At 41.4% G+C, this 72,089-nt stretch overlaps 1 long non-coding RNA gene across 1 annotated transcript; it reads left to right on the forward strand.

Annotated features, from left to right (window-relative positions):
- The first annotated feature begins 3,898 nt into the window (after positions 1-3,898).
- LOC106558700 lies at positions 3,899-49,471 on the forward strand. The gene is made up of 3 exons (XR_005357579.1): positions 3,899-4,037; positions 18,244-18,357; positions 49,245-49,471. It is a non-coding gene; the product is annotated as an uncharacterized LOC106558700 (long non-coding RNA).
- Positions 49,472-72,089: the final 22,618 nt, after the last annotated feature.

The following is a 72,089-nucleotide window of genomic DNA, read 5'->3' on the forward strand; positions in this document are numbered from 1 at the left end:
GGTGCCTGAGCCATCCAGGCACCTCGGTATTGACATTTAATATTCACAGCAGTCGTGTGAACTGGGGGTGATTTGGAGGCCTCCATTTTACAGATAATAAAAATAAGGCAATAGAGAGATTAAACATCCCACTCAGAGTCATAAAGGTGAAGGAATCCAGAGTCCAAGCATTGAATCCCAAACTTTTTATTCACAGAGAAAACTGAGCTCTGGGGAAATGCCAGTCAGCAGTACACACCTTGGAACTAGTAATGATTTCAAGTTAACCATAATTATAAGAGAGGCGGAGTCAGGAAACAGACTTGTCAGTTATCTTTACCAGTTGTAGGAATCTGTGTTGATTATTAGTATTTTTTTTTTTACTACATTTTGCTAAATTTATTTTTGATCAGTGCATTTTGGTAAAAATTTTAAAAATTACATATGAACACACATAACTGTGTGTATTCACACACACATATATTTAATGCACTCATATATTAATGTATACAAATTCCATCTTTTGTGTACCTTATCTCCTCCCCCCTCCCCCAAGAATTAACTTTTTCTGAATTGTTTTTGGCTACAAACTTGGCTACTTTTCTCAATGAGAGTAGGTGAAGATGGATGAAACTTACCCTTGTGAGTACCGTTTGGATACTGTTGAAGTCATTGCTTATTTACAGTCTATAATGTCCCTTTTCTGAGGACTTCTCAGGTAAAATTCTCTTGTGTTCTTGTTAATATTAATTATAATCTTTAAAGCAAACACTTTAGTTTTTCATAGAGGCTTTAACAAAGCAAACGATCGAGTGCTTCTTTTTAGCTTGAAAGTTTAAGAGCCAAATCTGTGGCCAATGGGCAGCATGAGTGCTATGCATTTGTTTTAGCTTTATTCTTGCTCCCACTTTATGATCCTCTGTTAACTTTTTTTTTTTTTTTGCCTGCTTTTACCTTATGGCATCTTGTTGCAATTTACGTTACTATACTCAGAAACTAGGCAGAGTTTAAGTAAACTATATGCCCGCATGTCGACCCTGTGGCATGTGCACATTTGTATACATAGTACAGTTTGGGTTCTCCAGGAGACCAGAGCTGGCTCACCAGCATAGGGACCATTAAGTTTCCGTAACCACTCAGCATACTGGCTGATAACAAAGAGGTCACCAAAAAGAAACTGATAATTAGGAGGATTATCACAACCATCAATTCACAAATCCCTTTGATGAGTGTTGGTTGCACTTAACGACTCACTGCAGATCGAGTCACATGGCCTTTCAGCAGTAATATGAGCTTAGGAAGCATTAATGTAATGATGACAATGAGTAAACAATCATCTTCATAATGATAACAATTTGATCCAGGCAGGAGGGAAAATATTCCTGGCTGAGCTCGCTTGACTGTGACAGGAGATGGGAAGTCAGAAGCTGGTTGAGGCAATGAAAGGGCTGATGGGGTTAGAAATTATCGAAGACATGAGCTTAAGAAACATGGAGTTGTGGTGAGGGTGGGAATGTGTGTGTAGGATTGACTCATGTTATGGTGAGAGCTGGGCTCAGAGTGAGGAGTGAGGGAGGCAATACACTGGAGTGTGCAAGAGGATAGGTGCTCGAGTCAGACAGGCTCTGTTGCGCCCTGACTGTGTGACCTTGGGCAAGTCACTTGACCCCTGTGTGTCTCAGTTCCTGATCTGGAAAAGCATGATCAAAAAGTACCTACTCCAGGGGCTTCAGGGTGGCCCAGTCGGTTAAGCATCCTATTATTGATTTATGCTTGGTCCTGTCTCAGGGTTGTGAGATCAAGCTCAGTCTGGAATCTGCTTGGGATTCTCTCTCCCTGGCTCTCTCTCTCTCAAATAAAATAAATCTTGAAAAAAAAGAAAAAGAGAAAAAACTCACAGTACCTATTCCATAGTGTTGTTGAGGGATATCATGATAAAGTCATAAAGTGCTTGGGTCAGTGCTTGGTGCCCTGTGGGAGTATAACTGGTAGTGCTTATGGTAGGCCCTAAGACAGAGAAGGCAAAGATTCTCAGGCTTCTCAGGGGATTGCACTGCCTTTCGAAAGTGGGAATGTCATTGTGGGAGCCATGTTATGTTATTTAAGCAACATAGAGTTTATTGTCTCTATTATGCATTGCATGCTATATTTCAGTTTAAAAAATATTTATTTATTTGAGAGAGAGAAAGAGTGTGTGTGGATGAGCAGGGGGAGGGGCAAAGGGAGAGGGTGAAGCAGATTCTCTGTGGAGCAGGGCTCTATCCCATGATTCTGAGATCACAACCTGAGCCAAAGGCAGACATTGAACCCACTGAGGCGCCCCAGTGCCTGACATTCTATTTTATATCATGTTCTTATTGTTTTTTCTCCCTGTGTAGATTGCTTTGCATCACATGTAGCCTGGATGAAATATCTAACATAGAGTTTCAATAAATCCTCAGTGACTTCTATTGAAAGATGCACTGAATATTTTGAGACAATGAAGAAATTAGTGAGCTTGAAATTTCAAATGAAAGTATTACCATGAAAATGCCAATAATAATAGTAAACATACGTTTGTATAGTATTTTTGACCTGTCTCAACCATTTCTTAAATATATGAATTCTCATAAACTCTGTGAGGTGGACAACATGCTACAAATGGCCCATTTTACTGATGAGGAAATATGTGGCTTAGAGATTCAGGCCTGTGCCACTGTGAGAAAGCTCGAGTGAGAATCCAGATCTTCAGACACCTCCAACAAAGAAATTGTTTTCCATACTGCTTTGGTGTTAGGAAACCTGAGATCTGTGATTCACTGATCATTAACTTCTCTGGAGTTTGTCTCCATCACCTGTAACAAGAAGGAGATTACAAAGTGATTTTCCCAGGGTTGCAGAAGAATGCATGCTTGTGCATAGCAGGCTGATGCGAGAAGGGGGGTGGGGAGAGAAAAGTGAGTGATTGAGATCCAGGTTCCACCTGAAGGGGGCATTTGCTCACCAGTTCTAGCTGATGGTTGGCAGCAAGGAGATAGAGGTCCAAAGTGGCCAAAAATTTTTTATTTTTATTGAAATAGAATTAACATGCATGTTATATTAGTTTTAGGTATACAATATATTGATTCAACAATTCTGTATATTACTCAGTGCTCACTAAGTATAGTCACCATTTATGTTTTTTTTTTTTAAGATTTTTAAAAAATTTATTAATTCATGAGAGACATACAGAGAGAGAGAGGCAGAGACACAGGCAGAGGGAGAAGCAGGACAATCCCTGGACCCCGGGATCACACCCTGAGCCAAAGGCAGATGCTCAACTGCTGAGCCACCCAGACATCCCACCATTAATGATTTTTTAAAAGAAAAGCCCCAAATGTGGCTTTTTATGTGACTCTCGCCATTTTAAGTATGGATAGCTAATTCAAATTAAAAGCAAACAAATTGCAAGGATCACATTAAAAACTGTATGGGTTAAATCAGACCCAAGCTGGCAGCTGGCCACTCCTATATCAGATGAATTTTCAAGGTCCCTTTCAGCTCTAGATGCAAAAAGCCCAGTAGCTTCTTGCTGAAAGGTGGGAAGCCATTTATCTCCACTCATCATTGAAACTTATCATCTCTGTTTCCATCAGAGAATATTCATTGGGACCCGGGCAGGGGGTGGGGGGGTGGGTGATGCCACCCTGAGCCTTCAGGTTCTCACACAGAGGGGATGGAATTACCATGCCACACTGTCGTGAGTGACAGATGTAGATGCAGGGGAGAGAAAAGCAGACCTAGGTTTAATTATGTAAATCTATGACTAGGCTTTAATAAGGCACTGCAATAAAACTGTCATAACTGCCAAGTTTAGGAAATAGGATGAGCAAAGTTTTCACTCCTGGCACTATATTTGGGAAGAAAAAAAGGAAGAAAAAATGCAGAAGAGTTGGCTCTTCTTTGAAAACCTTCAGAAACACATCAGGGATTCCTGAGCTTCTTGCTCCTGCCAGGCAGCATTTGCGGTGACAACTAGTGCTGAGAGCCCAGCAGCCCACACACAACTCCTTGGGAAAGGAGAGAGCTGAAGTTTCAAGGTTGGTGTCTTCTAACGAGATCTCAGTGAGACAGAACTTTCTATCATCACCTGCCAGTTCTTTCTCAAACTAGTCAGCCCCTCTTTTGCCTCACAACCATGCTTCTGCTGCCTGTTTTTGGAATGTGCCAGACAGCAACGGGGGGGGTTGGTAGTGGCGGAACAGGTAGTGGGGGTGGGCATTTTCTTCCCTAGCAGGTGGTGGGAGCTAGATGATGCTACCTTTATTTTAACCTTCCAAACACATATTTGTTTTTCTTCTTTTCTTGTTTTTTTTTTTCAACATATTTTTAGTATTAAAAAAACCCCTCCCTATCTTGATAATATAGGGCTAGGATTTTCAAGGCCAGGGCTCCGTTGGGCATGAACTATCAGACACCCACTCTGAGGAGCTAGGCCAAAAGGGCTCATAGGAAAGGAATTCCCAGAGCAGTTCTGCACTTTATAGTATAGATGTCCTGAGCTCAGCTTAGATTAGATCTTTTTCCAGTGAAGAAAACAAAAAGGGCAAACCACTCTCCCATTTCTTCACCAAATAACCAAATAAGTTGCATGGAAAGAGAGGGAGGAAGAGCGAAACAGAGAAAGATTATGAATGAAAAGTCTTCCGAGCCATATCGGTCAATGAAATGTTCATGGACCTTATCTGGATCCCGAATTAAACAAACTATTATAAATTTACATGCCAATTAGAGAATATTAGGGATTAGTAAGGAATTATTATTATAGTTGTTTTATGTGATAATGATTTTGTGGTTCTGTTTTTAAAAGAGTCTTTATCTTTTAGAGATGCATGTCGTGGTGTTTATGGAGAAGATGACATAATGTCTGGGATTTTTAAGAAAGTAATTTGGGAAGGGAAGAGTCCAATGTGGGCTATATCCAGCTGTACTCACTGGCAAGAGCTGACTGTTAGATTTTTAGGCACTTTGTGAGCTACTTGGTAAAGAGTCATTAAAAATTAAATTCTGTAAGCCCCATTTAAGTAAAATATATTCTTATAGAGGTAATAAATACAACGTTTCACTTCCTGGGTATTTTATTACAATTGTTATTATCTATGCTCTTGAAATGATTGCATCTAATGTTCCTAGATGGTGGGAATGCGATATAACTGTGTGCTCCTATGCATTCCTTCTCAATCCCCATTCAGTATCAGTATGTTGGTAACTTGAAATTAGAGAAATCCCCAAATACTACAAATCCAGAATTTCTTTGGGGAGAGTTAGTTGTTATGTGTCTACTACCACCCCACTGGAGAAGTGGAAGGGTTTGGGTGAAACAAGACTCCTCACGAGTTGATAATTGCCTTAAAATGGAGTGAAAGGGAAGTGGGGGCTCATTAATTATTCTCTCCACCCTTGGAGAAGTGAAGGTTGCAGGATGAGGGAATCAGACAGGTAACGGAGACCCTATGGTGCAAAGGAAAGAGCAGTGGTCACAAGGACATGAATTCCTTGACCGGCTCTGCTCTCAATGAAATGTGGGACCTGAGGAAGTCAGATAGGGCCTTTGGGTCTTGCTGTGCCTGAAACATAGCTTGTAGTTAATAAAGGATTGTGGTATTCATGGCTATCGGGTGAGTACAAGGATGAGCTAAATTATAGGTGGGATTGTGGGAACATATTAAAGAAGGAATACCAAATGAGAGAATTTGTCCTTCATGACTGATTTCCATGTATTCTAGATGACAGCCTCTGAGTGACTCTCCCAGAAGCTTTTTCTCTAGAGTAATTTGAGCTTCTTGGCTCATGATGATGGATCCTTCTGGGGAGAGAATTATTTCTGATTACAGAAGGAACTATAGTACAGAAGCTGAAACAGAAAGTAGAAATAGCCCATTGACTGATGAGTTGATACATACAATGTAGTGTATACACACAGTGGGATACACTTGGCCATATGAAGTAGTGAAGTACAATACATGCTGTAACATGGATGAACCTTGAGAACATTGCACTTGGTGAAAGAAGCTGGTCATGTAAGATCCCCTTGTGTGATTCCATTGATGGAAACGAAATGCCCAGAAATGGCAATCTATAGAGAGTAGATTAGTGGTTGCCCAGGGCTGGAGAGTGGTGGTTGGGAAGGTCACAGCTAAGGGGATGTGAGGTTTCTTTTGGAGTGATAAAAACATCCCAAAATTGATTGTGTTGATAATTGTGGTACTCTGTGAATACACTAACAGCATAGACTTGTATATTTTAAATGAGTGAATCTTAGATTGTGTGAATCTTATTTCAGTAAATCTGTCAAAAAAAAAGTGCAGGCTGATGGAGTTCAAATCCTGGTTCAATTTTCTTATCAGTTATGGGACCTGGGGCAAATTTTCTTAACATTTCTGTGCTTATTTCCTCATCTGTAAAATAAGGATAAAGCTGGTACCTGCCCTGTGGGACTTTTATGAAGAATTAATATAATCCTCACATAAGAGTGTATCAAAATGCTTTCAGCGTGCCCTACACATGAAAATAAGGCAATAAATGTTAGCTACTATCATATATGTTAGCGAGGAAAACTTTTCTCTAGTAGTGGAGGAAAGAGGGAAAGGATTGGCTGAGGTTTGGTTTTCTACTATTTAATCCTGGTCTGGGAAAGTGAAAATATAACCAGTTTCAGGGAACACCAGTTACACCACTAATGGGTTACAGGGAACACCAGTTGAATAGTGCTCGCCAAAAGATATGTCCATGTCCTGCCTCGAGCCACACACCCCTCCCGTCTCCACCACTAACCTTGAATGTGACCTTCTGTAGAAACCCAAATTTGTTTTTGGGTTAACCCAAAGTTAAAGATCTTGAGATGGGGTCATCTTGGAAAATCCTTTTGGGTCCTAGTTCCAGTGTCAAGTGTTCTGGAAAGAGAAAAAGCAGACATTAGACATGAGAGAAGACCACTGGAAGAGGGAGGCAGAGACTGGAGTTTTGTTGCCTCAAGCAGAGGAGCTCCTGGTACCTCCAGAAGCTGGAAGAGACAAGGAAGGAGTCTCCTCTAGAGCCTTCGGAGGGAGTGTGGCCCTGCTGGCACAGTGCTTTAGGACTTCTGCTCTCCACACTGTGAGGGAATACATTTCTATTGTTCTATGCCACCATGTTTATGGTAGCCTTACGAAATTAATACGCCAGGGAAACATGACACTTCCTAAAACTGCTTTGGTGGCAGCACTCCACATAACATTTCCTCTGCCGATTTGTGTATTCAAGATCAATTTTTCATTCAGAAAATCAAATTCCTCTTTATAGACCCAGTCTCCTCTTTTCATCTCCCTGAGATTCCTCCAGGCTTTTCCCTCCTGGCTCAGGAGAACTTCAACCAAGGCAAATCCAAGCTGTTCTTCTGTCTGAGCTCAAGCTGAACTCTGTGTACTTTGCTCTTTCTCTTTGTCTCCAAAGTGTGTATTTTCTGTTGGTGGCCCTTCCTCTCCCCTCCCTATTTCCTATGTGCTTACATGCTATCTTCTAGGATTTTCTGTTATATTTGTATACAGTACAAATATATTTGTATATATAGATTTGTCTCTACAACTAGTTAAGTTCTTGAGCGTAAGGAATCTTGTATTTCTTTAAATTTTGCCACAATACCTGAGCATAGAGTTAGACACATAGTAGATGAATGAACAAAATGACTCGAGGCAAGTTGGATGTTCTGAAAGACAGGAGAATTTATCTTTCTACTTTCTTTCCTGATCCCTGTTCCTCTCCTCCTCCATTTTCAGAGCTAGGTGACTTTCCCAACAGAGGGTAAAAGATAGTAGGGATAAATGCTAGATAGATTCTCTTTCTCTAGGACAGGCACCTGGAACTAAAAGCTTTTCCTTTTGCCAACTTTGGCTTTAGTTGGCTAGTTCTTTTGAATCCTCTAATAAACATGATATAGGATAGCACATTGGGTTTCTTATCACTGAAGCATTCTTTCTTTGTAGGTAGATAAATAGCTTGGTAAGAGAGGTGTGTTGGACCGAACATATCAATGGTATGAAACCAAGAATTTGCCCAGAACATCATCTCCTGTTGCCTCTGAGTTCAGGAGCACACATGTGGTACTTTGCAGATGTGTCAAAAAGGCCACTGGATTTCGAGTGGCCTAGACTCCAGTCCTGGGCCAGGCACTACCAGCTGTGACCTTGAGTGAGTCACCCTTTCTGAATAACTCTATAATTTTGGATCCTTTTTTTTTTTTTTTTTTTAGTCTGAATTCTGTATATCTAATGTAGGCTTTATCAGTCAGGATCTAATCAGAGAACGGAAACCACACTAGCTGCTTCAGTGGAGGGAGTTTAATACAGAGAGTTGGTCACACAGGTTTGGTGGGCTGAAATAGTAAGCAGGGAACTCAGAGGTAATCTAGAGTTCGTAACTGCAAGGAGTCACTGCTGCTTAGTAACAAAGGAAAAATTTTGGCTTTATCAGAACGTAGAAACATGGAGGATGAGTCTCTCATGCTGGGACTCAGATTTCTGAGGAGCCCCTAGCACCTCTGACAGGGCACAATGAGGGTGTTCTGGAAGTGCCAAAAGTAGATGGAAGCTGGGATTAGCTGCTGCTGCTGGGGAGTGAGGGGTCACTGATGGGGTGACAGTGCTGGGAAGAGCAAGTAATGCTCTCCTCCTGTCCTCTAGGCTTCCTCCTGTGCCTTATTAGCAGAACCCAGCGGCCTCTGTCCACTGCCAAAGGAAACTTTGTGTAGTTCTCAGAAATCCCAGCATCAACATCAAAAGGCAGAGCACAGAAAGACAGGTTTGGAGCTAAGACAATATCCTGATGACCGGCACATTCATTTTATGCTTGTATTATATATTTACTTATTCAGTGTTCAGTACATGTGTGCTGAGAGATGGTACTCCTATAATAGCAACTGAACAATCTGCTTTTGGGGCAAGAGTTTAGGGAGATTCATTTAGTCAACAAATGAATATTTGCTAAGAGGAGTCAGGATGGTCAAAGAGAATGTGAAGAGGCAAACAGGATGGTGCGCCTGTTTTCCAGCTGGCTTGATCCTCAGAACACAGACACAGAACTCTTATAAGAGTGTGATTCCTGCAGTCTGAGGCTGGCTCTAATTTGGGGTTTTGGGTGTGCAAGTGCTTGACTAGAGATTAAGAGATACATAGCAAAAGGAAGCCCTTCTCTGGCCTTGAGGAAGGAAGCTCCACCAGAGCTGGTGATGCCAGGCACCTGTTGGAGGCAGAATATATGAGTTCCTTGAGTATCTGACCCATGAAACCAGAAGTAATCAGTAGGTATTTTTCTTTAAGCCACTAAATTTGTGTTCATTTGCTACAACAGTAATAGAGAACACATATGGCCCTGGAATAGTGCTCCAGGGAAATCTGTTTGTTTGTTTGTTGTTTATTTAAAGATTTTGCTTATTTATTTGAGAGAGAAAGAGAGAGAGAGAGAGCACGAGCAGGGGGAGAGGCAGAGGGAGAAGCAGGCTCTTGCTGAGCAGGGAAACTGAAGTGGGGCTTGATCCCCAGATCATGGTCCAAACCCAAGGCAGACACCCCAGCGACTGAGCCACCCAGGTGCCCTGGGAAGTCTGTTTTTGTTGTTGCTTCCTAGTGGCTTTCTCCAACTGCCCAGTCATTGTTCCTGGAGGCTGCCATTCATGGCTGTCCCAAACTGTCTCAGTTCCTATGATAGTCCCATAGAACCGGGAGCTTGGGTGACCCTCCCTCCACTGCCCTGCAGATGACCTCAGAGAGAACTTGACCACCTTCTCTCTGGATTGTCCATATGATCGAGAAGCAGTGAGTCTGTCACAACAAAGAGGAATGGCGATTGGGATGGATAACTGATGGGCTGAATCAGAGAATTTGAACTCTTTCTTTTTCTCTTTCCCTTAATCATGTTAAGTTTCCATATGTCAGAGGAAGCACCACCTTTATTGGCCATCAAGATGGAGAGGTGGCACGATCAAATTACAGATATAACTGTTAAGCTAGACTAAATGATGAGGCTTCTTTGCTGATTGGCACTCAGTTCACTCAATAAGCAGAATATGCCTTGTGATCTTGTCTGGAAAATGTGCATGGCCTGGATGGAGGAAGCATTAGCCTTCACTATATTTTTTTAAAACCTCTTTGGAGGAGAGGCTGGGTGTCAGGCTGTATCTATTTCTTTTGACTCGTGGTTCACAGAGAAGCTATTATTACAGAGTGTTTCTGGTCTTGGGCAACCACTGTTTCATTAAGTGACTGCGGAGATCTGGACACCAAGGGGTTAGATGAGCTGTCAGGAATTTCATACCACCGCAAATGGAAAGCTCTTATTGTTTTCCTTATTTCTTATTGCTAAATTCCATTACATAGTGGTCACAACTCTCAGGGCAGATCATTTCGAGGTTTTATTGTGTTCCCCTAGTTGTTAGCCAACTGATCTTTGGCCCCAAACCTTCTCGTGCCTCACAAGTTAGTGTTTGTCATTTCCTAGGAGCGGTTCTGCAATTGTCCAAAGGGGCTTTCTAGCTGCTGCTTCTGCACTTTTTTTTTTGGTTGATGTTTTTAATGTATAGCAACATTTGTCACCTTCTCTACCCAGGGACCAGATTTGATTTTATGGCACCGTGCCAAAGGAAATAGTACTTTATCTCTTTTCCTGTTAATAAGAACTCCACATTTCTTTTTAATGCTCTTCTCTTTTCAAAGTTTGCTTCATGTCTGTATTTGCATCATCTTAGGTGACCCTTTAATGTGGGACATTCCCATTGGGGGCTCAGGGAAGTTCAAACCCCAATCTGGAAGGAGTGCTGCCTTTTTGATCATCCTTCTGTGGGCTTGCTCAGATGTTTACTGTGCGCAAGTTGGGATCTCTCAGATCAAGCAAATGGTGCTTGTAGCCTGGGACTTCACACAATAGCTATGAGAGGTGGTTGAGAATGACTTTTTGGAATGAACTGACATTAAAAAATATAATTAGAAGAACTATAATCTATATGGGAGCTAAGAAATCACGTCCCTTAAGATCAGATAAAGTTTGGTTCAGAATTATGCTCTTTCCAATTCTTAGGTTCTTTACTTGATCACAGGTCCCTTTGGTTCTGGCTTTCCATCTCCACATAATTCCTAGTCCCTTCTTTGGGTTTGACACTGGTCTTTTTACTCTGACCTAGATGTGAGACTCAGATGGTTTCCTTACTTCACACACACACACACACGTACTCACACACATCACACCATCACCTATGCAATCTGCTGTCCCTGGGTTTTTGTGTGTGGCAGCCTTTACTGCAGGTCTGGGGAGACAAGAAGAGATTTGGATGACAACAGTGAAAACACTTTTAAATGATTAGACATTTAGTTCTTAAAAGTCCTCTAGCATCTTTGGTATATTATTCAGCCATCCTCCTCGTGTCCTATCTTGCTTCTTTACCTCTTCTCTGTTGATGAGTTTTGTTTGCCTCTAATGCATAACACTTTATTGGCCACACTTATTGCTTTGTCTCCTTGGCTGACCCTGGAACTGTTGGTATTTTGGGCTAGATAAATCTTTGGTGTGTGTGTGTGTGTGTGTGTGTGTTTATGCATTGTAGGATGTTTAGTAGAATTCCTGACCTCTACTCACCAGATGCCAGTAAGATGCCCCCTGCCTCCCCACCCCCTCACCCAGCTCAACAACCAAAAATGTCTCCAGGCCTTGCTACATGTCCTAGAGAGGAAATCTACCCCATCTAAAACCACAGCCCATAGTTTCAGCTTCGCCTCAATGCCTTGTTCTTAACAAAAGCTCTTCCTAGGATCAGTTATTAAGATACCTTTTTTCATCCTCTTGCTTAAGTAATACTTATTGATGAACACTGTGTGCCAGGCACTGTGGTAGGCATTTTATATATACGTTATATCATTTAACTCTATGTAGTTATCGAAAGTCATTTCAAACATATATGTGTGTATACATATGCACACGTATGTACACACATATATTTTTTACTATGTGCATTATGCATACATGCATCTGTAAACCAGATGTTCTGGAATTCTCTGGCCTTATGAAAACACCCTTTATTGTGATAGAAATTAAGTGCTTAAATAAACCCCATCTCAAGTATTGTGGGGGGTCTGCTAGTGCTCTCCTCGATACCTCTGAGGATCCCAGAGGCAGGGATTATATCTTTCGAGTCATCCCCGGTGTAACCTGCTTCTGTGTGGTCACCTACTCCAATCGGTGCTTCTGAATCCTGTGGTCACTGTCCTCTCTACTTTCGTGGACACTGCCTCCCATTCCTCTTTGTAATTTCTTTTATTTATTTATTTATTTTTTTTAAATTTTTTTTTTTAATTTTTTATTTATTTATGATAGGCACACAGTGAGAGAGAGAGGCAGAGACACAGGCAGAGGGAGAAGCAGGCTCCATGCACCGGGAGCCTGACGTGGGATTCGATCCCGGGTCTCCAGGAACGCGCCCTGGGCCAAAGGCAGGCGCCAAACCGCTGCGCCACCCAGGGATCCCTCTTTGTAATTTCTAAAAGCAAAATCAATAGAATGCTGTTTGGGTTATGAATGGTAGACTGTTGTTTGTTTTTAAGTGTTTGGGGATAATGGAAAACATTGCCTGCAGAAGATTAGGAAACAAGGCTAAATGTTAAAAACCCCCAAACTCCCCAAAATCAAAAAACCAAAAAATCCCCAAAACAAACGAAACAAAGACTGAATGTCCATCATCACTGATTTTTAGTATCTCTAGGACATGCGTTTGGCATTTCTCACTTGTTCCTTTGTCCTCAGTCCGGGGTGTCCTGTCACGTTACCAGCCTTTCTTTTTTCATCCTCCTCCTTTCCCCTCTACCTGCCAGCTCCAAATCTGACATCCTGAACATCCTGTGTCAGTTCCTGCCTCCTGCTGGTCTACTCGAGCACACTGGACTGGTTTCTTTCTTTGTATCAGAGCTCATATTCTAACTGTAGACAGTAATGGCTTGTTCTGTCTTTGATTGCCCAATATCAGATGTTAAAATACGTGTCTTCATTCTCTGTGTTTCTCTTGCTCTAGCTGTTTCTCCCTTCTGGATTTCTCCCACCATGGGAGCCAGCATGGAGCTTCGGGGACTGCAGGAGGCGGGGCTCGGAAATGTGCACCTGCCAAGTGGTTCTCAGTGATGCAGTTTAGCCACAGCTGCAGGACTGCAAGACAGAGAGGTTAAGGAGTTCTACAGACCCTGTTGATGGTTAGTGGGAAGAGAACAATAGAGAAAGCCTTTCTTCACATCAAAAAGCCATTATTCCGTTATTTTCCTATCACACTCTCAGATATTCCGGCCGAGGTAGGGGGAAAGCTGCTCTTTAAACATTCCTGCTCATTTCTAATAATCTTAGGTGGTAGAAGATGGAACAATGATGATATCATAACTTTGCAGGACAATTAACTACACTGGACTTAGGATAAAATAAAAAAAATTACAGAACAAAAAAGGAGAGACAACAGAACATAAAATGTCTTGCAGTATTAATTATTTAAAAACTCCCCCTTTCTCTATGCACTCCTGGTGCTTTCCTTGCTCCTCAGTGAGCCCCACATTTAATTTTCCTTACAGTTTATTTATAGTTCATGGAGAAGGAAACTGATTCCTAGGACAATTAAATGAATGGACTAAAAGGAAGTGGTGCAATAAGGAGAAAACATTTTATAAAGTGTGCAAAAGCTTTTTAGTTATTATTCCTTTTTCTTTTTCTTTCTTTTTTTTAAGATTTTATTTACTTATTCATGAGAGGCAGAGACACAGGCAGAGGGAGAAGCAGGCTCCTTGCAGGGAGCCCGGCGTGGGACTGGATCCTGGGACCCCGGGATCATGACCTGAGCCGAAGGCAGATGCTCAGCCACTGAGCCCCTTAGGCGTCCCTCAGTTATAATTCCTAATGTCCTCCTGTTTTATTTAAGGAAAACCACTGACAATTAGATTAAATTAGATTAAATTTAACAAGCATTTAATTCAGCACTGATGATGAGCCAGGTACTCGAAAATGCTTGTCAAAGGGATGAGTTCTATCATGGAATTCTCACGAGTGCCTTAAGAGGTAGTATTTTTCCAGAGGTGAAGAGCAAAGCTCAGAGAGGGGAAGTGGCTTGTCCAAGATCCCACAGCCCCGGAGCAGCAGAATCAGGATTCAAATGCAAATGCTTGACTTCAAAGCCCTTAACTCCTGGACGAACTGCCACATTATCTTCCTCTGAAGTCAGTTAATTAAGGAGGTGCCTGCCTCACAGTCATTTGTTAAAAGGATTTTGTTAAATAGATCAGGCTATTGTAAAGATGGAGCCCCTTTAGCTGAATTCCTGGTAACCGCCTCCCATCTGATCCAATCCAGGTGGGATTTTGGAAATGAACCTCCGCAGAGTGATCTGAAGACTCAATAACTTGTGGGGTGGCCAGTCTCCGAGGGAGTCCCAATGATTCCTACCTTCTGGAATTCATACCTTGTAGGGACCCCTCACGTAGCACCAGGGCGGCCTGTGAGCAGCAGCATGTGGCGGAAGCGATGGTATTTTGTGAGGACAGACTAAGAAGACACATGTCCTTTTCAAGAAGAGGTTATAAAGAAAGGACTATGGCTTCTGACTGGGCGCTGTCTGCTGCCTGGAACTGGGGGAGGTCTCATGAGTGCCTCCTTCAGATCGAGCCTCCCACTTCGCCGGCCTCACCCTCTCCCTCCTCCCTCTCCCTCCTCTCTCTGATCTGGGCACAGTCGTTTGCCAAGTTGTGAACATCCTGATCAACAGGATTCTGTGGCTCGGAACTGGGGCCTCTGGTCGACAGCCCATGGGGAGCTGAGGCCTGGCAAAAACTGTATGAATGAGCTTAGAAGTGGATTTCTCAGCTCCGATTAGGCTTTGAGATGACTGCAGCTCCTCCTGCTAGTTTGCCACATCTCCTGAGACTCCTTGAGCCAGAAGTTCTTAGTTAAGCTGCTTTCAGATTCCTGACAGAGCAGTTCAGGGCTTGCAAGCCCTTTCTAACTCACCACCCGATCCGCCTTGGTTCACGAGAGGGCTTTGACTCTTCACTCCTTTCTTTAACCAGGTCCTCTCTCCTTGAAGGGCTGTTGTGGTTTTCAATAATAATAGCTTTTCTCCCTTATCTTAATTTGATAGGAATTTGTTTGTGAACACCCCAAATGTATAGAGATTCAAAGTACCTGTTACCTAAGTTCTACCTTTGTTCTCTGAATGAAACTCATCAACATCTTTCCAATCCCTTCAGATGTGATGGTTCATTTTCTGTGTCAAACTGACTGGGTCACAGGGTGCCCAGATAGCAAAACATTGCTTGTGAGGCTGTCTGTGAGGGTATTTCTAAAAAAGATTAACATTTGAATTAGTAGACTGAATGAGAAGGAAGATGCCCTCCCCAATATGACGAGCATTGTCAATCCATTGAGGGCCTGAATGGAACAAGAAGGTGGACAGAGGGAAAATTTGCTTCCTGTGTTTCAGCTGGATATCCATTTTCTCCTGCCCTCACGTGGAATCTCCTGGTTGTCAGGTTTTTGACTTGGACTGAGAGTTGACACCATTGGCTCCCCTAGTTCTCAGGCCTTTGGGTTTGGACTGAAATGATATCACCTGTTGTTCTGTGTTTCTACCTTAGCGACGGCAGGCAGATCATGGGACTTCTCAACTTCCATAATCACATGGGCCAGTTCTTCAGAATAAATCTCTTCCTATCTGTCTATCCCTCTCTATACCCCATTAGTTCTGTTTCTCTGGAGAACCCTGGCCAATACAGTATGTTTGTGAGGAGGTTAGTGGTGATGTATGTCACTGTGCGTTCGATAAATTGTGACACCAGCACTGTTGTAGCAGCAGCATGAGGTGAGCCTGAGGCTGGCAGATGGGGTCCCGATTTCCATCCTGACTGCTCTCAACTAGCTCTGTGATTTTGATCAAGTCCTGCTACCTTTCTGCCTCATTTCTCATTTGTGAGAGGGAAATGAGATTATTATGAAGATGGACTGAGATAATAAATGGGACAATGCATTGAAAAGCACAAAGGGTAACACAAATGCTGTATAGTATTAATCAGGATTCTGGTTATTATGACTGTGTTAAATAATTAATCACATGATAGATAGTTTTAAGTGGAAATAAGGGATCTTCCCCCAACACAAGTGGATTTGCTTTACAAAGTGGAAATGATTCATCATCATCAGGTTAGGTCATGATGGATGTCCTCATTCATTCATTCATTCATTCATTCATTCAACAAATATTTACTGCTATGCCTGTTTCTAGGCACTGTTTTAGGGACACCTAAATGAACACAACAGACGAAGACCCCTACCCTCATGGAGCTTTCTCTGATATGCCCTCTCTTGTGAAGGGCAGGGCTCTGGCCCTTCTTGGCTGTGTTGGCTGTGTTTAGAAACAAAGGGGAATGAGAACTACTGTAAGCAGTCTGAGGCCCACTTTGAATCAAGCAGGCACTGTCCTCAAAGGTGGAGCAGGGTGCAAAACCAAGGGATTCAAGAACAAAGGAGAGACAATGAGTGAGAGGTCTAAAGCTCTCTAAGGAGGGAAGGATCTGAAGAAGTTCCTGAGCCAGAGGAAAAACTGACTGCCAGCCTTCTGAGCAGTTCAGGGACTCTTAAGAAGAAGGGATCCTGGGAAAAGAACGAAAGGAGGAGTGAGAAATCAAAATTCCTTGATGTACAAGGTGGAACTGATGGTGAGTTGAGGGGTGGAGCAAGCAAGAACTGAATTGCTTTGCATCACAGTATAAGAAGCTGGGGTTTGAGGGCAGACCAACTTAGCAGGAGTGGAAATATCACTCAGGGATATGGATATGAACCTGAAAGATGGGCTCAGGTCACAGTGTAGAGAGCCTTTGACATGGGCAAGGATGTGGAATGTAACTTTTGATGCTGTGGGGATTACAGATGGTTTCAGAGTAGAGGAATGATATAGTCTGAGCAGATCCATCTGGCAGTAGGGTATTGAACTGACGGGGGCGGGGGGGAAGAGGTGAAAGAGATTATATATCCCTTTGTGTTCAGAGGAATGTGGGTTTCCCATCCTGTAATGTGAAGCTGTTCTCATCCTGGCTGCACATTAGGCTCCCCTGGAAAATGTTTAAAAATTTATTCATTCTAAGGACCCACCTCAGGCTCATTTAGTTAGGATCTGTGAGTTTATTTCCTGTATATAAGCCTTTTTTTCTTTTTTAAAATACTTCTAAATGATTTTGATATGTAGAAAGAGATGGGAACCAATGCTATGGAAAAACTGAGCCAGATTCTTATGTGTTATTGCCCTATCTTTATAAACATTTAAAAGGGAAAAAAACATCATCATTGCAGGCTTGACAAGCTTTTAATCTTTAACTAGATTGTAGTGGACTCTCAGAATAAAAGAAAATGGTTGATAGAAGCATAAGGTGACAGTTGATGATGGTCATTCAGTTTATGGGGGTGTAGCCTGGAGCACATGGCTAGTATAAAAGCTCTGCAGCTAGGTCGGCCTCCTTGGTCTATTTTCCAGCCATGTTTAAACCCTCATCCAAATATACTAAGCTAGTGACTGACCAGTTGTAAATGACTTAACCACACTATGCCTTAATTTCCCCTTGGGATATGGTAAATATTCCACTGATGTTAGCTCTTATCGTTAGTGATCCTGAAGAATTTCACTGCAAACCCAGAGATAAAGATGTTATTTGGGTCACTTCTGATTAGTTTTCTAGTTAGTTAGGTTCATGGTACATGATGATTGACTAGGAAAGACCTAATTGGTTCAGAAGACAGTTCCAAACCCTATCTGTGGATTTTCCTGGAGGTCTGTTTTCATCAGAATTAAAAAAAAAAAAGATTTTATTTATTTATTTGTGAGAGACACACAGAAAGAGGTAGAGATATAGGCAGAGGAAGAAGCAGGCTTCCTGTGAGGAGCCTGATGTGGGACTAGATTCCAGGACCCTGGGGTCACAACCTGAGCCAAAGGCAGACACTTAACCACTGAGCCACCCAGGCACCTCTCATCAGAATTATAGAGACCATCTCAGTACATCAGAAAGATGCCACTGGACAAAAGGGAAAATGTTCCATAATATAATGGAAATCATCTTCAAATGGTGCCCCAAAGTCTCAGACACATGAGATATAAACATTTCTTAGAGAGTTATAGATGACCATCAGATTGAATTATTAGGACAAATTTTCAAAAGTGACTCGTGTTCTTTAATCTGAAGACTTTCTGTTGGCCATTCTTCTCTTGTTTAGGCAATGGAGAAACACATGGATCTACATGGATCTTTCTGGAGGATGGCAATGAGAGTCCTATGGTATAGCACATCTTTCTTTTCTGGACCCCACTGGCTTCCAGCTGGGCTTTAGGTAAGCTTTTTATTCTTTTTTTCTTTTCTTTTCTTTCTTTTCTTTTCTTTTCTTTTCTTTTCTTTTTTTTTTCTTTTCTTCTTTCTTTTCTTCTCTTTTTTTTTCTTTTTATTCTTTTAAGCACAAGATACTTTGAGAAAAGGGACCACCATCATTGGTACTCATTTCTTCTAGGTAAATATATTTTTGCTGTTTTGAGCTGTTGAACTTGTGGCTCTGTGTCTTGTTACTGGATCTACCTCTTTCGAAGTCTGATTTAGTTGGTTGGTTTATTTCTAGGGTATGACTAAATTTGTTCCCTTTCACCCTAGTATCTAATGAAATAGGAAAATTCCTTTCTTGTTCCCAAGAAAGAGATGCAAATCGGTGTAGGCTAGAATAGACTGGGCTTGGAGTAAAGTTGTGGGACCACCCTGAGAGCATGAAGTGGGGAATTTCCTCCCCACCAGTGGCTGGACTGTGGGCCTCTGGAAGGCAGGGGCTATGTATTTCCCACAGTGCTTAACACGGGTATATGTAAATGCTCAGATAATGTGTTCTTGAAGAGTTTGTTTGGTCTGCATATCTGACCTCTTGCCCACGTATCAGATGCAGCAGATCTAAGAGCAGGGACCTTTTCTTGGAGCTCTGCTTCTGGGACAGAGATAGGAATCTTTGGAGGATGAGCCAATCATCAAAGAGGAAGTTCAGTCCAGTTCCTGTTCAGAGGCTTCCAGGTTAGGTCAGAATAGAAAAAGCCAAATAGGAGATGTGATCTTCTAAGTGGAGCTTTTTGGCCAGGAAGACCCAAAAGTTGTCAATCAGCCTGCCTCTTGCAGTCAGACCAGACCAGATTTATGACAGCTGAGATATATAGGATGTGATTGCACCTGTTTACATTGGAAACTTCTTTGCCTTAATTTGTGAGTTTTCCTGTGTACTAAATTATGAAAGCTTTCTGCTTGCTTTTCAGTGAAAACATTTGACTTCCTTCCAACGGAAGCACATAATGGGTAGTCACATTCCTATCTCCCCCAAGCCCAGCTGAACCACTTACATTTGCTTCTCCCTTTCTTCCTTTCCCTATCTATGACTCCTCTTCTTTCTTTCCCTTTTTCTGTTTCTAAAGTAGTCCACAAAGTTTAATTGCTCAGTGCCTTGCTTAAGTGCTTGAATTCTCTTGGGGGCACTTATGTGTTTCCTAATGCAGGACCAAATCTGGATGAGTTTCAAGCAAGTGGATGATGTGGCTTGGCAGAAAATAAGGGAAGCCTTTTACTCCGTGAAGATGCCAGGGTAGGATCACTGTTGGATCAGCATATTTGAATAATTCTGGAGCACTGGGGCATAGGTAATGTCTTGTCTATGATGTGGGTAATATTGCAGAATCGGTGATAATTACTCAAATGCTTTGAATTTCTAAAGAACTTAAAAACCACTCTGTCAGGCACTTATTAGACAAAAGCTGAAGATTTACGGAAGCTACAATAGGAATATGGGGATAATGGAATACGAGACAATGATCCTCTTCATTTTATTTAAGATGTAATGTTGTTACTGTTACTGCCATCACTACCACCACTAGCTAAAAGTTGCTGGGTACTTCCTGTATTCTAGGCACTGTGCTAAACTGCTTGATGTGCATTCCCCCAGTCTGTGTTCATTAGCTCACATCAGTCTTATGAGGTAGGTACTACTATTATCCTTAGTCTACACTTGAGGAAGCCAATGCTTAGAGAGATTAAGTAATTTGCCTGAGGTTCCCAAGCCATGAAGTGCCGGAGCAGAGATTTTAACCCTGTATATTTGCTCATAACTTATATTCTTAACTGAGATGTTCTATCAGAATACAGTCACTGTAAATATATATGTTGATTCAATATTGGAAAATTATATTGATCAGATGAAATAATTTTCTTCAGTATGATGAGCATACATGGTGTGCATGTGTATGTATTTTTACTGCACTGCGCCAGTGACATAGTAAGTTATAGAGATGGACAATGCTATTAACCTGAGCTTGGGAAGGCAAGATTCATCAAGGAGGTTAAGGACGCCTGTCCCCACTATCCTGTGAATGGATTGTAAGTGTGGTGTCCCTGAATCAGAAAAATCAAGTCTGAAGGGGAGAATGTTAGAGGACCAAAGACATTTGATTCAAGGAAAGTGGTTCTGGCATTTGTCCTTGATTGTAGCAAGATGTTTATTAGGTTGTGGTCACGTAGTAAGAGATGAGATGGTTTTCCCTGTGTGGAAGCTAGAACTAGGATAAGTTCGGCCAGGGGCCTGTGAACACTGCCAGCCAAACTAGAGCCAAAGGCTAATGACTTGCATTGCTGATGCTCTGAGCAGTTTTTTTTTTTTTCAATGCTAGTTATATATTTTTTTTTAAAAATAGTTATATTCTGTTTGTATTTTACATTATACTGCTTATTTTCACTTTTTGCTTTTGTTTATTTGAGAGGGAGGTGAAGAAAGAGGGAGAGAGGTGAGGGGAGAGGGAGCGAGAGAATCTTAAGCAGGTTCCATGCCTAGCATGGAGCCCAATGCAGGACTCCATGTCACAATCCTGAGATCATGATTTGAGCTGAAACCAAGAGTTGGATGCTTAAACTGAGCCACCCAGGTGCCCCTATTTTCACTTACTTTTGAAAAATCTTTCTTCAAGAAAAATTATTTTGAAAATACCAAATTTGTATCAATTCTGTTGAGAAGAAAAGGTTTAGGTCCACGAAAAAAAAATCCCATTGTGGGGGGTACTTGAATCCTTGGGGACTAGAGTCATAATATTGGGATAAAAATGAGGGTGGTGCAAGGGAAGCGATATTTCAGGGGGAAGGTGGCAGCAAGTGCTGAAGCAGCTGTTCTACTTCTGCCACCACTGAATTTCTTCTACAGAGTTCTCCTTTGTTCAGCATTTGCAGGATTTTTGTTTGAATTCTTTCAGGCGTGCATCTTGAACAGAATTAAAGCATAGAAATTTTAAGGTTAAATGGAACACCTTGTCCAGTAAAGGACAAAGAAAACAAAGATTAATTAACTTGCTAAATAAATGGAATTTCTAGGAAAGAATTAACATGAATCTTGTAGATAATAAATTTTATTTCTGTAAATTAGTGATTTTAAACTTTATTTTTTTTTTGAGATCTGTTTTCACAAGTAATTTGTTACCAATAACAAATGAAAGAAGACCTTATTAATATTTTAAAGTATAAATTAGAGTGGAAATCAGGTTGTATCAGTCAGGATAGGATAGACTTTTTGCAGCAACAGACAACCTCCAAAATCTTAGTTGCTTCAAATAATGAAGTTTTATCTTGTTTTTACTCTGTATCGATTGTGGGTAGTTTGGGAGTTCTTTTTTTTTTTTTTTTTTTAAAGATTTTATTTATTTATTCATAGAGACACAGCTAGAGAGAGAGAGGCAGAGACACAGGTAGAGGGAAGAGCAGGCTCCATGCAGGGAGCCCCACGTGGGACTCTATCCAGGGTCTCCAGGATCAGGCCCTGAGCTGCAGGCGGCGCTAAACTGCTGCGCCACCGGAGCTGCCCTAATTTGGGAATTCTGCTCTGGATTATTCTCACTTGGGCATAAAAATTGATGAAACCTTATAATCTGGAATGTTTCTAGTCAGTATGGCAGGTGGAAGGAGGTAGGCAAATTACTCATTGGCTCTTGAAGTTTGGAGGAGACATACCACTTCTGTTCACATTTCATTGTCCAAAATAAGATGTAGACACTGACCTAAATAGAAGAAGGAGGGGAAGTGTGATCCCACCATGTCTTAGAAGAAGAAGAATTAGAATATTGGGGAATAGCCTGATGACTACAATAGAGGTGAATTTTAACTGCTGTGAATCTCCCACCTGGCCTTCTGTGAGGGTCATAAGAGTAGAAAAGTGGGGCTCTCAGGCAGGAATTGTACCTAACCCATAGGTCATCTACTGTTGCATGGCCCACGGTGGTATCTGCAGGTGGACATCACCCTTCAAATTCATCATAAGGACTAAGGCTGTGAACTCTTGTCCCCAATGGGGAAAAGTAGCTCCATTCTCTCCAACTGTGGCAGTTAGAAGATCCCCGATTTGTCCATGGGAAAGAGGAGTAAGGACAGGAGGAGCTTCTCCTAGCACAGAGCTTCGGGGAGTCTCTCCATAACTGACTGAGGTTTCTGGCAGCAAAAGTCTAAATCTTTCCTCTAACAGTGCTTCCCAACCTCATCCCCAGCCACTCAGCTAAAATCTGGTGCTTGAATCTCTCACCTTGCAATAAACATTCTATCTCCATTCTTTCCTCATAGTGAACACTTATTTAGCACTTACTGTATGCCAGTCACTTTTCTGAGCATCTGCTATCACTTACTCATTTAATCCCTTGCAACACTCAGGGAGGTGGTACTATTATTACCCCCATTTTACAACTGAAGCACTGATAGATTGAGGAGACTCTGAGTAAGTGGGGGAGCTGGAATTCAATCCCAGATAGTATGGCTTAAGAGCCCAGTGTATATATGGCCTCTTGGCTGCTCACGTAGTATAATATTTGGAGAAAATGAGCTCTATCTGAATGTGGGTATGAACAATGAAATGCTCCATGATGCCAATAGCAGCTCACAGAGATTCTCAGGGACTAAAATCCTCACAATCTTATACTCTCTATTTGAATCAACAAAACTAATGCTGATGTGCCAGTGGCCCAGCAGGCACCTTCATCTTTACAGAACTAGGGCAGAACAAATTTATATGATTGATTGTTAATAAAGCCTCTGGCATGACCAGCTGATGATAGATAGATAAACTGAAGAAATATCGGTGTTTTAGAGAAATATAGGTTTCTAAAGACCTAAACTCATGACCATGTGCACACAGAGCTTGTAGAATTACTGTATGAAATAATTATTGCAAAAATAAACTTAAAAGTTCCTTAAACCAAAGGGAGGGCTGTCTGAGAATCAGTGCAAAAGTCATGAGAACCTATCCAACTGTGAGCTGTTAAATGTTTGACAATTGGTTCTCTGAAAAAAACAAAACAAAAAACAAAATGAAAAACCCAGCCTTTTTGTGGTGGTTGCCAATTTCTGGGGTGTAAATATTCCCACCATTTTAATTTCTGGCTACCAATGTGGTATCACTGAATGCAGAGTTGGAAAGAGATGCCAATAACTGGTTCTCACAGGCCAATGTGAGCTGGCTTTAGCACACTAGTCATGTGAGATGGGGGACGGAAGGCACTCCAAAGTTCACATTTATTAAAAAAATATATGTTAGATTTGAAACAGTTTAACTGAGATGAACCACCATATCAGAGTTTTAAGTGAGAAGTGTTTTAGTTATTTTTGTTTTTAATATCAGCGAAACAAATTCTTTTCAGACACATCCCACTAAGGCCTTTTGTGCTGCCCTTTGGGGTTTTTCTCTGGAAAATTTACTGAAACTTCTGGGAAGCTGCCACTTTCAAGAATTTCAGCTCTGAAAAGAGAACAAAATGAGGATGCTAGAGGGTGGGAGTCAGAGCCCTGAGTGCCACCTGTGGCTGTGCGGGGGAGTAGCTGGGATCTGGGGCCTGTCCTTCAGCTTGAAGTGATAATTCCCTTAGATCCTTCTGGTGCTGACAGCTTCTGATGTGAAGTCCAGTTGGGGCAGGGGGAGGATGGTGAGAAGGAGAAAAGTGTGAAGTAGATCAGTGGAAAGGGGCCAGAAAATGGGCTCAGAGGAAGAGAAAAGGTGAGTGGAGGTGCTGGGAGAAGGAACTAAAATGGAGAGAAAGATGGGAGAACTCACAATTTCTGAGAACCCACTATGTGTCAGTGCTGATGAGAACCTATTGTGTGCCAGTGCTGATGATACTGTGGGTGACCATTGGACTATGATGATGTGATTATGAGAAACACTTGGTTTATTTAGTTATGCTGTCTAATTTCACTTCTATGCCAACTGCATGAGGTAGCGATTACTCTCCGTGTCTAACAGCTGAGGAAAATGGACCCGGAGTTCAGTTATTCACCCGAAGTCACACTTCTAGCAAGTAGGCTGAGCTGAAGATGCAAATGAGGACTGAATGGCTGTAAATCCTGTGCTCTTTGCACTGTGCAGTGCTGCCTAAGTGGGCAGGAGGTCTGAGAGGAATGGTGGAGAGATCACTCCCAGGAGGGCATTTGGGCTATGACTCATGAATTATCCTTTGATGAGTTTGTGGATCTTCTTCACTGCTCTTTATCTGTTCAGACCCCTAAATCTTCGGGGCTCTGGGCTGAAAAGGATGACTGAAGCAGCCCATTAGGGCAGAAATCACCTGCTGGGATGATGATGAGGCATCTATCCCTAGAGCCTGGGAACACTGGCGATTGGCTAACCTCTGCTCTGGGTTGGAGGTTACCCTTTGGATCTCCCCAAGGGAACCGTGGCAGAAAATCAGCAGGGCTTGAATTTGAACATCAAGACTAGACAAGACACAAGAAGAAAGAGAGGGTAAAGGAGAGAGCGAGAGATGGACAGATTTTTGTTGCCCAGTAAAGACAGCATAATCAGCACACTGATTCTCAGTCTCTGAGTCTGGCTGAAAATCAAAATTTGAATCAGACATCTGCTTTAATGAGTAAGAAAATATTGATGAAAAGGACCAGACTCCCTCAGTGCCCAGCTCTAGAATCTTGCTGCTTTGATAGCACAAATCAATACTCTCTTATGAAGGTTTAAGCTCTGATTTGTGAAATAGGAACCGCACCAAAGTCCAATAAGAACTGCCCTCAGGGCAGAGCCGAAGCTTCCAGCAGAGAAACTGCAGCGGGGAAGTGGCTCAAGGCAAGTGCATTTACCACTCGGGCAGCTTGCACTCAGGGCGCGGAGTCCTGGGTCAGAGCTCCAGGCAGCTTCACAAGCCACCTCCTGCTGTGGGCTGACCCGGAAGGGACCAGGTTCCCTGCCAGTGCTGTCTTTATTGTTCATACATACAGGGCTGGATATTCCCTGTCGTACCGGGGAGCACTGAGCACCGTGAACTTGAATTATAGGCCCGACCTGGAGTGCACTTGCTGCTGGGTCATTTGCGTCACACAGCCTGCTTCTGCCTTTTCCGTTTTGTGGAGCTCTCTTAAAGCTGGATGAATCGGTTCTGGTGCTGGACGAATGCTCATCTCCTTTGTTCTTGCTTCCTGGAATTGAAGGTTAAATACTTTCTTGGGCTGGAGAATGAACACACATCTTGGAATCAAATGGACCTGTGTTCAAATCTGGTTTTCCCCACCCACTCTGTGATGCTGGGGAAATCCTTTAACCTTGCCGCCTGTTTTCTTGTGTGTGAAATGTAGGGGACCACCCCCCAACCCCCCACCCCCATTCCCCGCCGTCTTCCAGACATACCACAAGGACTGGTTCTGCTCCCAGTCAGCCTCCTTCCCTCCTCAGAGAATGTCAGGTCCCTGCTGCATCTGCCCACCCCGGCCTGGTCTGCTTGCTCTGCCCTGACCCCGACGGAGCCCCTCACCTCCAAATCCAGACACAGGGTGCCCTCTTGACCCAGTGGCAGCCAGGCTGCTCCACGGGGCCTCACCCAGTGTTAGCAAGGATCCCCCCTCCTCGGTATCTGCCCCTAGTGACTTCCTGTCCACGACCCGACTCTGCTTCCTGGCAGCGGCCTGGCTGTCTCTGCTGGATTCTCTCTCCCCTGTTGCAATAGTCGTGAATAAAGTCTTTCAATTTCATTAAAAAACAAAACAAAACAAACAAACAAACAAACAAACAAACAAACTACTCACTTTACTTCCTGGGATGCTGCGGGGATTCGCTGAGATCCTGCCAGGAGGATGGTCAGTGGACTGCCTGATATGTAGTAAGCATTCCAGTGGTCCCCATAATTCTCCTAGATTACTCGTGAACATATCTATATATCACAGCACTAGTTGGGATTTTAATAAATGGGGAAAAGAAGCATTATTCTATCCAAGTGATTGCTTTATTGGTCATTTCCTTGTGTTTCTGGCTCTAGACCCAAGTCCACCATGCAGGAAGCCCTGCTGGTCTGCTCTTTCTCTATCACCTGAAGTGTTAAATAGAGTCACAGGGTGTCCACTGTGCATCAGCTGTGTGACATTGGGACAAGATGCTTGTGTTCTCTGGATCTCAGTTCCTTTACCTTTAAAGGAAGGGTGGGATCATAGGGAATTTGACATCCTGAAGGTCCTAGTGGGACTATTTCTGTATGGTTCTATGTTCTATTTTCTGGTACTGTGCCTTTTCCTCTTAATGTCTGCCTGTGACTGAAGAACTTCTCTCCTCTTTCCATAGTCTGCTCTTTCTCTACGTTGGGGACTTCCTTGCCAGATGTTGGGGTTCCCACCTTTTGGGGTTCTGTTAATTGGGATTCACTGACCATTTTAGTATGAGTGATTCTTTCTCTGTTTGATGTCCTCTGCTCCCTGCTTCCTACTTCTTCCTCCCTAAAGACTGCCATAGTGTTTATCTATTTTGGGAATTAAATGACCCTAAACAATGCACCTGTTGTGCTAGTAAATGAAGTAAATAGGGTATTTTGCAGATGTTCAAACCAGATCCTTCCCTCTAAGCTGCTTATTAAATTCTGCATGACTTCTTTCAATGAAGACCAGAGAAAGAAATTCCTCAGACGACAGCTTCAGAAATAGTTGATAAAAACAAACACACAAACAAATGTAGGGCTACTATGGATTACTCAACTGATTGTGCCTCTCTCTTGCTTTGGTAGCTGGAAAGCTGAGAGTCAAATTTTGTGGCTCACATCTAGTAAGATTGTGTGGCAGGCATTTGAATCTTAATCTGTACCTTGAGTTCATTTTACTTTTTCTCACTTTATTTTTCCCTCATTCAAATTTCTCATTTATTCATTAAAAAAATTCTGTTATACTTTCAAAAGTTGTACCATGCCCTTTTAGAATAGGGTGAGGTCAAAGTAAATGAATGAATGCATTCTGTGCATTTTGTATAGTCGAGTGCTTCACTCAGCCTCAGGGAAAAACAGTCAGAGAAGGCTTCCTACAGGAAGATGCTTGGAGGATACACATGCATCAACTATTGTGCAATTCAGTTAATCATGAAACCTCCAGAGTGGCATAATGCTTGCTATCAGAGGTGTAGGGATGAAAGTGAAATATGGAAAAATCTCATTCGATAGCTATATTAGTGTGAGAAACATTTGCTATATAATATAACATAATCATGGGAGTAAAATCCCATTATATTTGCATCCACACTCAAGGGGAAGGAGATTATACATTCTGTCTACCACAAAGAGTTTATATAATTTAACATCTGATTTTGTCTCAATGAGAAGTGAGAACTTCCTGTGTGTCTCTGGCTCTTCTTTTGACAACCATTACTGTGTCATGATTCCAGGACACCATCAATTCTGTGTCCTTTAATACCATGACTTTCTTAACTCTGACTTTGACCTTAAGGTCTGGCCAATCCATGATTTGTCTCGCTCTCTGGAGTGAACCCACTGGTTATAGCTCCCTGATCCCTATCACCACTAACACAACCCCATTTTCTATCCCTGTCCATGTCTACAACCCATTTTCTTTTTGCTACTCATTCTCTGATATGAAAACAAAGGATGCATTTTAGTAATGGATCTTTGTGGAGGAGATTGAAAGAAATGAGTACTCAAAAACATAATGTTGAGGTGCCTGGGTAGTTCAGTAGGTTGAGCATCCAACTCTTGGTTTTGGCTCAGGTCATGGTCTCAGGGTCCTGGGATCGAGCCCCATGTCAAACCACACATTGGGCTCCATGCTCAGCAGAGAATCTGCCCCCCCCCCCCCACTCTGCCCCTCTGCTTTGCCTGTGTCCTTCAAAGACTTCATGTGGGTTTCTACCTACAGAATCCACTCATAAAGGGACAGGGGGCACTGTCTTTCTCTCTCTCTCTCTTAAAAAAAAGAAAAGACATAATGTTATGAGGTAGTTTGATAGTCAAAGTGGTTAAAATTCTGTTAGGGCTTTACCTGTGTCCTTCAAAGACTTCCACGTGGGTTTCCAGCGACAGAATCCACTCACAAAGCTTCCTTTCATAGTAAGAGCAGCAGGATACTCTCTAGGTGTCAGGCTTATCTTGCTCCCAATGACTGCCTTAGAGAGTGTGAATGTCCTGACACTATCGAGAACTGTGAGGCCACCAGGGTGGACCTGCACGGTCATTACAAGTCTCCTCTGATGCTAAGCCTATAGAATCCAGCTTTACCCAAAGAGATGGATTGTACTCATCACTTATTAGTGATGATTTATGCTGTTGGACTAGAAGCATTTGCTTGTGAGTAAAATTCTGCTTTCAGAATATTGCAAATTCTCTAATGATAGGAGTTTTTATACTGGCCTTCCCTTTTTTACTCCTCAAGTTTGTATAACCTTCTGGACAACACCAAGGCCTCCCTAGGTATCTGTAAACTGTTGGTATCAGTGTACTCATTTTCTCAGTGGGAAGAAACCAAAATGAAGCTAATAAAACATAGATTTCAATCAAATCTGATTTCTGCCTTTGCTTGATATTCGATGCAATGAGAAATTAACAATGTGAGTTTGAGCTGTAGCCAGAGGCTGAGAAGAAAGTACCCAGAGATTAGTCAGCCAAAGAAAGGAGAATGCTCTTCTTTGTCTAGTTGGCTTTGGAACAATAAAGAACAGGATGACTGATATATGTTGATTAAAAGTCATCTGATTAAACTTGGGGCTTTCTTAGAGAAATAAGTAGTTCTTTCTTTTAAAATTCCTGTATAACAGGGATGCCTGGGTGGCTCAGCGTTGAGTGTCTGCCTTTGGCTCAGGGCATGATCCTGGAGTCCTGAGATCAAGTCCTGCAACAGGCTCCCCACAGGGAGCCTGCTTCTCCCTCTGCCTATGTCTCTGCCTCTCTCTCTGTTTCTCTCATGAATAAACAAAATCTTTGAAAAAAAAATCCCATATAACAAATTTAAATAAAAAACTAAAAAAATAAACTTCCCATATAACAATAATGATAAAAATATTTATTGAATGCTTACTCTGGGCCAGTCAGTTCCCCTGCATTATCTCCTTTTTTCCTCACAATAACCTGAAGAGGTAGACACTATTAGCTTTACTTCACACTGAGGACTGAGGACTTAGAGCAGTAGGACTGCTCCAAAGTTACATGGCTACTGCTCTGGGCAAATACAGACCTGGATGTGTCTCTCTATAGATCTTACACAGCTAAGGCCAATGCTTAGAAGTTGTCAGTACAAGGTCCCTGACCTTGTAAGCATTGTTATTAAGAAGTCATACAACGATAGTATGTTCGAGATGTGCTTCATGTTAATCTGGGTGGTGGGGAAGAAATGTGTGGATATATGAATAACATAAACATGGTCACATATTGAGTCTAAGTGAAGCTGGGAAAAGGTACCAGGAGGCCATGGTATTATTCTCTTTACTTCTGTATGTGTTTGAAATTTTATATAATTTCAGAAAGGTTGGTGATGGGTGTATACATCTATATAGTTATATATTCTATTTTTTAAATAGTTACATATTTTAAATTAAAATTAACTTTAAAGCCTTGACAAAGAAGAACTTCAGATATTCATATTTGTCCTTTCTGACACCCATGCACTTCGTCTCGCTGCTCTAGCTAGAATTTTGCCCTCAGTGGAGAGCAGCGAGGCACCATGGTGTTCCCAGTCACAGCCCTTGTATTTTCTTCTCAAGACAGGGACCGTATTTGCCTCTTCAAATATCATGGCATTTCTTCTGGTTTCCATACATGTAGATAGTGACACAGCTTCTGAAACGTCTATCTGAAAACGTTGGCCGACTTCCCTGTTTCTCACAGTTTGGCGATGGAGCTGCCACGGGGCGCACAGAACACCGTGAAACACAAGTTGCAGAGAGCAGGGTGCAGAGAATGGGATGGATTAGAAGAGCCAAGACAGACAGAGGCTCTTATTTAGAGATCAGAAACCAGTGTGAAAGTGGGAATTGAAAAAGGAGGAAGCAGAGACATCAGTTAAGCTATTTAAGGGAAAAAAGAGCCCAAAGTACATCGTAAAGGATAAAAATGTGGGCATTTATATCTTCATTAAGGAGCTTATTAATTAGAGTTGAGTTGTTAACTGGTTTATAGTTCCCTGGGACTAGGATGAGCCTCTAAGAGGAGCCCAGGCAGAGAGCCGCCAGGCTAGATAATTACCGTGGCTTGCCTTGGGATTTGCCCCAGCCTCATAGACAACTTAATATCTGGCAGCCAGGTGAACAGGCCTGGGCTGCTCTACCCACGTGGCAGGACAAATTCCCAGGCTCCTGGCCGGTTGCCAAAGTAGGCTCCTCCCTTCTTTTCTAGGAAGCAAGAGCAAAGCAGAGTTGTCTTCCCTGGAAATGGCCCAGGAGCTCTTCCTGAAGTGTAGAATGTTCTTTCCCAGACTCTAGGTGCTCCTAGGGACTCTGTGTCTCTAGATCACAGTGGCATGCCCAGGCACCACGCAAAGAGCGGTCCCACTAGCAAAGAGTGAGTGGTGTTTGTGGGCAGTTAGAACACAGCCATCCCACCTCCCCCCACCCCCCCACCCCCAGAAAAAGAACACAGCCATCCCTTTTTTTCCTCACTCTTGGCTCTGTCTCTCATTTGCGGTCTTGCACTTATCCATTGGGCTTGGTGATTTCATTTTATTTGGATCTTGACTCTTCAATTCTCCCTTCAAGGGAAAAAAGAATAGGCCAAGGGTGGCTGGAAGATAATGTCAATGTGGAAGCTCCTAGATAAAAAGTAAGAGAAAGGTGAGGAGATGCTTTGAAATGAGGGTGCATGTCCTACCTAAATACAATCAAATTACTGTTTCTTTTTTTATTTTTATTTTTATTTTTATTTTTATTTATGATAGTCACAGAGAGAGAGAGAGAGAGAGAGAGAGAGAGAGGCAGAGACACAGGCAGAGGGAGAAGCAGGCTCCATGCACCGGGAGCCCGATGTGGGATTCGATCCCGGGTCTCCAGGATCATGCCCTGGGCCAAAGGCAAGTGCTAAACCGCTGCGCCACCCAGGGATCCCCCAAATTACTGTTTCTAAACAAACCCTGGCCTGGACAAATAAAACATACTTGAAAGTAGGTTTGTCCTGTGGGTCTGTCATTTAGAACTGCTGACATTGACTGCTGCTTTTGGAATCCACCCCGTGTTTTTGTGGGCATGTCCTCTGGGCCTACCGGGTCTAGGGTGAGGATGTGGGTGTGGTGTCTATGGTTCAGATCTGGGTAGGGAGTGTCCCATGATGAAGGTGCAGAGATTCTCTGTCTCAGTCCTGATCCTGATAAATCCCTAGAGTCTATGTGAGAGAGCGCATTTCTTGCCACACTGGCCTAATCAATCTTCAATTGTAAAGATGAACCCTGTCCCCTCCCCACATCTACATTTATTCTCCTCTGGATCTAAGTCTCTCCTTTTCCCCTGTGTAAAGACTGTTGCCTTGGTATCTTCTGGACACTAGTAAGTAATTAAATATGCTAATCTACACTAAGGTGCTAAAGGCTTAAAACTGCTGGTTTCAGAAGTTGTTCTTATGCCTCATGGAAGGGTTAAGGCTTAATTCTAAATAATACTCTCTGATCACAGATTCTCATATATTTTAGCACTAGGGCAGTGAATATGTTTTTTGGAAGTTTGGAGAAGTCAGGTGGTATAGTCTGCTGATTACCCAGCCTCCATTTTTACTTAACCGTCCTTTCTGGAGAGGTTAGGAAGCTAAAAACTTTATTTCCACTAGCTCTTTTACACCGTGGCTCTGGATGTGAAATAGATTCTTCCAAATAGATGCATTTATGCTGAGATACAGACAGTGGGAGGAAAGCAGAGGCCATTTTTTTCCCTGCCTCTTTTGTCTGTTTCTGCCAGCAAGCAAGGAAGGGGAAATGTGAATTGTTTCTGCATCGGTATTCAATGTCTAACCTCAGGCTTCCTGAGTACTGAGGGACAGTTATGGCAGCGATGTCTTCTTGATCCCACTCCTTGATTCTTGGGCTCCAGCCACATGGATATGATTGATTTTGTATTTATATTGCCGGTGGCAGCCTCAGAGGTAGATCAGTTTTATGTGGTTCTGGGAGTCATTCCTGGAGGCCCATCTTAGAACCTGCTCCTTTAGCCCTTCCATCAAATCTGTAAACTCTGAATTTCCTGCATTAAAGCCCTCCCTGATCAAAACACCTAGAGTGCTTTATACTTGAGGTATGGAACCCTGTTAGATCTTTCAAATGGTTTATATTAAACGGACTCCCAAACCGAGTCCTGTTCCTAGAATCTAAATCTTAAGTTTGACTTGAAAATGAGGATGGAAATCGGGTCCCTTTCAAAGAAAAGACCATGCACCTGTGGGAACTGAGTGCCACGTCTATGGCATTGACTTGAGTTTTCACTAGACCCAGTGTCCCCCGCTGTGAATGTCACCAATGTCATAGAGGGGACTTAGGTCACTACAGATTGTAGTGACAGCCAGCACTTTGCTTTTCTTCCCTTTTCCCTTTGGCTTTCTTGGTGCTAGATGGCAATGAGGGTAGCTTTACTGGGTGAGGGGTATGTGTCTTCGCTCATTGCCTGGGTCTTCCTTAATCGTTGAGATAGATCAGTGAGGATAATGTTGTCCTCTTTCCTAGTGGGGAGTGTAGCTTGGTGTGAGAATAATTGAATTTGTAATGGGAAGGTGGAAGTGTTGTTTTGTGTTGAAATATTCATTTCTCCCATAACTGTTGAGTAAATGTAGCCATTAGTGTATGCATACAATCTTCCTTAATCCTCTGAGTATTCCAGCAGCAGGTAGACACTTCCTGCTGAGAAACATTTGAATGAGATGAGCATTTTTAAAAGAGCATGAATCTGTTTGCCATCTGGGGAGGCAGGAATTATTCTTCCGTGTTCAGCATGAATTTAGGTGAATTCAGGAGAGGGGTGCAGTGATGTTGCTCTACATTTTGGCTGCCTACTGAATTCAGCTTTCCTTGTAGCAGCTGCAGCTAAAGATACTCCTGATCAAACAATAGCTTAAAGGCAGAACATCATAGAAAGTGGGGGATTCCTCTCAGGCCTTTCAGACAAGAGATAGTCATAGGTGCATCTGTTTTTACACTGAAGGCATCATTTTCTTTTTCCAAGATGGCCCCGAAACCGTTTTTAGTATTCTGTAGAAATTACTTCTTAAATATTTGGTTGCCTTACAGCAGATGACCTTACCTCACTCAGAGAGAACATCCCCACTCTTTCTCTATTTTCCCTCTATTCACTTGATTCTTTAACACTCATGTAAATGTAAATAAAATATCATTAGCGTGCATTAAATAGTAACTCAGTTCTTATAATGAACTTTGCAGGTAGGTGCTATTATTTCCCCCATTTTTATAGATGGAAAAGCCCAGGAACAGAGAGATTAAGGAACTTACCTGTGGTCACATAGCTGGTAAACTAGGATTCAAAACCATGTAGTAGCTCCAGAGTTCCTGCTCTGAATACTGTGCCACAGACGGCTCACCTTTCCCTTCTTCATCTCAGAGAATGTGCCATCTTGTCTTCTCCACAAGATATGGGATGCTGTGTTTTGTATGGATTGTTCACTCCCTGAGGGGTCCCCATCAGGGGGGCCCAGGGAATAAAGTCTAGCCCCATCCTCTGTTCACCAGACTGTGTGTTCTGGTGTGCTGCACCCACTCAGAGTCTGATTTGGACTAAGGTGCTGTTGAGGAAAACAACAACTCGCTTTGAGGTCCACTCCTCCATCTACACACTAGATCCTACCCCTTTCCATCTCTTCCAAAACCTTGTGGCTTCAATGATATCCCAAGCATGGTGAAGCGTTTCACTTGATAATGACATGAAACTGTACTTCCTAATATCTATTCATCATCTGTATAAAAGCCTTTAGACATACTTCAAGACAGTGATAGCTTCTTTTGCCTCTACCACAGAACTAATATTTAAACCCTTTCATATCTTCATAGCCTTTTTCTGGAACTCTTTTGAAGTACTCTAAGTCCCCCAATTATAAAGCTGCTCAAGAATGAAAAGCAAAGTCACCATAAAAGTTAAAGTATTAATTAAACTATGGAAACCAACTGCCTTTTATAGCATTGTTTCTTTGAGAAAGTGTGTTCTGAGTTTCATTTTTGGATGCCTGGAGAGCTTTTCCCTCTAACCTAAGGAGTTGGGAATGTAAAGCAACTGGTGCTGACAATGAGGTGGTAGCTGTTTATGAGACTTGGCCATCTGCAGCTGGGTATTCACAGCTTGGTTCACCTCTTCCAACTGGCTTCCCAAATCCACTCTTGCCATTCTTCACATCATTCTTGACATAGGCAGCCAGACTGAGCTTTAAAAATGCAAGTGTGATTATGACACTCCTCTTCTTAAAATCCTTGAATGGCTTCTAATTGCTATTAGGATAAGATCCTTAACATGGCCTATGAAATGATCTGGCCACTGTCCAGCTCTTCAGCTGCATCTTGAGCTGTTCTCCTCTGTCCCCGTGCTTTAACCATATTGGTCTCCTTTTAGTTAGTTTTAATGGCCTAAAATCTCCCTCACTATAGCTTCTTCATTTGTGCTCTTCCATTTACTCAAAATATTCTACTCCTTTCTCTTTACCTGGCCAACTGCTATTCATCCTTTAGATCTTCAACCTAAATGTGATTTTCTCAGAAAAAATGTTTTTTTGTACTCAAGGCACCATGTAGTTTTGCTTTGTAATACTTATTATAGGTTAAGATTAAATTTATTTAATGTCTCTTTTCCTGGGGAGGCTGTAACCTCTATTAGGTAGGGGCTATGTTTGCCTATTTTTTTTTTCCTTCTGGCACCTAATAAGTGTTGAATATATAGCTTTTCAATGAAAAAACTAACCAGATTTAACTTGCATATGTGACTGTTTTCTTTCCGCACTTAGACCTCAAATTGCCTGACGGCAGGGGCCATATCTTTACTCATTTTTATAGGGTCTAAATTGCCTAGCACAGGGTTTTGCAAATAGTGAAGCTCAATAAAGAATTGCTGGTTAATTAATTGACCCGTCAAGCTCAGATGAATTAGTTAAGGTGTAGAAAAATAAGGAAAAGGTCAGGATGAAATATATTGGGTCATTCTAATGACAGAGTGCAGTCTGGTGTTTCAAAGAACAGTGATATATTGGTCCCTGCTTATGTCCAATATCAACAATCTAGTAGATTATGCCCTATATTGAGCCTTCTATTTTCAACCTGACTGCTTGTTTAACTGATGATTTTTGTCTCCACTAAGTGTTTGGTTAGCATGGGTACAGGTCTTTGACCTGGGTTAGTAACAGCTGCTAATTGTCTTTCCTCTTTTGTTTCTGAGGGTAATTGGTATTTTTCATCAACTTGTTGAGATGCTGAGTAGTACCTGTAATAGGTAGCTGATCAGACACATTGTGATGATGGAAACCAGATGTCTCAGGTTTTTGTCTTCTAATTTATTGGTTTTGGATAGGAGCTGGTTTTTAATGCTCAGACCATACTTACTATCTCCACAGTTATCCATCTTTAATTCTTCCTCTTGGATTCTGTCCTGCCTCTTGTTCAGAGGGTCACAAATAAATTCTCCTATGCCTATTGATTCTGACTTGAATTAGGGAAGTACTACTCTTTTCTCCCTCTTCCCTTATACATTGAAAAAAAAATCTCCCCTTTGCTGTGAAGAAAGAGGGAAGCTAAAAATAATGAGAATAGATTTTGCATCTTCTCTTGCTCTGTCTGAATTATCATCATCATCATCACATTCATTTTCAATACCATTTTGGCATATTGTCCTTTTTTTTGGCATATTGTACTTTATGTTTATTTCAAATGCTTCTTTCCCAATCATTACCCAATTTATAGCTGAAAAATCATGGGTTCACAGAGGTCAAATGTCTTAGCTAATAGCTCATATGACCAGATAATGAGTGAAACTGGATATATTTTCCAGGACTTTACTGGTTGTAAGAAAAAAACTCAGTATATAGCTACTAGCATAAGAAAAAAAGAATATATTGCAAAGGGTGTGGAGTGCTTTACAGACTGGAAGAGATAGAGGGCCAGGTTAACTCTAGAGACTTTCAGAAGTGGAAAGAAACGTGAAGCCTGCAGGAACTTCTTAGTCTTTCTCATAGCTACTTCTTTTGGGGTACTGGTATGACAGAGCCAAATGCCCCCATGTAGTAGGGGACATGAGTGTCATGAGGGCGTATTATATGCCCTAGTATTCTCACATATTGTATGCAGTGTATACTTGTGCTCCATCCAAGAGTTGTGATCCTGCTGTACACGTCTAACACTCATATGTTCATTATGGCAGATTTCCAGCAGATGGCACTCAAGTGTCTTTTCTAACAAAAATCAGTAAAATGATTTGAGGGCGGTACATTTTTCTATTTGCACAAGGGTGCCTTTGTGGGCACTGGAGACCTTGTCTTCCAGCAGCTCTGAGATTATGCTCTTACTCATAAAATCCAAAGAAGAAAGTGAAATCTTCCTCTTAAGCTCCAAGGATTGAAAGAACCCAGACAATAACTTTGATGGATCTGGCTTGGGTTCCATCATGAATTGATTTCTATGGCTGAGAGTAAGTTTTCATTACTGACCCTGCAGATGGCACAGTCCTCCCTATGACTCCCTAGTGTATATATATCCACACACACTCTTCTTTCACTATATAAAATCCCAACTGCTGCTCATGTAAAGTAGTGAATCCACATGTAATCACAAATACTCGCCCCTCCTTCAAGTATGGTATTTCAAAGTATCATCAACTATTGCATCTACTAACAGGCCCAGGGTCTTTGGAAGAAATGCCTTTCTCTCAGGTCAAATACCTCAAGATTTTGAATCCTGTGGAGCTTGGACTAAAAACCATTTCTAACCTATCCAAGATGCAACAGTACAGGAAAAAGAGAGTAGCTAAAATAAAATTCCTGTTTGAAAAAGAGGAGGAAGCATAAGCAACATAAGTGGGACAACTCCAGAAAATATTCCATACTCCATTCAATGGGGCCAGTGAAGCGTATCTATTTTTGGCTCACTGTCCTGTACTGTCCCCACAAAGCTTTGCCTTGATCATTTCTCTTCATGGCCACATAGACAAGGAGACAGCTCGTGGGAGGCTGTATTCTTCCAGAAGCCCAGCTGCTGTTATTATGGTTATAGGGACCCAGGAATTGCCTTAGAAATGGAGCAATTACAGCCTTCTAATTTGGGAGTTTCTTTAGCAAAACATCTCTTTTAAAGGGCTAGTTGGGGGGCACCTGGGTGGCTCAGTGGTTGAGTGTCTGCCTTTGGCTCAGGTCATGATCCTGGGGTCCTAAGATCAAGTCCTGCAACGGGCTACCCACAGGGAGCCTGCTTTTCCCTCTGCCTATGTCTCTACCTCTCTCTGTCTCTTGTGAATAAATAAATAAAATCTTTAAAAAAAATAAATAAAAGGCTAGTTGGCTGTCAATGTTGAGTTCATATTGATGAGGTCTGTTGATTTATAACCAACTAGAAATCATATTCAGTCATAAAATTTGACCCCAGACTCTGTCTTTGAAATTTATGTTTTCTGGAAACATACTCATAGACTTTGCCCATCCTCCTATGGCTTCTCCTAGGCCCCTGCCTCTAAGGCAACTGAAGCAATAAGTGGAGTTGGTAAAACAGCTCTGGCCCCTGTTTGCATCCCATTTATTTGCGCCTTATGATGTGAAAAATTACAACCCTATTTCAGAGGATTGTGCATGGCAGGGGTTGTTTGGGAGAAATCTGGGTGGTCTAGCTTTCCTCATTTCTAGGTTACTCCCAGGTATCCCCTCTCCTTTTTGGTAAAATGACTTCACTATAGGGCAGAAAACTCATCTTTAACAGTTTTGCAGGCAGCCTGGTCTTCTGACCTTTAGCAGCTTTGGATCACTAGCTATAGACAGAAATGGCCTCTGTTTTAACAACACAGGTAGATATACACCTATCTTCTTATTTCCTATCCATTTTAAGAAATGCCATCTTGCATTGAGGCTTACTTTCCTTTTGAAGAAACTTGCTGAAGGCCATAGGCTGTGTCTAGCATGCTCTTATTTCTTAATATTTCTCTACCAAGCCACCAAGATGTTATCACAGTCTTTCTGCCCAGATACAACAGGTAATAGTTAACATGGACTTTGTTTTCATATCAGATGGATTGCCGTTTTCCCAGCTGGGAGTGGTGTGGGTTTGCCTGCCTCTACCTCCTATCATCCAAGCCCATTCTACTTTTAAGTCTCTACCATCTGTATCACTCGGCTTCCTGATGCTGGTGTCTGCATTAGTCTTCTTTGGGTTACTAGTGACAAGACCTCAAGTGTAACTAGCTTAAGAGAAAAAGGCACAGAGGAGAATTATTAGAAGGGTCTTGGGTAGCTCACATGAAAGCTACAGGGAGAGGCAGCTCTGGAGACTTGTGTGACAGGGATTGGGGGATTGACTCTTTGTATCTATCTTGTATTCCAGATTCTCTCTGCATATTGGCTTGTTTGCTCAAACTCTTCCTCATGGCTGGAGGATGTTCTGGTCACATCCTCACACCTCACAAACAAAGCAGGAAGATGGTACCTTCCCTTCCTGCTCTAGGAGAAAAGTACTGTAGAAGGGCTCTGACCAGTTGTTAGGGCGGGGGGGTGAGGGGGGTGAGTGAAGTCGGCATCACTTAACTAACTCCCTGGCCTACTTTTCAGGTGTTGGGATCTCTAATGTAACAGATGTTGGGAACTCATACTGTAATGGTAGTAGCTGAATTCTTAGTGTCTTGTTTGTTTTCATGGGTGTTATCATTAAATACCCCAGTACTTTTGAAAACACACCTGAGGAACTGATAATTTCCTTTTGATAGTAGATATAAAAACCATTATCCATTATCTTCAGAGACATCCAACTCTCTTTAAAGATACTGCCAACTTTTCTGGCTGATACCATCCTTCAATTTTGGAAAAGCAGTCACGTTCTGCCCAAATTATGCTTTTGACGAATGTGATCCCTGGCTATTCAGCTGGGATGGTGATCTACAGAGACAGCAGTTGAAATGGCCAATCACGCTTGTGTGCATGTGTGTGATTAACAGCAGGTGCTGAGGATGTCAGAGCTGGCAAATTGGAGTCTTCTTTTTCCTCACCTTAGTGATACTTTAGGTTTCCCTGGAACTGAAATTTCTGCGGAAAGATAAACTTTGTCACAAACAGCTGCTCACAGGATATTTAGAAAAGGATGCTTTGTGGTTGCTTTTTAAAGACATGTCTGTCTTTCTAGCTTGCCTATGAACCCTTTGGGATCAGGGACCAGTGTTTATGTTATTTATATACCCACTCTTCCTGGAACAGTTTTGTGTTCACAGAGGTATTTGGCCAGATATGTTTGGAGGGTTGTTATTATGAAGGCACGTGAAGAAGTCAGATATTGGCATCACTAGCTTTAAAAACTATACAGAAAAGGCTTTTTAATCTCAAGTGCCCAAGCAATTTTGGCTGCAGAATAAGCGTTGATCTTAGAGACAGTAGCTTTCTGAGTTCTAGTTTTGTTTTCCTACTTTGACTGATTTTTTTGAGCAAGAATATTTATTAAATTAACAAACATTTTATTGAGTGAGCATTATGTGCTGGGGGCCTGGAGGTAACAGCAGACCTGATAAAGTCCCTTCCCTCATGGAGCTTTCCTCCCTGCTCCCTGTGGGAGAATACAGAATACAAGTAAGATAATAAGCTAGTCAATTATAGATGATTAGAAATCCCATGAAGAAAGGATGGTATGATAGAGAGTAACTGGGGAAGCCTTTTAAGTTGGGAGGAAAGGGGTGAGATTCATGGGAGTTAGGAATGTAGCCTCTGGGATAAGTCAGATTTGAATTTGAACTTCAGTTGCTTCCACTTCCCATCTGTGTGTCCTAAGGAGAGTAACATAACATCTCTGAATCTAAGTTTTTTTCCACTTAGACTACATGGGGCTATCTACCTACTATATAAGGTTGTTGTAATGATTAAATTAAAATGCATATAAAATACATACTATGTATGTACTTACTATTGTGTATTCTGGCCATTGTCCCCTGGGTTGTGACAAAGTGATTGTGAATGTCTATTCTACAAATCACCTATTCTACAAATCACAAATCATCTAGAATCACAAGTTCTAGATTTCTATGATTTTTGTGGTTCCAAGTTTCTTTCTTTAAAAAAGGAAAGAAAAAAAGTAGCCTCTCTGATTACTTTCTAGGTTCCAAAGGCTTTCAGTGAAATGGAAGATGGATAATTGTCATTTCTACTTAACTCTGCAGTCTTCTGAGCTGAGTGTCTTTAAATAGGAAGCAGCCATAAATCTTGCAAAGTTCAAAATCCATTACCTAGGGAGATGGTTAATGTCTCCCATCTTGAGGTATAATTATCTTTTTAAGAACAGAGTTGGCTAAAGAAAGCCGTGGTTGATTAAAAAAAAATTCCAAATCAACCATTAAATCAACAGTTGCTCTTAATTTAATTCATTGCATATGGTTCCAGGTGTGGGTGTGCCAAATCAAAGGATTTGTGGGATGAGCAGACCCAGATTTCTGTTTCTCTAAATATTTACATGTAAACAGATTAGAATGGATAGTTTCTTATACCACACTATTCAGGGACCACCTCCACTTGTGGCAGGGCTAAGATGCCAAGTCCCAGTAGTCTGAAAGGCAGAGCACATTGTAGAACTCTAGACCAAGAGGCAGATACCATGTGTTCTATTCCCAGCCACTTGCTTATTGTGTGAATCTGTTCATCCCTTTTCCTTCCTTGCAAATATTTTAGGCATTCCATCTGCATATTAGCTATGAAATAAATTCCACAGGGGCTGAAATCTCTGCCTTGTAAAGCCTCTTTGGTTTCAAAGCATTGTCCCTGGAAGGCTTTTGCCTAAAAGTTTATGGAGGAAATAGCTTGTAAAAAAACTAATTTCGTTCATCAATATACTACAATTGGAAGTTAAGGGTGTCAACCATCCACTTTTGCTATGTATTTGAGTTATTGTCAATCAAGAACAATCTGGGCCATATGGGTTTGAAATGATGCTTTGTTAATTGCCCAATAATTGCTGCCTTCCCCAGTATTGTTTGGATATATTTGATTTAACTGTGTTGAAGGACATAACTTGGACCAGAAGATCAAATGGGACTTCCTAGTCTCCCCCTACTCACCACCCTTATCTCCCCTACCCATGAAATTCAGGGCAGCTGGATGCAGATTAGGGCTGATGTGATTTACCCACTTAGTCACTGGCATGGAAGCTGGAAAGTGGTAGGGACAATTCCTAGTGGGCCAGCTGCATTGTGACAAAAAGGAAAGGAGAGGGGAGTGTAGATGGAGGTAGGGGAAAGAGTGGTGGGGAGAGAGAGAGAGAGAGAAAGGGAGAGAGAGATTGAGGGGGAGAGGGGAGAGGTAGAGAGAGAGAGAGGGATTTCCTTTTATGATTTTGAAGCCTCTCAGTAGTTCTTGGAGTTTCTGAGGGGAGAAGGTCACTTTCTATGCCAAAGGGAAGAGCTGCTTTTGGCAGGCTGATTTTTTTTTTTTTAATTTTTTTTATTTTTTATTTATTTATGATAGTCACAGAGAGAGAGAGAGAGGCAGAGACACAGGCAGAGGGAGAAGCAGGCTCCATGCACTGGGAGCCCGATGTGGGATTCGATCCCGGGTCTCCAGGATCGCGCCCTGGGCCAAAGGCAGGCGCCAAACCGCTGTGCCACCCAGGGATCCCTGATTTTTTTTTTTTTTTTGAAGGAGACATTTTGCTACCCCATTTTAATAACATGGGAAACTGAGGCCTAGAGAGAGTGAGCTACTTGTCCAGCAAGGTCACAGGCAGGTAAGAAGCAAAGCGAAGGCTCAATCCCAAGCAGGTGAATTCCAGTGGACTTGCTGTTGGACATTTGAAGGGCTTCTTGGTCAGGTATGGCTTCCCACAGGGGGTTCATCTTGCCATTTCAACACCAGCTTTCAGCAAATGCATGGAGGTCCCCTGACTGCTTAATCAGTTCTGAGGCTTATGTGCTCTGCTGCCTTCTCAGTGTCTCTGGCTCTCAGCTTCTGTAGAAGCAGCTCGAGGTATCTAGTATAGAAGGAGCCTCAGAAGCCATCAGGACAAATCCTCTCATTCTTACAGGTGGGAGAAACTACGGCAGGGGGCAGCAGAATGATTCGGTCAAAGTTACTCCAAGATCGAGCAGGAGAGCCGTAGCAAGATCTCAGTGGAGTTAAAAATTGTGGTCACTTTCTTCTCTGCACTATAGCTCTCAAGCTTCATCTTGTCCTGTTAACTGGCAAAGCTCAGGATTCTTTTCTCATTTTCATTTTCATTTTCTTCATGAGTCCAAGTCCTGAGGTGTGCTATACTTGCACCCTATACTTTGCTATACTTTGCACCCTAACTGCTATACTTTGTCCTCTTAGGTTGTCTCATTCTCCAGTACTTTCTCACCTTGGCCCTCTCCTCTGATGCACCTGCCCCATCATCTGTGTCCTCAGCCTTCTATCTAATCTCTAGAACTAGTTTCTCCTCTGATGTTCACATTTGGTTATGGTAAACATTTTTTATAGTAATCTTTGAAGCCTTAATAACAAGTCATGATGTATATGAAAACATCAATTTTCAAGCAAGTGGGGAACATGTTTTGCTCAGAAAATTTATCTGCCCCTCAAATCACGTACAGCCTGCTCTGCCTATACACAGAATCACAGTTGACCATGATCATCTCCCATAGCTAGATTTTATCCTTATCTGGATCTCTGACAGACCGAATCAAAATGATGCAAAAGTCCTTTGAGGAACAAGAAAGTCTCTTCTCTTCAATATGATAGCCTCTGATTTAGTGTGAGAAGGATTGGAGATGTCTAGTGTCCAAGAGAGAAACTATCTGGCAGGCATGATATCTGCTTATATTTGAAATGCTGTTATTTAGAGAGGAGTTTGTTCTTTTTTTATCTAAAAGGTATGAGTTAAAGAGGGCTGGATTGGGAGCTTTTCCTAGACTGACTTGCAGACAGGGAAAGCTCTTCATCCAGGGACTAGACTCCTTAGCTTGCTGCCCTTGAAGATGTTTAAGCAGACGCTAAATGACTCCATGCCTCAGTGCTGTAGGATGCCTCCTGTGTGTGGAATAAGGTTAGACTAATGACTTCGGGGGTCTCTTCCCATGCTGAGATCTAATGGCTTTTTAGTGCCTCCTCTCCTCTACTAGTTGTATCTACTGCTCAAGGTCTGAGGAACATTTGAAGAAAAGGACTAAATGCTTCAGACTTCCACAATTGCCAGATTTCTTAGCTTTGTTAAAGGCAAAACAACTTTGACAGTTGGCTTGTGTGATGCTAGAATAAGCTTTTAGGGAACTGGTAAACCAAGACCTACTGTCTTCATGTTAAAATGGTGCTCTGGGATGGCAAAATGTTGAGAAAATTCATGTCAGCCTGCATGATTGGCTGACTGGTTTTGATGGCTACAGTCTCCAGTTCTTACATCGGAGTCAATTTTTATATAAACTTTTAATAGTTGAAGTATGTATGTAGGGATATATTTACAAGTCTTAAGTATGCAGCTTGATGAAGTATCATAAAGTGAATATGGTTTTATCATTGCCATGTAGATCAAGAAATAGATGACCCAGGAATAGAACTGTACCCCAAAAGCTCTTCCTACTTGTGTTCTTTACTGGTCTCTCCTACTTGTGTTCTTTACTGGTCTCTCTCCCATCATCTTCTCCCCAGAGGTAACCATATCCTGATTCTAACATTATAGGTAGCTTTTGCCTGTTTTGAGCTTTATATATTCACACCACAAGCAAATAAACATCCTCATTGTTCCACATTCTTTGTATTTTTTATGGCACCTGGTATTACTGTGTCTTTTTACCTCAGCCACTTTGGCGTACTGAGGTCATTCCAGTTTGAAAATTTGCATTTCCCTGATAACTAATAAAGTTGAACATCTTTGCTAATGTTTGTTGGCAATTCAAATATCCTCATTTAAAAAGTACCTGTTCATATCTTTTGCTCGATTTTCTAGTGGCTTGTCTGTATTTTTTCTTTGATGTGTAGACATTCTTTGTGTTTCTGTCTATGGTATGAGATAGGGGTCAGGTCCCCCGCCAACATACCCCATAAAAATATCCAATCTACTCAGTATCGTTATTGAAAGTAAAAAATTTTCCCTGCTGCTGTGCAGTGCCACCGTTGACATAAGTCAATTCTCCACAAAACTGTGGGCCTATTTCTGGACTTTCTCTTCTGCTTCAGTGGTCTATTTGTCTATTCTGTCTTAACTACTACAGCTTTATAACTCTTGATATATCTCCAGTTTTGATCTTCTTCAAGATTTTCTTGGTTATTCTTGGCCTTTTGCATTTCCACATAAAATTTTGAATCAGTTGTCAATTTCTATAATTAAAAAAAATCCTGCTGGGATTTGGAGATGACTGATATCTTTACACCCTTAACTCTTCCAATCTATGCTTGCTAAGTTTCTATATAGAGGTCTTCTACTCCACTGGATTCATTCCTAGGTTTTTATGTTTTTTTTTAAATGCAGATATCATTTAAAATATTATTTTCTATTTGATGGTACATATAATTAATATTACTATTAATTTTTAAATTAACATTTTATCTGGGTAACTTGGTAAATATGCTTATTAATTACAATAAATTATCTGTAGATTCTTTTGTATTTTGTACCTACACATAATAATGTTTGCAAATAGTGATAGCAACTCTCTTTTTTAAGTCCTTCTACCATTCTTTTTTCTGTTTTTATTGAAGTATAATTAATATGCAGTGTTATATTCATATCAGGTATACATATCATGTCTATACATTTCACAGTGCTCATGGTAAATGTACTCTTACTCCTGTATTCCACTCATCTCCCCACCAACCTCCCCTCTAGCAGCCACTAATTTGTTCTTTGTATTTAGAATTTGTTGTCTCTTTTTTTCTCTGTTTTGTTTCTTAAATTCTACATGTAAGTGAAATCATATGGTATTTGACTTTCTCTGAATGGCTTATTTCACTTAGCATTATACCCTCCAGGTTCATCCATGTTGTTACAAATGGCAAGATTTCTTTTCTTTTTTTTCTTTTTTCAAATTTTTGTTTGAATTCTAGCTAGTTAACATACAGTACAATGTTGGTTTCAGGAGCAGAATTCAGTGATTCATCACTCACATACAACACCTGGTGCTCATTACAAGTGCCCTCCTTACTATCCATCACCCATCTAGCCCATTTCCCCCCACCTCCCTCCATCAATCTCTGTTCTTTATCTTTTAAGGGTCTCTTATGGTTTGATACTCCCTCTTCCCCTCCCCCCATATGTTCATCTTTATTGTTTCTTTTTATTTTTTTTTCAATAAGAAGCACCTGAACAGTTTATTAGGGTAAAAGATGTCTTTTAAAAAATTAATTCATTATTTAAACAATTTTATTTTTATTTAATTCAACTAACTAATATATAGTACAGTACAAAGTGCTAGTTTCAGTGATTCATCAGTTGTATATAACACCCAGTGCTTGTTACATCATGTGCCCTCCTTAATACCTGTCACCCAGTTATCCCATCTCCTCATTCCCCTCCAGCACCCCCCAGTTTGTTTCCTATGGTTAAGAGTCTCTTATGGTTCATTTCCCTCCCTGATTTTGTATGTTTGTGTGTATTTATTTATGCTCTGATGCTCTCACAGAGAGAGAGGCAGAGACATAGGCAGAGGGAAAAGCAGGCTGCCTGTGGGGAGCCCTATATAAGATTCCATCTCAGGATCCTGGGAGCCCAAGGCAGCTGCTCAACCACTGAGCCACCTAGATGCCCCTGTTCTTGTTTTATTCCCCCACATCCACTATGCTCATCTGTTTTGTTTCTTAAATTGCACATATGAGTGAAATCATATGGTATTTGTCTTTATCTGACTGACTTATTTCACTTAGCATAATACACTCTAGCTCCATCCACATTGTTGTGAATGGCAAGATTTCATTCTTTTTGATGACCGAGTAATATTCTATTGTGTATATATATCACATCTTTTTTATTCATTCATCAGTCAGTGGAAATTTGGGCTCTTTCCATAGTTTGGCTATTGTTGATAATGCTGTTATGAACATGGGGTGCATGTACCCCTTTGTAACCATATTTTTGGATCCTTTGTATAAATATCTAGTAGTGAAATTGCTGGCTCATAGGGTAGTTTTATTTTTAACTTTTTGAGGAACCTCCATACTGTTTTCCAGAGTGGCTGCACCAGTTTTCACTCCCACCAACAGCGCAAGAGGGTTCCCTTTTCTCCACATCCTCACCGACACATGTTGTTTCCTATGTTGTTAATTTTAGCCATTCTGACAGGTGTGAGGTGGTATCTCATCATGGTTTTGATTTGTATTTCTTTGATGATGAGTAATGTTGAGCATCTTTTCATGTGTCTGTTAGCCATCTGGATATCTTCTTTGGACAAATATCTATTAAGGTCCATTTCTTTTTTTTTTTTAAGAGATTTTTATTTATTTATTCATGAGAGACACAGAAAGAGAGGCAGAGACATAGGCAGAGGGAGAAGCAGGCTCCCTGCGGGGAGCCTGATGCAGTACTCCATTCCAGGACCCTGGAATCATGACCTGAGCTAAATGCAGCTGCTCAACCACTGAGCCACCCATGTGCCCCTCATGCCCATTTCTTAACTGATTTTTTTTGTCTTTTGGGTGTTGAGTTTGACAAGTTCTTTATAGATTTTGGATACTAATACTTTATCAGATATGTCATTTGCAAATATCTTCCCCCATTCTGTTGTCTGCCTTTTAGTTTTGCTGATTCTTTCCTTCAATGTTCTGAAGATTTTTATCTTGATGAAGTCCCAATAGTTCATTTTTGCTTTTTATTTCCCTTGCTTCTGGAGATGCGTCTACTAAGAAGTTGCTACAGCTAAGGTCAAAGAGGTTTCTGCCCATGTTCTTCTCTAGGGTTTTGATGGATTCTTGTCTCACATTTAGGTCTTTCTTCCATTTTGAATTTATTTTTGTCTATGTTGTAAGAAAATGGTACAGTTTCACTCTTCTGCATGTAACTGTCCAATTTTCCCAGCACGATTTATTGAAGATAATATTTTTTCCATTGGATATTCTTTCCTGTTTTGTTGAAGATCAATGGACCAAAAATTTGTGGTCCATTTCTGGGTTTTCTCTTCTCTTCTACTGATCTATGTATCTGTTTTTGTGCCAGTACTAGACTGTCTTGATGATTACAGTTTTGTAATAGAGCTTGAAATCAGGAATTGTGATACCTCCAGTTTTCTTTTCTTTTTCAGGATTGCTTTGGCTATTCAGGATCTTTTGTGGTTTCATATAAATTTTAGGATTGTTTATTATAGCTCTGTTAAAAATGATGGTGGCATTTTGATAGGGACTACATTAAATGTATAGATTGATTTGGACAGTATAGACATTTTAACAATGCTTATTCTTCTAATCCATGAACACAGAATGCTTTTCCAACAAATGGCAAGATTTCATTCTTTTTTATGACTGAATAATATTCTTTTATATATATATATATATATATATATATATATATATATATATATATATATATGATAATCCTTTTGGACAAACTAAAAGGTACAGAAATGTAATGAATGAATGTGGGATTTGTTAGAAAATTTAAACTCTGGTTTTCTCTGATATATATATCTCATCTTCTTCATGCATTCATCTATGAATGGACACTTGGGCCACTTCCATATGTTGGCTATTGTAGATAATGCTGCAATAAACATATGGGTGCATATATCTTTTTCAAATTAGTGTTTTTGTTTCCTTTGGGTAAATACCCAGTAGTGGAATTACTAGATCATATAGTAATTCTATTTTTAATTTTTTGAGGAACCTTCACACTGTTTTCCACAGTGGCTGCACCAATTTGCATTCTCATCAACAGTATACATCTTCACCAACACTTGTTATTTCTTGTGTTTTTGATGTTAGCTTTTTTGATGTTAGCTATTTTGTTAGTTATCATACCAGAGAGGAGAAGATATTTGCAAATAATATATTAAATGATAAAGGGTTAATGTCCGAAATACTTAAAGACATTATACAGCACCAGAAAAATGAATAATCTGATTAAAAAATGAGTAGAAGCCCTGAATAGACATTTTTCCAAAGAAGACACATGATGGCCAGCAGACACATGAAAAGATGCTCCATTTCACAAATCATCAGGGAAATGCAAATTAAAACCACAATGAAATCTCACTTAGTTCTTTCCTTCCTTCCTTTCTCCCTTCTAGCCTGCCTTCCTTCTTTCCTTCCTTCCTTCCTTCCTTCCTTCCTTCCTTCCTTCCTTCCTTCCTTCCTCTGACTAGGATCTCTAAATAAAAGTAGTGATAGAGGTCTTTCTTTTCTCATTTCTAATCTTAGAGGGAAGCCTTCAACATTTCAGCATTAAGTGTGAATATTTGGAGTAGGTTTTTTTATTCCTTTCTTTCATTCTTTTTTGGTAAATACCCTATATCAGTTTAAGGAAATTCTATTTATAATTTGCTGAACTAAGGTCTTCTGACACCAGTCTCTAAAATCTTAGTTTTGAGTTTTATACAATTTTCATTTATCTGTTGTAAACACAATTTGGCATTTGGCAAGTTTCAGTATTTGCATTTTTGGAGAGAGTAGGGGAGCATCAACACTTGTGCCTCCAAATATTGCCTGCTATTGGTGTTATGGGAGCATGTCCGGTGTGACTGATAGAATTTGTTCAGTACCTTTCTCACTTTTGCCTGTTCGTGTTTTCAAAGCAAGTTCCAACAAACATTCTTTGACTGTATTTTATACTGCATATTTGTATTAATATTTTTATGTTCTCCTAATATATGAGGTCATTTTCTTTATTATTTTATTGCTCTAGATGTTCAGGAGGAGGGAAATGGAGAAGATTCTTCTAGGTCAAAGAGCAGGTGAGTACAGAGATGACACTTCCAGGCAATGATCCTAACTCTCTATCCAGTACTACCCCAAAGCTGAGACATTGTCCCTCTTAAGCCTGCTAATTGTTTTTGCTTTTTATTTTTTAAATAAAAATCTTATGACAGCCTTAAATTCAAATTTAAAAAGAGAAAGAAAAAAACCCACTGTAATTTCTCCATGAAAGAGTTGCCTCTCTTAATTTTTGTGTTTTTCACTACTCTTTTATTACATACTTGTTAAGTTGATGTGCTTTAGAAATGATAATCCTTTTGGACAAACTAAAAGGTACAGAAATGTAATGAATGTGGGATTTGTTAGAAAATTTAAACTCTGGTTTTCTTTCTTGGAAAAATCATAGTGGTGATAGCTATTGGAATATTCATAGACTTCTTTCTATTTTGATGAAGTGGTTTTGGTGTAAATTATTTTATCTTGATTTTACTCTGGGGCTTTTAGAATTAGATTTTGCTGTAGTCAGCTTTGATTTAACGCTTGTATGCATTACAGGTATTAGAAAAAAAATCCCATTCGCCCAAAAGTCTTTGGAGCACCAGCAAACTAATTAAAGCTACCCAGCTCAGTAAATCCATTTTCGATTATCAGTAACACAGTGAATTCTTTTTTTAAGCTCAAAGTTTGCTTGTACTTAAGGAAAAAAACCAATCTATCATACACAGTGTTTGTTGTTCACTCAGTGCACCTGTAGATTTAGAAGTTTTCCATTTCCAATGATTAAATCTTAGTCATTTGAAAAAAAAAATAGAAGTATTTCAGTATCTTTTTAATGCAAAAGACCATGGGTTAGCTCAGATGGCTAAAATGTCCAAGGACATGGATTTGAATAGTGGGTAGACAACTAATTGGCTTTATTTATTTCATGACCTTACAGTCAGTTCTTACTGAACGAATTTGTTAGTAGTAATGAAATGCCTACCATTGTCACATAGAAATGTTTGATGTGATTTTATAATGTAATTCTATGTTTCTTAGTTATTAATCAAGCAAAAGTGTGGTTGGGCCATTGTAAATGCATCTGTAAGTATAGAGAATACATCTTAATTCTCAATACACTGGATGTTGGTTTAGTGGTGACATTGTATTCAAAGGGATCAGGAAGTACTTGTTCTGGTCCCTTTTTTGTCACTAATTAAAAACAGGGCAAACACTTTCCGAGCCTAGATTTCCTAGTTGGTACAATGAAGTTAATAATACTTGCTCAATTTATCTTCCAGATTGAAGTGAAAGTCAAAATAGAAACTGTAAGTGTGTACACTCTTGATTAGGATTCTGATGATAGACATGGCTTTGATCTTCAGTCCTTCACGTTGTTTGATGTACATTTGGTGATTTCTCTGAGGCATAAGGGAGTATTCAGTGATACTTGTAAACTAGTGAATAGGTCAGAAACTAAGGACTGAGGAGGGAGTGTGGGATGGCAGGTGACTGTGAAATCTCTGGATCCGATGTCTACACAGGTTAGAAGTAAGCTTGTAAAGAGACTCAATAGTTGCTTTGACATTGTACCAGGATCTCCCCTGTGTTAACCTGGAGATTAAAACCAACTAAGTATCTCCAAACCTTTCCCTGCCGATGATATACACTTCCTCAACTGTGCGTTTGTCATCAGAGCTCTTTTGAAGATCAAAAAAATAACAGAGATTTGAAACTCTTCTCTCCTTCCTGACTTTTGAACGCTTTACTGAACTAATGGTGCTCGACTAAGCAGAGAGCAGCAGGAAACAGAAGAAAAAGGAACCAAGAGTCTAAGTTCTCTACCACCAAGATAGACAATTTTTCATTTGTTTACAAGTTTGTTGTTGGCTCAATTTGTTTGTTAATTCATTCAAAATCAATCAAGAACCTATTATGGACCTAGTTGTGTGTTCAGTGCTCTGTTTTCAAACATGGGTATCTCTGTCTTGCATCCAATGAGGGAGGTCAATTTGGAAATAAATGTAGCAACTCTGACTTCTTTTCTTGTCTGTGTAATTGGGGTTGATGATGTTAACTCCTCAACTTTAGTTTCCATAATTTCTGGTGATGAGATCCCACATTTGGTTTAGGAAGCTGCCCTTACACAACCTTTGGTCATGTAATTTGGGTAGGATTGACCTCTGGGGCTCTGGCATCAGATTGATTTAAGACAACCATTCGTCCCAGTTCTCCACTGTGCAGTGGGAACGTAACTCAGCCAGTATTTATGACACACTGAAAGACATACATAGATGTTTTCTGAGAAAGATGAACTTTCTTTGTCCTCTGGGTGGTGTGAGAAGAGATTACGAGGTTTTGAATGGTTCTTGCCTTTTTGCTGACAAAATGGACATGCCTGGAGCTGCTAGGGTACTGACACGGTGGTCTGGTGAAGCCAACACCACAGAAGGCATATCAAAGACAGAATGAAATCGAGTACTGTGATAATGTCTTGGCTGCTGGATCAGTCCTCATGGGAGCAACTTATCTCTAGATATTTCAGTTACATAAACTACTAAATTCTCATTAGTTTTTAGAGCAGTTTTATTGATTTATAATTTAAATATCGTAAAATTCACCCTTAATGTTTTCTTTATATTTTATTTTATTTTTACTTTTAAAAAACAATTTAAATTCAATTAGCCAACATAGAGTACATCATTAGTTTCAGATATTTAGTTCAGTTAGTTATCAGATGCCTATAACACCCAGTGCCCATCACATCATTGACCTCCTTAATGCTCATCATCCAGTTACCCCATCCCTCCCACCTCTCCTCCAGCAACCCTCAGTTTGTTTCCTACAGTTAAGAGTCTCTCATGGCTTGTCTCCCTCTCTAATTTCTTCCCATTCAGTTTTCTCTCCTTTCTCTATGATTCTCTGCTCTGTTCCTTATATTCTTATATTTTATATTCTTATATATGAGTGAAACTATATGATAATTGTCTTTCTCTGGTTGACTTATTTTGTTTAGCATAAGACCTTCTAGTTCCATCCATGTTGATGTAAATGGTAAGATTTCATCCTTCCTGATGGCTGAGTAGTGTTCCATTATATATATATATATATATTATAAATATAACATATATATATTATATATATCTCACATCTTCTTTATCCATTCATCTGTTGATGGACACTAGGATCCTTCCATGGTTTGGCTATTGGGGACATTGCTAGTTTAAATAGTTGAATAGTTTTAAAACAGTGTATAATTTAATGGTTTTTAGTGTTTTCACAGAATTGTGCAACCTTCACCACAATCAATTGTAGGCCCTTTTCATCCCTCCAGAAAGAAACCCCAATCTGATAAGCAGTTATTCTCCTTTCTCCTTCAACTCCCCTTCTGCAAACTCTATGCCTACCTCCCAGCCCTCAGCCATCACAACCACAAATCTACTTCCTGTCTCTATAGAGTGACCCGTTTTAGACATTCCGTATAAATATGAATCTGTGGTTTTTCAGGATTGGCTTCTTTTATGTAGCATAATCTTTTCAAAGATCATCCATATTGTTAATAACTTATTAACAATAAGTTAGCAAGGACTTTTACACATTCTTGCTAACCCTGTTATTGTCCTACTTTTTTGGGTATAGCCATCCTAGTCGTTGCAAAGTGGTATCTCATTGGTTTCAATTCACATTTCCTTATTGACTAATGATGTTGAGCATTTTTTTCTACATGCTTGCTGGCTACTTGTATATCTTCTCTGGACTCATTTATTTTATAGGTCGATTTTAATGAAAGATTTTGTCACTTGTAGGGTGGAGAGTCCTATCTGATTTAAGGAGGTGTGTGCCCCTTCTGGGGAAGAGTTTCAGTGTTTTCTCTCTCTCAGCTGTCATTTAATCAACTTTAAATATAACATTCATAAACATGTGCAAGGCATAAGTAGAATGCTCAGTATATTTTCATGGGAACAAACCTATATAACCATTACCCAGATCAAGAAACAAAACACTGCTTGCACCCTGGAAGGCAGCCTCCCTCTCCTGGGTAACTCTCCCTCTAAACTTTTAACATTATAAATACATTTGGCGGGATCCCTGGGTGGCGCAGCGCTTTGGCGCCTGCCTTTGGCCCAGGGCGCGATCCTGGAAGACCCGGGATCGAATCCCACGTCGGGCTCCCGGTGCATGGAGCCTGCTTCTCCCTCTGCCTGTGTCTCTGCCTCTCTCTCTCTCTGTGAGACTATCATATATAAATAAAAATTAAAAAAAAAATACATTTGGCCTATTTTTAAACTTTATATAAATGGAATTATACAGTATGTGCTCTTTTGTATTTGAGTTCTTTCATTCAATACCATATGTGTGAAATCCACCCAGGTTGTTGTGTTTAGCAGTAGTTTGCACGTTTATATTGCAGTGTAGTTGCATTGAATGAATATGCCATGTCTTATTCACTCATTCTATTGTTTTTTTAATTTAAATTCAATTAGCCAACACATAGTATGTCATTAGTTTCAGATATAGAGTTATATTTTTCATCAGTTGCATATAACACCTAGTGCTCATCACATCACATACCCTCCTTAATGCCTGTCCCCCAGCTATCCCATCCCCACCACCACCTCCCCTCCACACATTCTATTGATGAATATTTGAGTTGTTCTCAGTTTTTGGATATTAGAAATAATACTACCATGAACATGTGTTTTGGGGTACTTTCAGTATTATAAGGATTTTTCAGGGATATCCGCTAGAAGCTTTTGCTTAATCTTTCATATTTAGATCTACCACTATCTCACAATTTTTTATATCCTTACTAGCTTTATTCCTAGATATTTGACATTTATTGGTGCTACTGTAAGTCCTTCAGGCGGGTAGGATGGGGAAGCACACCTTATTCTAGTCTGGGATTTATTTAAATCAGAGCTGTGCTTCATTCTTTTTGATGTCTAGGTGTCTCCAGTTACCCATTTGCAACAGACTAAATGTTTGTGTCCTACAGAATTCATATGTTGAAACCCTGCTTCCAATGTGATGGTATTTTAGGTGGTACCTTTGGGAAGTAATTAGGTCATGAGGATGGGACCCTCACAAGTGGAACTGGTGCCCTCCCAAGAGGCCAGAGAGCTAGCTTGTTCTTTTGCTGCCGTTTGAGTACACAGCAAGAAGACAGGGTGTCTGTAAACCAGGAAGGGGGCATTCACCAAGAACCTGACCATGCTGGCACCCTGATCACAGACTTCTAGCTTCTAGAACGAAGAGAAATAAATGTTTGCTATGTAAAGCACCCAGCCTATGGTAAATTGTAATAGCATCCTGAAATAAGATACCTTGTTCCTGGGATATTGTTCTTTGGGAGTCCCAAATGAAAGCTTGAGTCCCAAAAGAGGGACCCTTCTCTTTTGATAACTCCTGAAATGTTTTGAATTTTTCTCTCTGCACCTCCCGAGGCTGCTGAAAGCTCAGCTTCCAGCTTTTTTGCCACGTAGCCACCATTTTCCACTTAGCTTTTAACAAGCCATTTATGAATTAGCAAATGCATCAAGGGGAAAAGAGTGGCTATAACATCAGACTCGCTTCTTAGCACTTGCCTTTCTCTCTCTTTATGATCTTAGACCTTCAAGCCTTGGCTGCTTTGGTCCTGCTTGAGTCCTTCAAGCAATTGTTTGTTTTTCAAGAAAATGTTTAAAAAAATATTTTACAGTCTTTCTAATTGTTATCAGCAGGGAGGTTAGTCTGATAGTAGCTTCTTTGCCCTAGTTGGAAATAGAAGTGGTGGAGTGCTATTAAATGTTTAGCAGCTGGCTCTTGGGGCACAGGGTGGGTGAGGAGGGTTTAATTTGTAGCATTTGCTGATTTTCATGGTGCAAATCCTCTCCTGGCCAATTCTGAGCCACCAAAGTGATATAATTGAAGACAGAATTGAGGAAAGAATTGCACAGTGAGCTCTCATGAACTATTATAGACCTGTACCACACTACTGGGGTGTAATCCCGTTCCAGTGGCTCTTCTCCCTAATATATGTGAAAAGAGCTGTTTATTCCATACCATCCGACATTCCCATATCTGGGTACTAAGGACCCCACTTTCTGCCTGAGTGATGGTGGCAGTTTAATTGACGAGGTAATGGGAAAGGTAGAGTTCTGTGTCTGGAATTTACGTTGCAAAGAAGTGAAAGGTTGTATGAATTCAGACAAGGAGGTAATCAGAAACATGAAGAAATCTGCATTGGATGTATTAAAAAACCTTAATGATGATTATAATATTAAAGGAAAAAAGTGATATAATTTTCACCAGTGAAATTGATAAAAAAGATTAAAAATATATATTTTGAGTACAAAATTCCACAAATAAGACTATACATAGCCCCAAACTCTCATATCTTGTGGGATAGAAAATTGTTATAGTCATTCTGGAAAGAAATATGTATCCAAGGACTGTTTTTACCCTGTGATCAAGAAATTTTACTTTCATAAATAAACTCTAAGAAAGTAACCAAGCACGGTGAAAAAAATGGTAGGATATGTTTGTAGTAAATGAAAATAGCGTTTTTCAAGAGGTTTTAACGATGTTAAACATGATGTAAAGTTTAAAAAACCAGGTTATGACACTGTTCACATTTTGCTGAATTTTGTAAAAGTAGAAATTCTATGTATGGAGAAAGGAAAGGAAACCGATCTAAAAAAATCTGGAGTTATCACCTATAGTAGAATTCCGGGCAATTTTTCTTTTCTTCATTTTACTTTTCAGATTTCCTAGTTTTCTAAATAAATTTGTGTTACTTTTACATTCTCAGAAAAGCCAATAAGCATGGGAGTGGGAGGAAAAGATTTTAGTAACCCATCCCCATGTATGCAAGGAGCATTTTCTGTTTGAGATTAATAACCAGATTAATTAGGAGAATCTCAGTTGAATCGTATGCTAAGCTGTTGGCAAATGTGCTGGTTCTATTTTCCTGTCTCTAAGTCAGAATTTTCTTCTGGTGTCACTCCATAATTTAACAAATAAATGTCAGATGCTGAACAGAGAGAGAAGGGAAAAAGGCAGTCCTTGGGTTTGCAACTAAATTATTTTAAAATCAAGTCACTTTAATAGACTTTTGAACTTCTTGAGTTTCCTGAATGACACAGGGTTCTGAAGAAAGCTACCTGCTGGCTGGGCACGAGGCTCACAGGCTCTGAACATTCAAGACCTTTGAAAAGACAGAAAACCTGGGGTGTGTTCTAGAGGGAGCCGGTGTTTCTTTCCCTAGGGTTTGTGCAGACTTGCCAGAGTGCTCATGCTCTCTTTCCCCCCCACTTTCTAGTTATTTTCCCTTCCAAGTGATGGTGGGATAGAATTCATTTAAATTTCTGAAGACTTCTTTAACTGATCAGCAAGATATCCTTGTTTGCTAAGTTACACTTTGATCTTAGCTTCTGAGTTCTCAGGAATTAAAGAGCACATGCGTGAAAACAAAAATGAGTGAAACTTACTGTTTTTCCCCATAGTACCAGGAAAAGGGCTTTAGAGACTCAAAAGTAAATATTTTGTTATTAATATGAATATATATGTATATACACACTTATTCGTGTGCATATGTGTATCAACTTACTCTAGCTTTTGAAAATAATTTCAAGATGTACTTTTCCCATGAAATCAATGTTATGTTTGGGTTTCCATAGAAGTCTAATATTTAGCTCTTAAAGTCTAAGTGAAAATATTGTATATTTGTATTTCAAAATAAGAATATAATCTCATTTTTTACATCTTACTGTTAAAAAATGCTGTTATTGTAAAATACAGCATACATACAAAGAAAATGTATCACTTATATGCATAGCGCATAGTTTATTTTTTTATGCACAGTTTAAAAGATAATAGAATAATGAGCAACTGAGTTGTTACCACGTAGCCTAAAGGTATAGAGGCCCCCCGACCTGATTTACAGTCCCACCTAGTACATGTTTACACACCCACTCTCATGCTGCCCTTAAAAAAACACACACAAAAAAAGTTGTTAGCAAAGTAGAAATTGGTGGGAATTTCCTTAGTGTGATGAAGGGCTTTTACCAAAAAACACCTCCCCCAAACAGAATATCGAACGAATACTGAAGGATGTCCATTGTTTCCACTGGTATTCAACGTTTTACTGGAGGCCTTAGCACACGCAGAAGGTAAGAAGAAATAAAAGGCACACAGACCGAAAAGGAAGAAGTGAAACTTATTTTTTTTAAAGATTTTATTTATTCATGAGAGACACAGGGACAGAGAGAGAGGCAGAGACACAGGCAGAGGGAGAAGCAGGCTCCATGCCGGGAGCCTGATGTGGGACTCGATCCCGGGACTCCGGGATCACGCCCTGGGCTGCAGGCAGGCGCCAAACCACTGAGCCCCCCGGGGATCCCCAGAAGTGAAACTTATTTATAGAAAACACGACTGCGTGTATATGTTGAAAATCCCAAGGAATTTACATAGAAGCTACCAGAAAAAAGAAGTGAATTTAGCTCGGCCCATATACAAGGGAGTTTTCCCTGCATGGCCGGGGACCGCAGCGCTGCCGCCAAAGCCCGGGCATCTGGCCTTAGGAGGCGGCACCCAGGGCGGCACCCAGGGCGGCACCCAGGGCGGCACCCAGGAGCGCACGTGGCGCCCGGAGCGGCTCCCGGCTCGCGGACTCCGGCTGGCGCGGGGGCGACCGGACTGGAGGCGGCCCCGCTCCGCACCTGCCCCGCCGGCCCTCCCCGCGGCGCCCCGCCCCCTGCCCCCTGCCCCCTGCCCCCTGGCTCCCGGCGGCGCCTCGGGGACCCCGCGGGTGGGGCCGGCGCGCAGGGCTCGGGGCGGCCGCGGCGGGGGCGGGGGGGGGGGCCTTGGGATGGCCCTTTGCCCTCCGGGCTCTGGGCCGCGCGCCCCTTCTCTGCCGCCGCCGACCTCCGCGAGCCCGGGGACGTGGGCCCCCGCCCCGCGAGTCCGCGCCGCCGCCCCGCACCTCCCCCTCCTCCGCCGGCCCGGCCGCTCGGGCTCCTCCTCCGCGTCCCCGCCCGCCCCGGGGACCCTGCGGTCCGCTCCGCCTCCAGGGTGGTGGCGCTCTGGGCAGGCGGGTGGAGGCCGCCCCGACCCCTGCCCCTGCCCCTGCCCGAGGGGGGCTCGGGTGAGCAGCGCCCGCCGCTGGTGGCCAGAGAAGGGGCCCGGCCGGGGGCGTCTCTGGAGGCCCCGGAGTGTCCTTCGCTCGCGCGGCCCTGGCCCCCCCCCCAGGGAACCTCCAAGCCCGGACCATAGCTTGGGGCAGAAGAGCCCTGCGTGTGTCTCTGGGGCCTCCGTGGCCTTTTCCAGCTCACAGGCCCGGCCCGAGGGGTCCCAGCGATTTCGGGGCAGTGACCCGGGCCAGCAGGCGGGTCCGGCCCGGTCTCACCCGCACCCGCTTCTCGAGGGGGTGACAAAGCCCGTGCCTGATGAGGGCCAGCAGCCCAGGTGTCCCTCCGCCGCGTCCAGGAAGACCCAGGAGGCTTCCCGCGCGTCTGCCCTGGCTCCTGGCTCCTGGCTTCCTTGTACATCCTAGTTGGAGGCCTGGGGAGGGGAGGACGGCTGAGGGCCGCGGCTCCATAAGGACAGAGATAAAACGGAGGCCACGGCAGACCGCAGTGCCCTCAGCTGGCCCCGGCCACGTTCACTGTGCAGATCCCGGTCACCGACACCTTACCTGACCCGTCACCGGGTTGGCCAACTGGTCCACCAGGAGCCGAGCCGCCGCTCTGGTCTGCCCCGCCTTCTCCCAGACAGGAGTGACGCGAACCGCAGGATTCCTTATTCTCCTTTTGCCGATGATGAGGATTCTTTTTCCTTTCAGGGTCAAGGTCATCTGTGGGGTCTTCTTAGTGGTGAAAATGGAGGCCCCGGCATTCCCATCCCACCGTCATAGTTGCAGCGCCTCCTGCTTTGCTCCCTCCACCCCCCAGAGGTCAGGCCTTTCCTCAGCCTGCCTCCCGGAGAGGGAGAAGGGAGTCTCCCCTACCTCCGTCTGTGGATTCTCTTCCCTCTCTCCCCAGTCACCTGCCCCAGCTCCTCTCACCTGCCAGCCCGGCTCTCCTCTGCGGTCGCCTGCGCCAGCACCACCAGCGCCTCCCAGCCTGCTCTGCAATGTGGGGTCACCCACACGGACACCACTTCCACTTCGCAGCCTTTCATCTCGCCCGCATTTGGGGTCTCTGATGGGCTGGCTGCAGCAGCCTGGAGCCACCCAACTGCATCCCTTTGCCTTTTGGAAACTGCAACCCACGCACAAGCTCCTAATTTAACTTCTGACAGAGCCTAGCCACCCAAGGCGGCCCAACTCAAGCAGGCTTGCGGATTTGCTGTCCCCGATTCCACCTTTGGCATCCCCATCGGCACCCAGCCAGAACTTGGTGATACCTCAGGCCTTTTCCTGCAGGTACAGCTACTACGCCTCACTCTAGAGCCGCCGCCAGGATGCCCAGCACTGAGGACCGTAGCTCACTGTTTACTAAGACCGTTGCAGGCCCATTTGTGTTGCAACAGTTTTGGGGTGACTTTGGCTGTCCCGGGCTCACCTCCGTTCTGGTGCAGGATGAAGCGGACACTAGTCCTTCAAGTTAAGGACTCTCAGAGCTGAGCTTCCGGGCCCTGCTGGCCTGTAGCCCTCCAGTTGCAAATGGGGAGTCTGCCCTTATGGAGAACACAGCTGTTCTGGGAGACACTCTCCTTCCTGCCTGTAGTCAGAGCAAAGCCACATCTATAACTACTGGACGGGTCAGTACCACTGAGAAGAAATAAGTGCCAGGCGACACCTTTGTTTCTTCTGCTGCTCACATCAGCTGGGACCCTTTGTGCCAGAGCACATCTGCTGCAGCTGGAGAGACCAGCGCCATTCCTATGTTGGGTGGTACTTCTCTTGCCACCTTTTGTCAGGGCTGCTAGGGTGCCCCTAGCCGCAGCACATGGGCTGCCGTGGGAGGGATTAGCACCATGCAGGTGTCTGGCGATACCTGTCTTCATGCTTACAGTCAGCATGTCAGGCATCCCTGGCCGGAATCGATCTTTAGAAGTTGCAACAGCCAGTACCACACTTGTGCTTACAGGCCTTCATGTTTCTACCTGCAGTCAGAGCACCTGGGGCCCAGTGGTAGAGTGGAAGTAGACATCACCAAACTTGGCTTCGTGACCTTCCACCATCATTCTGAGCTCCTGGGATGCTCGTGGTCAGAGCACTTCTGTTACAGTCTGGGGACAATGTCCCCCATTTTTAGGGAGACATTTCTCCTCTTGCTTGTCGTCAGAATACCTGGTTATCCAGCCATGGTACCCCCTTTGACTTTTAGGGGGAGAACTACTGAGAAAATACCTATGCTCGGAGGCACTTTTGGTCCTACCTTTAGTCAAAGTAATTCCAACTTTAGCCTTCCGTTTGGGGCTTGTGGGGGACAGAAGTGAAGGAGCACTAGCTCTTCATATTTTCCTAGTGCCAGCTGCAGAGCTCAGCAATTAAGAAGCAGATGCTTCCAAGAATGGAACTTACTCTGCTGGGAAGAGGCTGTCCCTGTAGTTATGTCAAACAAACCTAACCTCATTCCTCCTCCTGCAAGCAGGAGGTCTCACACCCTGGGATATGTGTGTGTCAAATGAGTGGGGCTGATGAGGCTGGTCAGAAATCAAGATTTGAGAAGTTACACTGTGGGGAGTAGCAGAGAGTTCTTCCTCAATGCGTCATCAGCTGACCCCTTCCTGACTGACCGCTAGCCTGGCCAACCCCAGCTCTGGGTCAGTTTTCCACTCATTTTGGAACTGGTGGATGCCCCCTGCTGCCCATAGTCTCCCCTTTCTCCTTACCCATTTGCTCCTGTGAACCCAATCTTCCTGTCCCAGATTTCCTGATAAAGCCTTATTCTTGCCAATTCATTCTCTGCTCCTGTGTCTTTGCTCTTTGAGTCAACTTCAGAGGAAGAATGTGTATATGAATGATGATGTGCTTGGCCAAACCTAATTGCGAGAAGTTTTTTTGTGGTTCTCAACAAATAGGAGGTGAATATTCTCCCACTTTATGATTTCACATGCTGACTTGTGTAGTCTCTGTGCTTCTAGGGGAAGGGATGGCAACCAGGAGGACGTGAGACCCAGGGGATGGAGAGATGGGGTGACTTGCCCTTCCCTTTTCCCTCTGGGTTTCTCTCCTGCCATCTGACCTCACTACAGGTGAGACTATTCCTGATGTGTGTTCAGAAACCATAGTCATTTAGAAATGTTTCAATGTCTTTTTTTGTGTGTGTGTCTTTTTCTTTACATTAGGCTTAAGCCAGTTATTCTTATACATCTGTACTTTACTCTGAGATGATGGAACTGGCATCTAGGTTCATGGACTTGTAAGAATACTTGCACCTGCTCTGTAACGATTCATATTACATATTACATTTGTTAGTCATGCTGCTTAAAAAACCAGAACATAACCTCTTTCCAGGGGAATAACTAGATAGGGTGTATCTGGGAAAATAACCAGTTTGTCTCTTGTCTATACCACTAAAATATCAAATCGTGAGAGTTGCACTTTTCACCTGAATCTGGTGGCCTTAGAGTCCTGGCATATCCGCACTAGATTTAATTGCTGCCACTGCGATCATTTCTAAGGCATTTCACATCAGGAGACCCTATTTAAGGTGGGAGAAAGAAATACAAACATTTCCTCCCAGCAAGTTCCATATTCTTTTATTAGACATTTATTATGACTCTGTAGTAGACTCTGTCTACTACTACTAGGCCCTAGTGATAGAGTTGAAAGAGATCTCTTGCCCCAGAGGAGTTTACAGTGTAGTGTGGAAGACAGATGAGTAGACCAAAAATGACAACTGGCAGGTCAAGTGCTAGGATAATGGGAGCACCTAGGAAGGATATGAAACTAAATGTGACAGAGAAGGAAAGCAATTTCAAGCTGCTCTTTAAAGAAGAAAGAGGAAGCGGCCAGTGGAGAAGGGCTATTTCCGGGTCAAGGAAACAGTATGTGAAATGTTCAGGTAGGGAGTGAGGTCTCAAGCCAGGGGGCACCAGGCGGGAGTCAGGTGTGGCCAAGGGGCGAACCAGGGGCTGGGGGAAGCCGCCGCGGGATTCAGCAGAGCAGGTTGTGGACAGACTTATATACCAAGATGGGGCATTGGTCCAGCACCCTGAGACTGAGCAGAGTCATGAAATGAATGTGGGCAAACAAGGGGCAATATTATATGTAGACTTTAGAAACAACTCTGTGGCTGTGTGAGGAGGGAAGAATTAAAAGGAACCAGAGCAGAGGCAAAGAGGCTTGTTGGGAGACTCTGCAGTGACCCTAGCAAAGACGAGACAGTGAGATCCTCAGCTGCTGGTGGGGATGGCAAGGCAGTGACAGGAGAGGGAGGCGAGGTAGAGCACTGCCACAAAACCTCACCTCTTCTAGTCATCTCTTGTAGGTAAAATAGACACGAATGGTTTTGACAAAAATAATACAAGTGAAGTTTTTAATAGTGCGAGAAGCCTTTGGATAGTTCAGGAGGCAGTTCATTCAATCATTGTCACACATTTACTGAGCATCTGGAATGTGCTAAGGGCCACTTTAGGTAGTAGCATCAATTACAGAAAGGCAAAATCCCTGGTCCATTGTGGGGCCTATATTCTAGTTGGAGGGGGAAAATAATAAACAATAAACGTAATAAGTGAATTATCTGGTAGGTTAGCCAGTAACAAATGCTGTGGAGAATAAAGTAGTATATAGGGGTTGAGATTGGGATAGAGAGAAGCATAGGTTCCAATTTTAACAGAGTGGATAAAGCAACCCTTACTGGAAGGTAAGATTTAAACAATTAAGTGGATCATGGAGATATAAGGGAAAAGCATTCCAGAAAGTGGTAATAGCCACTCCTAAGCTGAGGTGGAATGATGCTTGGTATTCTCAGAAGCAAGGAAGTAAACTAATGGATCTAGAATGGGACCGGCAGGTGGGAGAGCAGGAAAAAAAGGGAACAGAGAGGAAAGGAGGTGCCCAGGCTACGAGGGCCTTGCAGGCTATTGTAAGAAAGTTGACATTTATTTGGTGATGGGAATGTTTGGAGGGTTAGAGCAAAGGATGACATGATCTGACAAGTTTTAATGAGATCATTCTGTTTGCTGCTTGATGGTGGAAGCAGGAAGACTGATCAGGAGGCTAAGGCTGGCATCTGAATCAGGTGTAATGATGACTTGGATGCAGTGATAGCAGTGGAGGGAAAGAAGTGTCAGATTTTATATGTATATGGGAATATTTTCCATTAGGCTGGATGGTGGGAGCATGAGCAGTGGAGGGAGAGGAGTCTGGAGTTGCCACCGTAGGCTAGAGAAGACTTTTAGCTTCATCAGTGTATACTTGTTTATTGAACCCGGGGAAGCTGATGTCTGAAGGAGAATTCAGAGGGGGAAAATCAAAAGAGGGGAAGAAGGACGATAGCAGCCTCCTTGATATGTGTGGTTGAGACCTTGGTTGCACATCTGCAGAAAAGGCTGAGATCTTAGCCTCAAACCACTTCATAAACAAATTTCAGCTGGACTGAAGATACCAAATATTAAAAATAAAATTGTGAGGGTTTAGAAAAAAGGATAGGAGATGCTATTTATAATTTTGGGATATAAAGGAGTTAAGATTAAAAATCATAAAATACTGAGAAATATGACTCCATTGAAATGAAAATCCTTTTATTTAAAAACCATAAACAAGATTAAAAGACATAGGACAGACTTCAAACTTTTTCTCATCAAAAGGCACAATTCAGAAAGTGAGCTGGCAAGGCGCCGGCTGGGAAAAATATTTGCAGAACGTATATCTAACAAAGGGCCAGTAAAGAAGTCCTACAACTCGGTAATAAAATACCAAAGTCCTCAATAAAATATGGGTATAACATTTGTAAGGAAGATGCACAAATGTCCAATAATCACATAAAAAAAAAACCCATCATTAGTCATCAGGAAAAGGAAGATTAAAACCACAGTGAAATACCATTACATACTCACCAAAATGGATTAAGTTGAAAAAAGCCTGATAGCTTCAAATGTCAGCAGAGATCTGGAGCATCTGGAAATCTCAAGTACAGTTGAGAATATAAAGTCTCTCACTTTGAGAGACATTCTTGTAGTTTCTTATACAACTATACCTATCCTGACTTAACAGTTTTATTCCTAAATATTTACTCAAGAGAAATGAAAACTTATGCACACAAAGACCCTTGTACCAGGGTATTCGTAGCAGCTTTATTGAAATGAGGCCAAACCTGGAAATATCACAGGTGTCCATCTATAAAATAATGGAAAACAAACTTTGGTGTGTTTATACTACTCAGCTCTCGAAATGAGTAAATCTCCCCTCCCCCCACTTTAAAAACAATTTAAATTCAGTTAATTAACATATATTTAAGACAATTTAAATTCAATTAATTAACATATAATTTATTACTGGTTTCGGAGGTAGAGGTCAGTGATTCATCAGGCTTGTATAACACCCGGTGCTCATTACATCACGTGCCCTCCTTAATGCTCATCACCCAGTTACCCCATCCTCTCTCCTTTCCCCCTCCAATGACCCTCACTTTGTTTCCTATGATTAAGAAATCTCTAATGGTTTGTCTTCCTCTCTAATTTCATCTTGTTTTATTTTTTCCCTCTCTTCCCCTATGATCCTCTGTTTTGTTTCTTAAATTCCACATATGAATGAGATCATACGGTAATTGTCTTTCTCTGAATGACTTATTTCACTTAGCATAATGCCCTCTAGTTCCATCCACATCGTTGTAAATGGCAAGATTTCATTTTTTGATGGCTGAGTAATATTCCATTTTATATATACATATTATTATATATAATATATATACCACATATATACCACATTATATAATATATATATACCACATCTTCTTTATCCACTCATCTCTCAGACATCTGGACTCTTTCCATGGTTTGGCTATTGTGGACATTGCTGCTATAAAATCAGGGTGCAGGTGCCCCTTCGGATCACTACATTTGTATCTTTGGGGTAAATACCCAGTAGTGAAATTGCTGAGTTGTAGGATTAAAAGGAGTAAATCTTGATAGCTGCTAACAACATGGAGGATTCACGAAAGCTTCACTCTAAGTGAAAGGAGCCTTACACACAGGAGAGCATCCTGTAGGTTTCTACAAAGGGGATATGCTATAACAGACCAAATTAACCTAACATGGAAATAATCTCTGAAAGGTTGGGGAGGGAATGTGGGAGGACTGTCTGAATCCAGAGGTGTGGCTGGGCCTTGGCAGTGAGCAGAGCAGGGAATTGCTGGCTGAGGGAGCCCGGTCTGCCCTGAGGTGACCTCCAAGAGCTGAGCTGTTCTTTCCCTGGGCTCCCCATTTGCTCCAGAATTAGGTGATCATTTCATGGGTAAAGTTGTCAGTTTCACTCAGCAATACCAAGTGAATCATAAGCCAAATATTTCCTACTCCTTTAAGTAAGATTTACAGTTTTCTTATTATATCTTTGCTTAAAATGAGCAAATATATAAGAAAATGTTTAGAGAAGAAATAGGAGTGCCTTTTTCCTTACCGTGGTAGATAGAATGCTTGAGATGGCCCCCAAGGTTCCCACCCCTTGGTGTAGACACTTTGGGTTGTCCCTTCCCTTTGTGTGTGGGCAGGACCTGTGAATATCATGTGTATCACTCTCAATCATTATGCACCTGCCTTTGGCACAGATCATGATCCTGGGGTGGAGCCCCATGTCAGGCTCCCTGCTCAGTGGGGAGTCTACTTCTCCCTCTCCTTCTCCCCCTGTTAGTGCTCTCTCTCTCAAATAAATAGATAAAAATCTTTAAAAAATTACTCTTGCCAAATTCAAGCCTGATTCTAATAAAGCCTCTAATTCTTTTTTCTTTAACAGAAACTGTAGAAATAGAGGAAAGTGTTAAGCAACCTTAATTGATTGTAATACACCAAATAGAGAAGGTGAGAAAATCTATGGACAAATGAACTAGTTTCTTCAACAAATAAAAAATAAAAAAGGGGAGTGAGGAACTTATAGATTAAAAGACAGTCAAGAAATATATGACGTAACCAAGCTAAACAAAGATACATCCTTTAGATTTGGATTTACATGCACCAACTGTAAAAGCCAAGCCTTACTGAGATCATTGGAAACATTTGATCACTGACCCTCTATTTGATATTAAATAATTGTTATTTTTATATGCATCGAAGATAAAGATATTTTGCTATCTTAATAAAAGAGTGTAATGTTTGATGATACACACAGAACTATTTGTGGGTGAAAATGTATTTCTGGATTTTTAAAAATATAAAAAAAATATAAAAAATGTCAAAAGTGTAAAAAAAAAAAAAACTGTAGTTAGGCATAAGGAAAATGGAGAACTGAAGAAACCAGGCTACCCATTTTTCGTTAGCAGCGTGTTAAAAATGAGTGGTGGATTCTTGGTTCTCCATTTTACTTTTCTCTCATTTTTTTATCTCTCAAAATTTCAGTTATAAAGTGTTAAAAAACATGGTCATATGCCAACTATTTCAATGTTAAGAGTTTTTTCTCTTTGCCACAATTTTGTGTATTTTTCAGGACAATGCACTTATAATTACTTTGGTAACCTTTCAGTATCAATCTGATACTGTTTTAAAAATATTTTATTTATATTGCAATTCTCACTGTTCATATCAAAGGCAAGGGATAGAATCTGAAGTGACTCTCCTCTCTAGGGAGGAAGATGACATGAGTAAAGCAGTTCTGTGTGCAGTCTGCCTTGGTCCAAACAAATAGGCTGCTGTTTCTAAGCTCTGTCAATTATTGAAATGTGTTATTAAATTATTGTTATTATTGACATGTAAAAAGCTATACATATTTAATGTATGTTACTTGATGAGCGTGGGGATGAGTATGTACCCATGAATTCATTATAACCATCAAGGCCATCACCTCTCAGTTTTCTTCTGCCCCCCTTTATTATTATTATTATTAATTATTATTATTTGTGGTAGGAACATTTAATGTAAGATCTATCTTAGCAAATTTTCAATATACAATGCATTAGTAGCTATAAGGACCTTGCTGTATAGTAGATCTCTAGAACTCATTTACATAATAAAATTTAAAAATTTTAAGTATAATTAACATATGGTATAGTATTAGTTTTAGGTGTATAATATAGTGATTCAACACTTCCATACATCACCAGATGCTCATCACAACATGTGCACTCCTTAATCCCTGTTTCACCTATTTCCCCCATCCCCCCTGCCCACCTCCCCTCTGGGAACCATCAGTTTGTTCTCTGTAGTTAAGAGTCTGTTTCTTGGTTTGTCTCTCTGTCTCCCCCCCCACCCCAACCCCCTTTTTTCCCCTTTGGTCATTTGTTTTGTTTCTTGAATTTGACATATGGGTGAATTCATATGGTCATTGTCTTTCTCTAAATGACTTATTTCACTTAGCATAATACTCTCTAGCTCCATCCATGTCATTACAAATCACAAGATATCATTCTTTTGATGGCTAAGTAATATTCCACTGGGTATATATGCCACATCTTCATCCATTTATCAATCAATGAATAGTTGGGCTGCCTCCATAATTTGGCTATTGTAAATAATGGTCCTAAGACATAGGGGTGCATGTATCCCTTTGAATTTGTGATTTTTATATTCTTTGGATAAATACCCAGTAGTGTGATTGTTGGATCATAGAGAAGTTCTATTTTTAACTTTTTGAGGAATCTCCATGCAGTTTTCCACAGTGGCTGCACCAGTTTGCACTCCCACCAACAGTGCATGTGGAGTCCTTTTCCTTCACATCCTCAAGGACACTTGTTTCTGGTGTTTTCAATTTTAGCCATCTGACAGGTGTGATATGATATCTTATTGCAGGTTTGATTTGTATTTCCCTTTATGATGAGTGATGTTGAGCATCTTTTCATGTGTCAGCCATCTGGCTGTCTTCTTTGAAGAAATATCTGTTCATGTCTTCTGCCATTTGAATTGGATTGTTTGTTTTTTTTTGTGTGTGTGTGTTGAGTTGTAGAAGTTCTTTATACATTTTGGATACTAACCCTTTATCAGATATGTCATTTACAGTTCTCCCACTCCATTTGTTGCTGTTTAGTTTTGTTGATTATTTCCTTCACTGTGCAGAAGCTTTTTATTTTGATGTAGTCCTGATAGTTTATTTTTGCTTTTATTTTCCTTGCCTCGGGAGGTATAGTTAGAAAAATGTTGCTATGCCTGATGTCAGATATATAACTTCCTGTACTCTTTTTAGGATTTTTATGGTTTCAGGTTGCACATTTAGGTCTTAAATCCAGTTTGAATTTATTTTTGTGTATGGTGTGAGAAAGTGGATCAGTTTCATTCTTTTGCATGTTGCTGTCCAGTTTTCCCAACATCTTTTGTTGAAGAGAATTTTTCCCACTGAATATTCTTTCCTGCTTTGCCAAAGATTAATTGAACATATAATTGTGGGTTTATTTCTGGGTTTTCTATTCTGTTCCATTGACCTGTGTGTTGCCTTACATAATTAAAATTTTATACCCTTTGATCATCACCTCCTTATTTCCCCCTTCCCCCATCCCCTGACAACAACCATCCTCCTCTCTGCTTCTATGACATTGACTATTTTAGATTCTACATATAAGTGAGATCTGACAGTGTTTGTCCTTCTGTTTCTGGCTTGTATCATTTAGTATAATGTCCTTCATGTCCATTTATATCTTTGTGAATGGCAAGATTTCCTTTTTCTTTGAAAGCTGAATAATATTCTGTTTTAAGTATATATATACCACATTTTCTTTATCCATTTACTTAACATTTAGGTTAAGAAATGGGCAAAAAAGTTGGATAGACATTTTCCTAAACAACATATACAGATAGCTATAGGTGTATGAAAAGGTGCTTTACAGGGTGCCTGGGTGGCTCAGTCATTTAAGTGTCTGATTCTTGATTTCAACTCAACTCATGATCTCAGATTCCTGGGATGGAGTCTCATTTCCGGCTCTGCACTGGGCAGAGAGTCTGCTTGAGGATTCTCTCTCCTTCCCTCTAGCAATCCCCCCTTCCCATGTTCTCTTTTTCAAATAATTTTTTTTTTTTTTGAGAAAAGGTGCTTTACATCACTAATCATTAGGTTAGTGATAAATATAAATCAAAACCACAATGAGATCATCTCACAGTTGTTAGGATGGCTATTATTACAAAAACAAGAGTGTTGGGTAGGATGTGGAGAAAAGGGAACCTTGGTGAACTGTTTGTTGGTGGGAATGTAAAAAGGTGCAGAGACTATGGAAAACAGTATGGAGGACGCCTAAAAAATAAAAAATGGAACTACTATGTAATCCAGGAATTCCAATTCTGGTATTTATCCAAAGGAATTGAAATCAAAATTCAAAGAGACACTTGCACTTCTACATTCACTGTAGCATTATTCACAATAGCCAAGATAATAGAAATTATTTTCTTAAAGTGACAAATCTGATTTCTTTACAAAAGCCTCAATTTTAAAAGGGACAAATAATATAAATCAGTGAAACTCTGCAGAGCAACCAAAGAGGTTGACAGTACTTTTTTTTTTTTTTTTTAATGTGCTGACCATTGTTCCAAGCACATTGCACAAACCTGTATTTCTAGGTGGGAATCATCTGGATGGGTAGGGGGTTAGAATGCAGGGAAAGTGGGCTTGGGGAGGTCCCATGGCTCAGATGGGTCAGCTGGAAGCCTCACGGAGGAGGTGGAGGGATGGCCCAAGCATGGTGCCATCCTCTCTTCTGCTGACCCAGCCCAGCCTTCATAAACTGCTAACAAGAGGATGTTTCATCCCTTCTGTGTTCTTCCTCCACTTTGTCTTTGTTCTCCTCCTTTCTATTCTCTGGATACTAGTTGTGGGAAGTGGGAGAGGAACAATAAAACTCTCCAGTGAAAATGCTAAGTTACAAGCTTTTGTTCCTAACTAGCCCCAGGTGAAACTCTCTATAACGGAGGAACTCAATTAGTGAATTGGACTTCTGTTCCAAACCTATCCAGAAATCTATAGGCACTGAGCAGAAGCTGTTCTCTCCTGGTCTGTCTTTGCCCTGGAGCTGTTATAAAGGAAATGTCACTGCCCTGGCTCCCTCTTTCAGGAAATGAGAGACCCATTAGCTAAAGAGGCGGGACTCTTACAAATAGCCTCTACGGGCCCTGCAGAGAGGGGACAATGCAGTCTTCTCTGAGGCCCCGAACCCTAAGAGCAGAGAGAAAATCAAAGTCCCTGAGTGACAGCTCATCATATGGAGAAGCAAGGGTAGATCCTCCCAAAGAGCCCAGCCCTCAATCTCAAAGATTGTGCCTGGAAGGACCCAAGTAAATGCCCAGCACTACCTCTGGTCAGTAATAAAAGGTAAGAAGGAGGCATCTCTTTCACAGGATGCCTTAGATGACGGTCCACGCTGGACCAGAGGGATTCTTCTCTCGTGTTCTCTGAAAGAAATGGGGACTGATATGCTCCATCATACCACTCTGTATGATTCATATTCATATATATGGTGTGCCCTAGCAATCTTAGTGTGGTTTTAAGCTTTAAAAACTTCAAAAGCGTAAATGCTATGAAATTACAAAAACATCATTTGAAAGTGGAATTATTTACATTTCTTATATACTTATGGTGACCTGTGAGTTTTAAATAATAAATGGTTAATTTTTTCAGGCTCTGTCAGTGTGACAAACATGGAACCAAAGATTAAAATTCAACATTTATTTTTCAAAATACACAAAACTACATAAAAATATAAGAAACGTAAATAATTTAACTTTCAAATGATATTTTTTGTAGGCTTATGGCATTTAGACTTCCAAAGCTATGAAATGTCACTAAGGCTTTTGGGGACACTCTGTTATTGTTGGCCAGTATCTTGACGCCTACACAGTATTCACAGAGTGTATGTGTTATCACAATTCATTTATTTAATGACTGTATTTTCAATTTCCTAACTAGGCCCTAGTCACTGGAAATATAGCAATGAACGGTATAAAAATCTCTGTTCTCACAAAACATATATATTTGTGCAGTAGTTCAGTACATATAATCCTTATTTTAGAGTTTGCATCCAATCATTATCAATACATACTTTAGAAATCATTATAAATTTTGAAAGTAAGAAACTCGTGTGTGTGTGTATGTGTATGTGTGTTTGTGTGTGTATGTGTGTGTTTTCAAATAGAACTTCTTTAAAAATACTGTTATTTGACCTTAGGAAGAGAACTGTGGAGGTCATGGGATGATGAATTTGGGTTTGCTCTGTTTGGGTACCTTTGTACTTACAACCTTCTAGCAGGTCCCCCAACTCACTCTGCACAGCCCTCCTCTCTTCAAACCGCCAACCCTCCTTCCTCAGCCTGCATATTTGATTTCACTGAGAAAAAAGATGCAGTCAGATGAGAACCTTTGTGTCTTCCCATATAGAATCTTCTAACCAACCCAGATACCCTGCCTCCCCTCCATTCTTTGGGTGCCCAGCAGGCTCGGCTCCTGACTACTGTCAACTCCACTACTTGTATACTGGAGGCCTCATATCTTTGGCTTCTATGGACTTTCAGAGATTTCTCTCCTGTCTTCTGTATCATCACCCTCCTCTCCACTGGATCTTTCCATCAGCACAAACACCCTGTAATTTCCATAAGAATAAAAGCTTCTGTGACTCTAAATTCCTCTCTAACTATTGCCCAGTTTTCGTGCTCCCATTTACAGTGAATCTCAGACTCATCTACACTAATTGTTTTCATTTGCTTATTCTCTTGAATGCTCTTCAGTCAGAATTTTGTGCATCAACTCCACTGAAAACAACACAAGTCAGGGTCCAACTCAATGGCTACCATATACCCCAAATACAGT

The sequence above is a fragment of the Canis lupus genome, chromosome 4 (assembly GCF_011100685.1).
Source record: "Canis lupus familiaris isolate Mischka breed German Shepherd chromosome 4, alternate assembly UU_Cfam_GSD_1.0, whole genome shotgun sequence".
Lineage (NCBI taxonomy): Eukaryota > Metazoa > Chordata > Mammalia > Carnivora > Canidae > Canis > Canis lupus.